General features: G+C 41.5%; 2 protein-coding genes and 1 pseudogene across 4 annotated transcripts; 1 reads left to right on the top strand and 2 right to left on the bottom strand.

The window, feature by feature from the left end:
• Positions 1–1396: 1396 nt before the first annotated feature.
• SOD2 (superoxide dismutase 2) lies at positions 1397–13860 on the bottom strand. Its single transcript, XM_019412701.2, has 5 exons — positions 13717–13860; positions 13168–13370; positions 8728–8844; positions 6833–7012; positions 1397–4315 (listed from the first exon to the last, which is right to left on the bottom strand). The coding sequence occupies exons 1-5, from the start codon at positions 13737–13739 to the stop codon at positions 4170–4172; spliced, it is 669 nt and encodes a 222-aa protein (XP_019268246.1). The 5' UTR covers positions 13740–13860; the 3' UTR covers positions 1397–4169.
• A 21126-nt stretch (positions 13861–34986) lies between these two features.
• Positions 34987–61870, top strand: WTAP (WT1 associated protein). Of its 3 annotated transcripts, none has more exons than XM_053904306.1 (8): positions 34987–35550; positions 42621–42658; positions 44915–44970; positions 47760–47818; positions 49526–49653; positions 53534–53712; positions 58795–58949; positions 60610–61870. In XM_053904306.1, exons 2-8 carry the CDS (start codon positions 42629–42631, stop codon positions 61191–61193), a joined length of 1191 nt encoding a protein of 396 aa, XP_053760281.1. In that variant the 5' UTR covers positions 34987–35550; positions 42621–42628; the 3' UTR covers positions 61194–61870. The 3 variants fall into 3 exon arrangements, with proteins under 3 accessions (XP_053760281.1, XP_019268247.1, XP_019268248.1); XM_019412702.2 differs by lacking the exon at positions 34987–35550 and adding an exon at positions 35692–35879; XM_019412703.1 differs by lacking the exons at positions 34987–35550; positions 58795–58949; positions 60610–61870 and adding exons at positions 35693–35879; positions 53932–54758.
• LOC128777923 (U6atac minor spliceosomal RNA) lies at positions 51437–51549 on the bottom strand (annotated as a pseudogene).
• Positions 61871–65183: the final 3313 nt, after the last annotated feature.

Raw genomic sequence — 65183 nt, 5'->3', positions numbered from 1 at the left:
GTCACAGCAGCTCTGCCTTCAAACGTCCTTCTGGGTTTTGATAGGTGAACTTGCTGAGGTGACCTGAACCTTGCAAATACATGTATTTACGAGGCCTGTATTAAATCACACCATTTGGGTTTTTTTTCCACCAAGATCTTTATTTTTTATTATTTATATATATATATATATAAATTGGTTTCTATACAACACCCAGTGCTCATCCCAACAGGTGCCCTCCTCAATGCCCACCACCTACCCTCCCCTCCACACCACTTAATAAAAATATTTGAAAATAGGCCTAGAATTGTGTGCTCAGTCGCAAAGACACGAACAAGAATCTTCTGTCCCTGGCCTTCCTGGAGCTTGTGCTTTAGCGGGGGCCGAGACAAAGCTAGAATTACCGCTATGTCAAGACGAGCACTGAGAGCGACAGTGGAACTCAGAACCGCACATCCTTTCCTTTCCACAGTCTGAGGTCTTAGTCTTTTTAATATGTTCCAGAAGAATCTTGAGAACTGCACCTGTTCTCAAGCACACACAGAAGAGCAGAGACTTCACCCAACATAGGTGCACCTCACTTCCCTTTCCAAGATTATCCTTCAAACAGTCCAGGGAAAGATTCATGAGGTAAGCTCATACCCAATACGAGAGTGGATAAAATATCACCAGCCCAGAATTTTATGGAAAAAAAAGAAGTAAACAGCCAATTATCACAAGATGTGCTGTATGTAGTTAGGGCAATATTCTACATCTGGTTAGTGTTCAAAGATGTTGCGACTTTACAATTTATAGAAAATACTATGCTGTTGGGGTGCCTGGGTGGCTCAGTTGGTTGAGCATCTGACTCTTGATTTGGGCTCAGGTCGTGACACCAGGGTCATGGGATCAAGCCCCGTGTTGGGCTCCACACTGAGCAAGGAGCCTGCTTAAGATACTCTCTCCGGGGCACCTGGGTGCCTCGGTTGGTTAAGCTGCTCTGACTTCTGCTCAGGTCATAATCTCATGGTTCATGAGTTTGAGCCCCGCATCAGGCTCTGTGCGGACAGCTCAGAGCCTGGAGCCTGCTTCAGATTCTGTGTCTCCCTCTCTCTCTGCCCCTCCCCCACTAGAACTCTGTCTCTAAAATAAATAAACCTTAAAAAATTAAAAAAAAAAAAAAAAAAGATTCTCCCCCCCCCCCCCGCCCCTGTCCTGACTCATGCTCTAAAATAAAAAATGAATGAAACAAAAACACTATGCTATTATCACATGTTACTACAGATATGACTGGAGAGAGTTCATATGCCTTCTGGGTTTTAAGAATGCTTAAAATGCTACCTAACATTTACTATCCCTTTCCCACAGAAAAGCAGTAAAAATGACAAAGCATTACAGGATTACTAATGTTTTAACACACATGCATAACGCAGACCTCTTTTTGATGGTTGGTAGATTCTTTTATTAACAATCAAAAAGCTTCACACTTACAATAGGAAAATAAGTGTTTCTCTATCGATTAATTAAATGAAAACTATCCAGGACTTTATAGGATTTCTGATGTGTGCCAGGTTTGATGCGTACCTAAGAAAACAGGACATTAGCTTGCCAAAATCATTAGGTATGACTGAAAATGAGAAACAGTAATTTATAAAACATTTACCTAATAGCTTTCCCAAACGGTAGCTCCCCTGAAATCAAAACAGGAAATAGAATTTGTATTTAGACTTAGTTCTAGAGAGGACTCACAACACCAATCAATCTTAATTTTATGGTTCCGGTGGTACTTTTTTTAAAGGTATTCACTGGAAACTCAAATCTCATTTTAAGATCATGAATTTGAGGTGTGCAGTAAAACTGTGATTTCTCAACATCAAAGTTTAATTATTACACAATGGTTCAAGCAGTAGATTCTACCTCAGGCAGTATTTGCCTTGTGTCCTGTTTTCCTTCAGTACGAATCACACTATGGCGTTGGAAGCACATTTAAAACTAGAGCAGGCACTGCTGATTCGGCCACAAAAATCCCTCTTGGATGAACAACACTTGGGTTTATTTCAGAAGCAGCCGCTTTTACCTTTTTTATTTATTTCCACAATGAAAAACCGGGCTGAACAAAATCTTAAAGTCTCATTTTCCACCGGGTGATTAAAATCTTTATCTGTAATTTACCTTAGTCTCTTAAAATCTGATGGGGAGGAGAAACCGAAACCTTAGAGAAGAACAGTGTGCTTTCGCTCACTCCCTCAACGTAAAATCGAGGCAAAAATAGAGCCCCATAGAAATTTCAACATTGAATTTTTTTGAAATGCTAAAGCTTAGTAAAAGTCAAAAGGCACTGTATGAATCAGGAGTCTCTACGTATCTTTGTTAGTTCAATACAAACCATGATCTGGCAGACTACTTATATTCAAAAGCCCATCTTTCAAAAAGTTCTACTTTTCTACATGGATCATTTAAACAGAGTCACTGCCTTGTTTATATATACGTGTATGCATATATATGTGTGTATATATCTATATAGGCATGCATGTGTATATATGTATATATGTAAGCAGTAATCACATGACTCCCATCTGTGCTCCACAAAAGTGACTTTATTGTGGGAGAAAGCATGGCAATCTTTGTCTCCAAAGTGTTTTCAATCCACAGGCACACAAAGAGCTACCACTGGTCTCATCAACACTGCTGACAATTCAGAAAGCCTAAGTACTTTCTACTTGAATTCTAAAACAAAAGCGCCTTAAATTAAAATTTTTTTTTACTTCAGTCTTCAATATTGAAACTGCTAAGTTACTCCATTTTAGCAAGCCAAAAAAAAAAAAAAGAATAAATTTTGGGGGAAAAAATAATACACTAACTTAGGAAAACATTCTGTTACTGAATAGGTTTAAGAAAAAACCTATATAGAAAAAATATTCCAATAGAAGGCAAAACCTATGTGGGTTGTTCACCACAACATTATTTGAATAACAATTAGAAACCAATGAACTATTCAGTATCAGAAATGTAAAATAAATTAGGAAGTGTCCAATTGATAAATTATACAGCCAGTAAAAATAAAGAAAATAATGAAACATGGAATGCATGACAATGTTAAGTCAAATTACAGAAAGGATCCCTGCTACATTTAAACAGTCCCATCTGCAAAAGCTAACCAGGAACATAATTTGACATGTTGGGTCACTGGAGTATGGGTATCGTTTGCCTTTACTGAAAGGACTAAACAATATAAAGTGTCTATAGTGACTGTACATTTTTTAAAAGAAAAGATAAAAATGATAGAGTAACTCAAAAACAAGTCTTCGAAAAAAAATGTTCCCGGATGGGGACACGCTGCTGACCACATCCAGAAACCAACTCCTTTGCCTCTGTGGGCAGGCAGCACCTGATTCAGGCTGGTTCCCCCCACCCCAAGCGATGCTCCTGAACAGGACTGGAAGGCGGGGGCAAGTGCCCCGCCAGAATGATCTGTGGCCCCATTCCCAACATTCATTTTATCAACAAGGCCCAAATCTGCCCATTTTGAGCATGTACACAACACATATTTCTGTCTGATGACAAAATTTCACACACAAGTCCTCCTATTTCTCCCAACAGAAAAATTCAAATGCACGACTATTTCCTTGTCATAATAAAGCAATTCTCAATTAGCAATCAAGTTATATTTTTTAAAAGACAACATGGTGTTAACCCTGTGTAACACGTGACCAAAAATAATTAAAGGCCAATGGGTGATATCTACCAGAAGTACTAGTAGACAGAAGATTACTCACAAAAAGAGCAGTTTTCAACAGAAACGAGGAACGTTTCCCTTGGGAAATAAATTTAATCTTCTATAAACAACTGGGGCAAAGGACCAGGTTTTCTACAACTGCAATAGGGTCAAAAGGCTTCTCCAGCGGCCCTAAGGGGACAGGGCTGAGATATTCTTGATGGCTTTATGACGACAATTATAACCTCCTAGCTATTTCAGCTCTTGAAGAAAATGTTCAATCAAGACTAAATCATACAAAGCACTTACTGTTTTCCGTTGCCCAATAATAAAATTTGAAAACAGGAAGTTCACAGCATTAAATCATGTTTATCAAATACTTGAAGAACCTACATTAAGAAATGCTACTATAGAGCAGATTACTGGTATACTACGGTACTCTGCACTGCTATGAAAATAGTCGTAAAAAGCTTGTTCTGCTCGGTGTAATGATGTTTTACTTTTTGCAAGCCATGTATCTCTCAGTTACATTCTCCCAGTTGATTACATTCCAAATAGCTTTTAGGTAATCCGGTCTGACATTTTTATACTGAAGGTAATAAGCATGCTCCCACACATCAATCCCCAGCAGTGGAATAAGACCTATTGGAAAGAAGAGGGGGAAAAAAAGCAAAAACTGTGAATTTCAATCTGAAATATTATTGTCTCTTCTCGATTATCCTATGCACACCAAATTACCCAAATTACCCTTTGCAAAATTCCCATCCATTTTTCAGCTTCTTTTACAAAGAGAAAATTTGCCTAAGAATAAATACCCTATAAAAAATTTGAAACTTTACTCTTCAAAAAAAATTTTTTTAATGTTTATTTATTTTTGAGAGAGAGGTAGGGGGAAGGGCAGAGAGAAAGGGAGACAGGGGATCCGAAGTGGACTCTGTACTGACAGCAGTGAGCCCCACGCAGGTCTTGAACTCACAAACTGTGAGATCATGACCTGAGCTGAAGTCGGATGCTTAATCGACTGAGCCACCCAGGCGCCCTTAAACTTTACTCTTTGGAAGAAAACGTGATAAATAGCAAAAAATTTTTTAAAGACTTGGGAAAATTAAGTACAGTATTTTAACAGCAATGCTTAAAATACCAACAAATCTATCCATGAGGCAATTCTTGGGGGTATCGGTAAGGATGCCATGTTTATGGGGTGGCTGAGCACCTTCCAAAGGTCCCAAGCAGTCAGGGGAGTTTTAGGAAAACTGCTCTGCTCCCAAGGCTAATAATGTCAGTCTTAGAGAATACAAAGCATTTATGAGACATTTAGAGAAATAACAGTTAACAAGGAAAACTGAATAGGACTAAAGAAAAAGACACAATTCTTAGAAATGAAATAGTACATGCAAAGAATTATATTTATGCAACATTCATTTTCAGAAACTCTCCAACTGAATGACAGCCTCCTCTAGGAAAACAATGATCAACCAGTAGGTCTTGATCAGTGGTGAGGTATGTCATTCATCATTCATTATGAGTAATTAAGGTAACAAAGTTTATAAATGATTTCTCCCCTACATAAATTGCCATGACTTCCACTTATTTTCATTCCAATGGGCTTTCTTCAAGTGGAAGGGAAGCAGGTGTAGCCAGGATTTACCTAGAAATTAGCCTTTCGGCCAGGTGCCTTCAAAGATATACCCGACTCTCTAGTCAGTGCTCACAAATCTTCTGTTGGTTTTACAAATTCTGTGGCATCTCTTTCCCAAAAGAGCCGTTCAGATTTTGGCTAAATCTGAATATACCCAGGAAAGTGAGTCATGTAAGCAAGTCTGCAGACGTGTGTAGAGGCAGAAAATGTGGCTGAGAGGCGCCTGGGTGCTTTGGCTGGTTAAGCGTCAAGACTCTTGGTTTTAGCCCAGGTCATGATCTCGTGGTCGTGAGATGCAGCCCCGCATCGGGCTCTGTGCTAGGCTTGGAGCCTGCTTGGGATCCTCCCTCTCTCTCCGCCCCTCCCTCTCCCTCTCTCTCTCTCTCTCTCTCTCTCTCTCTCACAAAATAAATAAACCTAAATAAGTTAAGTATCTTTAAAAAAAAAAGTAAAGAAAAGAAAACGTGGCTGAGAACTACTGCTGATTGCCGTTAAGATGTCACTGTAGGTCTTGGGGTGCCTGGGTGGCTCAGTGAGTTAAACGTCTGACTTCAGCTCAGGTCATGATCTCACGGTTTGTGGGTTCAAGCTTTGCATCGGGCTCTGTGCTGACAGCTCAGAGCCTGGAGCCTGCTTCGTATTCTGTGTCTCCCTCTCTCAAAAATAAATAAACATTAAAAAATAAATTAAAAAACAAAAAAGACATCACTGTAGGTGCATTACATCTGAAGATCAATGTCTCAGGACTATCTCCTAAAGACATTCTAATTCAATCTGGCTCAACATGAAAAAGGAATTGGTGAAGCCAGCCTGGAGCCTCTAAGCCAAATATTTTCCTGGACCAAATCCCCCAAAAGGCAGAAGTCTGGAAACCTGAGCTCTAGTCCCAGTTTGACCACAGGTGCTCAGCAGACGGGCTGCGTCCCAGGGCTGAAGTTGGACTCAGCTTATAGGTCTTTTCCTCTTTTGTGGTGTTTATCCAACTTCAGTGCATGCAATTATGTAAGCTGACATGAATTCTGTCCAATGAAGCAGAGTTTATGTTTAAAACATTTTTTGTTAGGGGCACCTGGGGTCTGGGTGGCTCAGTCAGTTGAACGTCCGACTTCAGCTCAGGTCATGATCTCATGGTCTGTGGGTTCCAGCCCCACATCGGGCTCTGTGCTGACAGCTCGGAGCCTGGAGCCTGCTTCGGATTCTGTGTCTCCCTCTCTCCCTGCCCACCCCCACCACTCACACTCTGTCTCTCTCTCCTTCAAAAATAAACAAACATTAAAAAAATGTTTTGATAAAAAAAACATTTTTTGTTAATGTATCTGTAAAATTACATGTGCTAATGTTACAAAACATCAAGGACTTTTAGAGCATTTCTGCTTACACGAGGCTCTGGGTATCATCTGTTAAGATTTAGTACATGCTCACGATAGGTTTAACCACTGCTCGTGTTCCTTATTTCAAGGTAAATGCTTTACAGTGAACCATTTCCCACTAATGAATGTGAAATAATTTTCAAAGCTAACCTGTTGTTCCTTCCAGGGGATCCTGGTTAAAACAAGCAGCAATCTGCAAGCGTCCCTGTTCCTTATTGAAACCAAGCCAACCCCAACCTGAGCCTTGGACGCCAACAGATACAGTGGTCAACTTCTCTTTAAACTTGTCGAAGGAACCAAAATCACGTTTGATGGCTTCCAGCAATTCCCCTATTTAAAAAACAAATCCAAAAATACCCACAAATGAACAGACTGCAACAATTACAATCAAGAATTCTATTCCATATATTAAAATATTCTTGTCATATGGCACCAGAAACTGGACGACCTCATAGGGAAGACGTAACATAACCCAGTGAGCCTAGTTAGCACTGTTTCTCCTGCCCTCACACTGGCATCACAAGATCTCATGATTTTAATTCACATGTTTATTACTGAACCAAGTTAGAGCAAGTTCTTCCTTCGCTGTGCTATTTCCATCAGAAAAGGAGTAATTTTTTCATTAGCTTTTTCCCCCCCCTTTTACAGAAAACTTTTACTTTGATTTCTACCCTACCTACTCTGTGTCGATTTGGGAATAGTAAAATTTTATGGCTGTTATTTGGTTCTTCCCCACGGCAGCTGAGATCTTTCTTATCACAATTATATAATTTTAAGAAGAGTAATTTTGTCTTTTATCACCGAACTGAGGGTACACTATAAGAGCTACAGCCCTTTTATTCTCTGGCAATGTAGAATATAATTCTAGATGGAGCACATCAACTAAATCAAGTAGGCTAAAAATATCACTTCTCTTATCCCACTGAGTTAAAAGTAATTATCGTCGTGCCTGGGTGGCTCAGTCATTGAAGTGTCTGACTCTTGATCTCAGCCCAGGTCTTGATCTTAGGATCGTGAGTTCAAGCCCTGCAATTGGAGCCTACTTAAAAAAACCGAAAATTCAAAAATAAAATTATCTATTATAAGCACAAATGACACAATAAAGTGGTACAGACAACCCAAAGTCGCAAAGTACCACTGGCTGAATATGGGCATATCTGACATTCTGCTAACTCACCAAACGTCAACAGTATTACATCACCGTCTCCACACCTAACTCAGAAAAAAAAAAAAAAAAAAAAAAGAATGTCCAGCTTCCCATGCTGACTTCCCCATTCACCTTTACTTCCAAATGAGACTGCTTATCACAAGTACATGAGATGCTTACCATACACCAATTAAAAACGAACAAAGCCACAGAAACTTAAGGTGTGCACCAGAAGCCCCAGGGACAAGGAGAGCTCTACTTATGCCCCGCATCTTCCCTGGGGTGAGGAGGCTAATTAAAGTCGTCTGGGCCTCCACGCAGGACATGGTAAGTCACGTAAACCAGCCAGAGTGAGCAAGGCCATTGGCTCTGTACTCCCCTCGCTACCTGCACGTGTCCTGGAAAACCCAATTTCCTGGGACAACTGACTCTTTATCAGCTGGGGAGAGTAGTAAAATAATAGCAAAAAGCACTATTCGAAGCATTTTATATCTGGTAACTTATTTAATTGTCAAAACGGATCTATTATTATCCCTGTACCTTACAGATGAAGGAAGTACAGAATGATCAAGTGTCTTACCCCACCCAGGGCACTCACTTCTTCTAAAAACTGTTTCCTGGTCTTGTTCTAATGTAAAATACAGTACATTTTGACAAAAGTTGACATCATATCTGACACTGTGTGTGTGTGTGTGTGTGTATAAAATCTGAAGACACAATAACTCCCTGAATATATTCTCCGTTCCTACATATGTCCCTTTGAAAGTCACACCTTTGTTGTACTCCTTGCTAGGAAAAATATGCCACTGTGACACCTCAGAGAGAATTAACGTAAGAAAAGCAACAGCCATTCCTATCATGCACAAATGTAGCTAAGACTGCACCAATATCTACCAACCTTTGGGCTCTCCACCACCCTTAGGGCTCAGGTTCGTCCAGAAGATGGAATGATTGATATGGCCTCCACCATTGAACTTCAGCCCAGGCTGAAGAGCTACCTGAGTTGTAACGTCACCTGAAATGTAAAGATGCAAACATATTCTTTAAAATTCTTTCTTTTCAAACGTTCTATGCACCATTTGCTCTCTTTGTAAAACATCAGGTAATTGTACTTGCTTATCTGTAACATCCCTATAAGTCCTAAAATCCCACAATTTCAAGATTCTACAAAAAAAAAAAAAAAAAAAAAGATTTACTTAAAAATTATTTGTTCCAGTGGATTTTCAATTTCAATTAGTAACGTGAACAACTAATGAGAGGTCCGGCATCAGGGGCAAAGCTAGTAGAAAATTCTTTCCTGAGCTTCAAAGAAGTGAAAGTTTTCTTGGATAGAAAAGATTTCAGAGGCGCCTGGATGGCTCAGTCAGTTGAGCATCTGACTCTTGATTTTAGCTCAGGGCATGATCCCAGGGTCATAGGATCGAGCCCCGTGTCCGACGCTCAGTGTGGCGCCTGCTTAAGATCCTTAAGTCTCTCTCTCTCTCTGCCACTCCCCCACTCACTTTCTCTAAAATGAAAAAAAATTATAAAAAAAACATTTCAGCAATAACAAAGAGAACAATAGAAAATAGTGGAAGGTTGAAATGTGTGCTTTCACAGACTAAATAGTAAATTTTCAGGGGCGCCTGGCTGGCTCAGTCGGTAGAGCATGTAACTCTTGGGTCTCAGGGTTGTGAGTTTGAGCCCCTCATTGGAGGTAGAGATTACTTAAAATAAACAATAGACTTTTTTTTTTAAATGGTACATTTTCAGCTCTCATTTTCTAGATAGACAACTATTCATTGGAAAATAGTTCAATGTTACATTAACAAAAAATTCAGCATATTCAAAACTGAACTCGAGAATTTTAATCCCAAAGTTACTCTCCAATGGCCTTCCTCATCACAGCAAGTGCCAGCTATTTTTCACAGGGCATTTCTGATAACTTGCCTTTTCTTACTCCTCACTCCTTTCCTCACATATAGCCCACCAACATACTCACTGGCAAGGCCAGCTCTCCCTTTAAAAAAGATCCATGGGGCCCCTGGGTGGCTCAGTTGGTTGAGCGACAGACTTCGGCTGAGGTCATGATCTCACGGTCCGTGAGTTCGAGCCCCGCGTCGGGCTCTGTGCTCCCAGCTCAGAGCCTGGAGCCTGCTTCTGATTCTGTGTCTCCCTCTCTCTCTGACCCTCCCCCACTCATGCTCTGTCTCTCTCTGCCTCAGAAATAAATAAACATTAAAAAAAAAAAAATTAAAAAAAAAAAAAAAAGATCCAGAATCTGACCCCCTCTTGCTAACCTGTGGTACAGACCAGCAGCATCACCTGCCTGCATCTGAGCCACCACCCCGCCCTGGTCTCCGGCTTCCACATGTGCCCCCCCAACACTCTGTTCCCAATAGTGGCCGGAGGGCTCCTCTACACCCCAAAGTGAGTGCAGCAGCCTTGAGCCAGACCCCTCCAAAGGCTGTTCCTCTCACTCGATGAACCCCAAGTCCCTACAACTGGCTTCAGAGGGGCAAATCACCTGATCCTCTGTGTCTCCTCGCTGGCCCAGCTCTGGCCACACTGGTCTCCCTGCACGTACAACAGGGGCTCGGCACGCGCCCAGCTTACGGCTTCTACTGATGGCGGCTGCCCGTCCCGGAACACCCTTCCTGAAGATAGCCTCGTGGTTTGTTCCCACATCTCTCCTTCAGGCCTCCGCTGAAACGTCACCCTCATCAGGGAAGCCTTCTCAAACCACGAGAAAATGGGCACTTCCCCACCACTTCCCCAACCTGTTTTGCTCGAGAGGACTTAAGACCCCTGGCATACTACATATTTATTTACTCATTCATCTGTCTCCCCACCAGAATGAAAGCTCCAATAACAACAAGGAATTCTTTGCACTGCTGTATCCCAGGGGCTGCTAGATTGCCTCCTACATACCAGGAACTTGATGAACGTTTGTTGATTGATTAGATAATTGAATATATTAAATGTAGCTTTTATGGAAGAAAAATTAGTTCTCTGCTATCTGCACTTTAAAAAAAAAGTCACATTTGAAGACTTTTTCTACCTTGCTGAACAAGTAGGCAAAATAAAATATTCTTTTCCAGGCCTTCAAGAAACTAAGATTAACTATTAGGAAAAATGGGAATTCCCTTCCCAGCACTTCCCTGTGCTGACAGCTCAGAGCCTGGAGCCTGTTTCAGATTCTGTGTCTCCCTCTCTCTGACCCTCCCCTGTTCATGCTCTGTCTCTGTCTCAAAAATAAATAAATGTTAAAAAAAAAAAAAAAATTAAAAAAAAAAAGAAAGAAGTCCTGAGTGCTTATTATTCACCAGACATTAAGAGGCAAAGTGGAAGATACACAGAACCACTGAGGACTCTGTGTGTAGGGAGTTTACATGATAGAAAAGGTTCTCTAATCTGCTCTTTGGGCACATCTCAGAAAGGAGGAGAGGGCCGAGTGATACCAGAATACACAGATAATCTTGGAGAGCTGTTTTAAGATGCCAACTTCTCATTGTTGTTGTTGTTGTTGTTATGTTTGCAAAATAATTTTCTTACAGATCAGTGTCTTAGTAATTATTCTAGGAAAGTCATCCTAAATATAAATGTTTGTATGTTTATATATTTCTATATATATATACATACACATGTGTATACACACATATATACATGTGCACACACACGTTTTATATATATTTATATACACGCATACATATACACATATATATGCATATATACATATATAAACACGCGTGTGTGTGTGTGTGCGCGCATAGTTTTAGTTTTAGAGAAAAGAGCCCAAATGGGGGAGAGGCTCAGGGGGAGAGGGTCAGAGGGAGAGAGAATCCCAAGTAGGCTCCATGCTCAGTCTGGAGCCCGACACAGGGCTTGACTCCACAACCCTGGGATCATGACTCAAGCCAAATCAAGAGTCAGATGCTCAACCGACTGAGCCACCCAGGAGCCCCTATATTGTTTTCTAATAAATCAACAGTAACTAAATTTTTCTAATGGGAAAGAAACATGCTTATTAAAAACTAACTTAATAATTGCAATCTCTTAAAGTTTAGTCATTTTTAAGTTTTAATAGAAATTTGGGGAGCACCTGGCTGGCTTAGTCGGTAGAATATGCGACTCTTGATCTCAGGGTTGTGAGTTTGAGCCCCACATTGGGCATAGAGCTTGCATTAAAAAATAATAATGATGATAACAGAAATTTGGGAGGCTTTAGTATCTGCTTTTAAGAATACTTTTCTTAAGTTCAACAATTTCTTTGGTTTCCATTTTTTTCCTGTAAAATACAATAAAAGTTAAATACTTCTGTTTGAAAAGTATTTATTTACTTCCTTATAATGAGATCGATGATGTTATTTCACTTACATTACTGCCCCAAATTTTCAAACATCAAAATTTAACCCTTCAATAGTCTTTAAAATATTTTTTTTAAATAAATAAAAGAAAAAGCTCTGCAGGTACTTAGTAACTTATAGGCAACATAGCACCACATAATGTAAAGCTTTTTTTTCAGTAGCTTCTGTTACACAAGTAAAGATGTGATTGCGCAAGGAAAGGATTGAAATTCAAGTTGTTTTTAAAATATTGAAAAGAAAGGTTCAAGTTGTCAGATGTTGTCACGCAGGAAACAATTTCACAATCGGGATATTCCCCACCTTGTCATCATTACCACATCTTTCCCGAATTTGTTATTTTCTAAAACCCCGAACCTTTTCCCCGAACAAGTACCAAACGTTTTCCCCATGCTCCAGGTTCCTGTCACAAATCTTCCAGAATGTGGCAATTTCCTCTTGTTTCTGTTTAGACAATTACTTCATCCACAACCGGGCTGAAATACTACACTTTCCCGCTAGATGCCCCCATTCAACAAGCTGCCACCGTCTGAAATTTACCCAACAAATTTCAGAGGGCTGAACGTCATCAAAAATATGCTTAAGAAAAAAAATACCTTTTGAACTGTGTAGCGTATTAAGCAATACGTACAATTACTTTCCTCCTGCAAGCCACTGATCGATAGACTGAAAAGTGCAATACTATTTTGTACAGAGACATTAAAACACATCCCCAGACCCAGACCCACAAAGTCCACACTCGACTGGTTTTGTCGACTGAGCTCTTTAAAAACTAAAGTGTGACGTCCGTATGATAGTGTTACGCTGAAGTCTAAAGTATTAGCAAATAACCACAAGCCTGTTTCAGTTTCCCACAAAATGGGCACCTTCCTTGTGAAGTCTGACCCCTGGTTGAGTTAAAGAGCGCGTGGAGCGGCCCCACGGAACCGAGGGGCACCGCGTCGCCGTCACGTTTCCCCGCGCGGTTTCTCACCGGCGGGCGGCCTGGCACCTACCCTTCTCCAGCGCCTCTCGATACCGCTCCTCGAGGACGTTCAGGTTGTTCACGTAGGTCGCGTGGTGCTTGCTGTGGTGCAGCTGCATGATCTGGGCGTTGATGTGAGGCTCCAGGGCGCCATAATCGTACGGCAAGTCGGGGAGGCTGTGCTTCTGCCTGGAACCCAGAGCCCCCAGCGCCGGCACCAGCGTCCTGCTCGAGCTGGAAAGAGAGCAGACACACACACCGATTCGCTCACGTGTCTACGCAGACAGGGCTGTGGACGTCCCGGCGCATCTGGGCCTTTCTATCGCTTGCTCGCTCGCCCTCCACATTCTCTGAAGCATTAAACGGCGCCGCGGCAGCACCCGGATGTGCTCAGAGGCCACCTGCCCTCCGGCAGGGACGCCCGCGGCGTCCCCGCCACGCCGCGTCCCCGTAGGTACCCGGGAGCCGCCGCGCCAGCACGGGTACGGAGGGAGCGGGGCCGCTGGAGGAGGCCGCCCGCACCCCTCGCCCTCGGGGCCGTGACCCGTCCCCGCTGCTACGCGCCGCTCGGGCGCCTCACCTGAGCGCTGCCCGGGACAACATAGTGAGCGATGCCGCTAGTCGCTTTCCTGAATTCGAGTCACCGCGCCGACCCACCGGCGTACACTGACCCGCGTCCCCGGCGGCGCCGCAAGGACACCGCCGTCCTCCACGGGCTCCGCCCCCTGCGCCCGCCGCTCCCACACCGTGGGGGGGGGGACGCGCAGCGCGCCGTCTCCGCTCCCTGCGCCAGCCCGCCCCCTTTGGGGGCCCAAGGGACCCGAGAAAGAGGCACATGAGGGACCTTATTCAGGGAGTCAGAAGAACCGCAGCGCCCCCCTGCCCGCTTCTGTGCGTGTGGCCAAAAGAAAGGCCATGCTTCCCCCCCCTTCACGGTGTAAGATGGTACGACCTGAAGCCCCGCCCCTCGGAGGTCCGCTGGGAGGGCCTTGGCTGGTGGGGCCGGTGCTTCCCCGCCTCTTAGCTGCTGCCGGCACGCCGGGGTCGGCCTGCGGTCCGGCGACCTTCTCGGAGCGAAAGCTGCGGTTTCCCTGAGCTGGCTTGGCGCGCCCTAGCGGGCCAGGATCCCTCAGTGAGGAGGGTCCTGGGCGCTGGTAAGGTGTAGCAACAATGCTCCTCTAACCACTGCCAGGAGTGACCTTGCTTTTCTAATGAACTTGACCTTCGGGCCGGAGCCAAGCCCAGGGCCGTCTGATAATAGTGTTACTAAACACGAGGTGCCAGGGACTACGCAGCAGGGTTTATATACATTGATCTTTATTTCACTCCCGGGTAGGTATCGTTGACCCCAGGCGACAGTAATGAGCTCACTAAATTTTAGCAGGTTGCCCTGATCACACAGTTAATAAGTAAAATAGCGGATTAGAACCGAAAGTCCATACTTTCTTGATTACTAAGCCTTAGCAGTCAGGTCCTGAGTGTGTGTGTTGGGGATGACTTCCACGAACCAACTGCTCCGGAGAGTATTTTAAAAAGTACAAGAGGAAGGATTCTTTCGTGCTGTCTCTTACAGTGTAATGAGCTGTACTAATGCTTTCTCAACAATTAAAAAAACAATCCTGAATTGTGTGAATCCTCCCTGTATAGAAGTTAGGAAAGCTTTACACTATTATTGATCTATGTTGGGTCCTTATTGAATAGAATAATATAAAAGGAACCACAGAGTAGGTGCTGCATAGATTTTCAGCTACTCTCTTCCACCCCTACCCCCACCCCTCCACAAGGATGACTAGCATTTGGGTTGGGGAATAGTAAACAAGAACCACTGAGCTGACTTCCCAGCAAGAGGCCTGGGGCATGCTGACAGGAAACCAAGAGTATACGACCCGGTAAAGGAGGAAAATCAGGTTGGGGGCAAGTTGTGCATGTCCTTAAAATCCAAACATATGGTTGGGTAGAGGAAAGCAAGAAGCATTTTAGTTGAAGTGAGACACATTGAAAGCAGTTTTTCAGTCAGGTAGTCTGACATCGTTACCACGAGGGGCAAGCTAGTTAGAACAGTATTGCTTGCGGGGCACCTGGGTGGCTCAGACGGTTAAGCATCTGACTCTAGATTTCGGCTCAGGTCATGATCTCCTGGGTTTGTAGGATCGAACCCCATGGGGGACTCTTTGCTGACTCTTTGCTGACCGTGTGGAGCCTGCTTGGGATTCCCTTTCTCCCCACCCCTCCCCTGCTTGTGAGCTTTCTCTCTGTTAAATTGACCACCTTGGGGAAATGCCCTTTTGAACAAGCAACAATTGGAGGGTAAGGTAGTGACAATAACAGTCCCATAGAAGCATCTCTAACATCATATCTGTAACAGCTCCATCCTTCCAGAAAACAACTCGGACTGTGAGAGTATCTACATCGACACCAAGGATTTGGGGGATACTGGAGGTTAAGAGAAGTCTTTTACCTTCTTTGACTGCCACACCCAATAAACAGGCCTCTTTTTTTCTTTTTTAGTCGGCCACTACATGAAGTATTCATTCAGTATTGGCCCAAGGAGTTAGATTACAATTGACTGGATTCTGTCCCCAATTCCTCCAGCCAGCTCAGGATGTCATCTGCCACATAGGCATCATAATTGTGCATTTCCCTTGAATAAACTTCCCAAGGCTACTTCACAGCCATCCTAAGACCTACGGCGGTTTAGACTGACATATTGGCTGGAGGAGACAAAATATGGGTTGAGATAACATCATTTTGAGCCAGTTATTAATTGCATTCATATTCTAGTGACTGAGTGTCTCAAGCACAGGAAAGCATATTCATTCCCTCATGTAAAAGCGATCCGGGGTGGGTAAACCAGGGTTGGGATGACAGTGCCATGAAATTATCAAGGACCCAAGCTCTTCTGTCCTCAGAGTCGCTTCATGATCCATAACAGCCTCTGCAGCACCAACCATCTCACCTCCTTCCCATGAAGAGGGAAGGACAAAAGGCTGGGCCCCCACTCTCTCCCTTTTAAGGATCCTTGTGGTAGATTCACCCAACAAATTCCACTCAATTTAGGTGCAAGGCTATGCTTAGCTACCGAGCAGGCTGGGAAATGTAGTCATTTAGCTGTGCGCATTTCCAGTCTGAAAAATGTGAAATTCGAGAACGAAAGGGAAAATGAGTAGTGGATTGGCAAATAGTCACTCTGCCAGATGTCTTTATATAAGGCGTTATTTCCACGTGCTTGGATACAAACCCTGGCTGTTCATGGAATGACCTGAGCCACATTCTTTTTTTTTTTTTTTCCTCTTTTACTCTGTACCCATCATATTGCAAATCCTACCCAGGCAGGAAACTAAGTGAGAATTGCTGTACAACCTTTCCCTTCGCATAGCTGGGATTGCTAATAGGACCAAAGGTAGTACTTAAATTGCTAAAATGAAATCAGTGATCCAGGCTAAAAGAGAAAGTGATGGTAGAGATGTAGCATCATTAACAAAGGTTTGGAAGTGAGCTTCCCCTCATCCCCATATCTTCAAGCTAATTATAATTAGGTTGCACGCTCAAAGAACACATTGACTACTGGAAAAGGAGAAGAGGAACTTGTTTCAGAATGAGAGTGTTTTTATTGAACAAGGCATGTATGTAGTGGGTTGATCCTATCCATAAAGGGAGAAGGGAACCAACCTTAGCGAGCAGACCCTCATCGTGTGCTAGGTACTAGGTCAAAGGCTCTACGTCACCTCTTAATTTACACATCTCTGTGCAGTGGCTTATTATGCCTCTTTTCATGAAGATAGTAAGTGATGTGCCCGAGTCACGCACACAGCGAGCTGAGCTTTGAATGTACTATGTTGCTCTCTTTTGTTAACCCTGACATGCTCTGCGCACCTTAACAGCTGCCCCACCCCCTCCCACATTCCTTACGCCAATAAAATTGAGCTCAATCCTATCTTGCTTGTGTGTGGCCCAAGTTTTGAAACTTCCCCCTCCCGTGCTTCTTCAGGACATATTCCTGTCTTCTCAACCCCTGACTTATCTTCAGACTCATCTTTTGCCTACAACTCAGGTCATAATTCTTGGACCTGAAGCCTGACACATAATATTAACCATCACACCAGGCAAAACACAACATAGCCAACGCATTCTATGTAAGGAGTGAGTTGGTCTGTCAATCATTATACCACAAAGATCCAATTAATATCCCCAGATTATCATGGAGTAAAATTGAATTCATGGGCACAGTTCTAAGAATAATTCTCAAGAGCTACCCAAGATGAATTGACTCACATCACTGAGGGCAATGACCAAGAAGCATAAGGATCTGAGACTGGCTACACATCCTGGCCAGCGTATGCCAGGCACTACACCCCGCGGCGGGGAACCAGAGTAGGTGTGCAGGAGGCTTGGCCTCATACACCACAGAGGTTCATGCCAGAACCTCTGGAAGATTCATGTCTATTGGGAATAGTATGAACTTTGGGTCCCATCTCAGGCATGTCCCATAAGACTAGCCATCCTGGCCTCCATCCCCCCCTCCCCCCACTCTGGTATTGGCTTACATCTTCACTGGCCCTTTTGTGGGGAAATAGCATAAAATTGTGGAAAACAAGCCCACAAGTATCTCCATCCTAAGAATATTAATTTAGTTTAAGCAACTACTCAGCTATACATTGATACAAGATATTCTGGTTGGTTATAAAAGAAGGCTGATCAATAACTCCTGTCCAGGGTTTGAAGAGTATCCTCTCAGTGATATACAAACCAAAAGCTCTCTTAATCTCAACACTAACCCTGAACACTCAACTCTCCCTTGAGCAGACATCTTAGTTTTGTCCTAGACCTGTTTAGTACTTAATCCAGTTGTTAGGGATTACCCCCAGTGCCTTGTAATGTGACTGTATTTGGAGATAAGGACTTTATTTTTTTTTTTTAATGCTTATTTATCTTTGAGAGAGAGAGAGAGAGAGCATGAGCATGAAAGGGGTAGAGAGAGAGAGAGAGACACAGAATCCGAAGCACACTTCAGGCTCTGAGCTGTCAGCACAGAGCCAGTCATGGGGCTCAAACTCACAAACGGTGAGATCATGACCTGAGCCAAAATCAGAAATTCAATTGACTGAGTCACCCAGGTACCCTGGAGACAGAGCCTTCAAAAAGGTGTTCAAGTTAAAATGAGTATTAGGGGCACCTGGGTGGTTCAGATGGTTGGGCATCAGACTTCAGCTCAGGTCATGATCTCATGGTTCATGAGTTCAAGCACCACATCAGGTAAGCTTGAGCCCCACGGCAGATGAGCACAAGCCCTCTTTTCTCTCTCCTTTTCTCTGCCCCTTGTGGGATTCTCTCTCTCTGCCCTCACTCACTTGTGCCCTCTCTCTCAAAATAAAATAAAATAAAATAAAATAAAATAAAATAAAATAAAATAAAATGAGAGTATTAGGGGTACCTGGGTGGCTCAGTCGGTTAAGCATCCGACTTCAGCGCAGGTCATGATCTCAAGATTCTTGAGTTAAACCCCGCATCAGGCTCTCTGCTGTCAGCTCAGAGCCTGCTTCAGATCCTCTCTCTCTGCCCATCCCTCGCTTGCACTCTCTCTCTCTCTCTCTGTCTCTCTCTCAAAAACAAATAAACATTTATAAATAAATAAATAAATAAATAAATAAATAAATAAATAAATAAATGTAAAAAGTGAGAGCATTAGGGTGGGCCCTAAATCAGTGTGACAGGTGTCCTTATAAGGAGATAAAGACTGTCACACACAGGCTGAGAAGAAACCATCTGTGAGCCGAGGAAACAGACCTAAGGAGAAATCAATCTGCTGACGGCTTAACCTCAGACTCCCAGCCTCCAGTACCGTGAGAAAATAGATTTCTGTTGTTGAAGTCAGCCAGTCTACGGTATTTTGCTTTACCAACCCAAGCAAACCAATAGGGCAGTCCACCGCCTTCCATAATCCAATCTGGTTATCAAACTGTCAGCCACTGTTGAGTTTATAATCACAATCAGAGGGTCTCCTTCCCACCTGGGACTCCTCCTACCACACTCCCCTCCCCTTCCCCCCTCTTCTTCAGAAGGCTCGCTGGCACTCGCCTGCAGGGATGGAAAGGGGAGTCTATGTCCAGGAGGGATGGCTCCTGCCTTGGGTGTCACGTGGCCCCAGCTACCAGTTCCAGCCACAGTCTGGGGTTGAGACTGGTCTGGTTCAACTTCATTTTAATAGCCCCACATATGTACAAGCGCTTTTGTGCAAGTGACGTATCTGGCTCAGCTTCACCCCAGCTGGCTCTCTGTCATGTAGACCTCCTGCCCCTGCCCGGGTGTGGCCATGCCTCTGTTTGGCCCCCCTGTCCCTTTTCTGGATGAATGTTCATTGATCAACATGCACCCATGAGGGCATCCTGGTTCATGCTTCCTCGCCATGCTCCCTTTAAGGCTAGTTGGTTGGTGGGGCGCCTGGGTGGCTCAGTCGGCCGAGCCTCCAACTTCGGCTCAGGTCATGATTTCACAGTCTGTAAGTTCGAGCCCCACATCAGGCTCTGTGCTGACAGCTCGGAGCCTGGAGCCTACTTCGGATTCTGTGTCTCCCTCTCTCTCTGCCCCTCCCCCATTCATGCTCTGTCTCTCTCTGTCTCAGAAAACATTAAAAAAAAATTTTTTTTTAAAAGACTAGTTGGTTGGTGACTCCACCTTCCGAAATATCCTGACAAAAAGTGGGTTCCAGTGCCGAAGTTCACTCCCAATGTTCCACGACCCCCCCTTCTCTGAGGGAAGAGCAAAATGGGAAAGGGGCAAGCCCAACACTGTTAAATTCCAGAACAGCTCTTCCTTTCAATCCCCCTCCTGTATTTCCCCGTGGAAAAAGCTGCCAAACCCGCACAGCCTGCTCACAACACGAGCCTCTCCACCTCTACCTTCAATCCAGGCGTTGGAGAATTCATAAACTTTAGTGGCAGCTGATTCCATCAGTTGGAGTTGGAGTGTGAATGAGAAAGGATTTCAGGGACGCCTGGGTGGCTCAGTCGGTTAAGCATCCGACTTCTGCTCAGGTCATGATCTCACAGTTTGTGGGTTGGAGCCCCTCATCGGGCTCTGCGCTGACAGCTCAGAGCCTGGAACCTGCTTCGGATTCTGTGACTCCCTTTCTCTCTGCCCCTCCCCCCCTCAAAAATAAATGAACATTAATAAAATTTTTAATTTAAAAAAAAAGAAAGGATTCCAACTGGTGCTTTAACCTTCATGTTCTGTTGTTATTCTTTAAACAATGATGCACCTATGTGCTCAGCTCGTTAAGAGTTGGTTAAAACCAGCCACCATCCTTATCCTCAGGAGCTTCGTCACAGACCTGGAGAGCCTGTCACTCAGGAAAGATTGTGGCTTCTGAGTGCTGATGAGAAGGCCCGAGGCTGCCACAACACTGGAGTCTGGGGGTCAAAGGCCAGAACTCACAGAGCAGGGGCTCTTACCCCAGCACCGCTGACATTTTGGACCAGATGACTCTTTCAGGGTTTGCCTTGCATATTGTAGGATATTTATCCAACCCCTGCCACTACTCACTGGATGCCAGTAGCACGCACCCCACTCCAGCTGTGACAACCAAAAAATGTCTCAAACATTGTCAAACGTCCCCTGGGGGCCAAATCATCTCCAGTTGAGAACCACTGCCCTAAAGGTAAAGCTATCACAAAAGTGTCAAACCAGGTGAGTTAGTCAGCAAAGGACGGCAGACCGAGGAAGGCATAGCCGAGGGCCAATGCTCTTGCACCATATCATGCTGTTTCCAGCAGAATACAGAAGTTTTTATACACAGTCCACGTCAACTGCTTTCCAGATTAACAGACATCTTTGCATTCCTCTGCAGAGCATAGTGACAGATGCCCATAGACTATGCACGATCAGGGTCAGACCACTCACTGCTGCCCCAGGTTGGATGCTTGGGTTGGATGCCTACCGAGAGTCAGGTGTATTTCTTCCCCCAAACAGGTTTATGCCTACTTTTACTTATTCACTAGTTACTGAAATTATATTACTAAAAAAAAAATTTCTTTTATGTAGGCTCTATGCCCAACGTGGGGCTCAAACTCATAACCCTGGGATCAAGAGTCACACACTCTACTGACTGAGCCAGCCAGGCACCCCAAAAGTACGTGATTTGATTAAGTAGTTGTATAAACTGATAAAATGTGAGAAAGGAAGTTATTTTAATGAAAACTAAAGGGACTACTTTGTTACGTTTCAATAAAGGTGATGCACTAAAAATAATCACTGTTCAATTAGATGTGAGCAAGACAAATATAGAAAATTGGGAAAGTCACTGAACATTGAAAGGATCAGATTGCTTTGCAGACATGTTCAAGCTCCCACTCCACTCCAGAGAATTGTACACAGATATCGTAGACAGTGCATTATTAGTGTGGTCGTGGGTAGCTCCAATCGTTTTCTGGCTTTTCATCTGAAAAGTTTTGAATGGATATACATTGGCACATTTTAAGTTAAAATGCGTTGTTTAAGGTAAGTATGCGACATTTCATTCTGGCCCCAACTGTTGTCTCTTAGTGCTAAATGAAAAGCAAACATCTCTGTGTAAACACTTTGGAAGTTGTGTTTAAATGACTGGTCTTTGGACACAATGTCTATTTTTATTAAAATTTGACTTTCCGGGAGCCTGGGTGGCTCAGTTGGTTGAGTGTCAGATTCCTGGTTTTGCTTTGGGTCACAATCCCAGGGTCAATCCCAGGACTGAGCCCTGCATTGGGCTCCACACTGGGCAGGGGGCCTGCTTGAGATTGTCTCTCTCTCTCTCTCTCTCTCTCTCTCTCTCTCTCTCTCTCTCTCTCTCTCTCCCCCCCACCTCTCTTCCCCACCCCTGTACCCATTGTCTCCATCTCTCTCTCTAAAAATTTGAATTAAATAAAAAAATAAAATTTGACTTTCCGTTGGCCTAGTTTTCGTTGGGGTTCAGCATAAAACAGAGATTTGGTTTTCTTTTCTTAAGCTTCCCTGGAACACGATGCTGTCTTTCTGCTTCTTGACTGAGGTCTGGGTGAGAAACTATCAGTGACAGACGATCTCCCAAAACCACAAGAGACAGTGTCCAACAACTTCCAGGCAAGACAGTAATAGTCAAAGAAGACCCCCCACAGGCCCTCCCCCCCCCCCACACACCACCAGCATGAACAGTAACCCCCACACCTCCTCTCTTCTGCAGCTCAGTCCCTGGGAAGTCAGAAACCAGGGTTAACAAGCTAAGAGAAGAGGAGCCAGAGAATAAGGCCTGAGACTGGAAGAGCCAATCAGCTTCCCCCTCCTCCTCCCACTGCGGACTGCTGGCTTGCTTTAGGCCTGCACTAAGGGAGCTCTTAGCTTTTGGTCCCTGTCAGAGGTTTATACATAGGACTGGGCATTTAAGACTGAGCCTGTGTTCCAACTTAAAGTGATTATATGACTTATATTACTTACAATTAAAAAAAAGGATGGTGTCTGGGTGGCTCAGTCAGTTAAGCGTCCAACTCCTGATTTCAGCTCAAGTCATGATCTCATGATTCCCGAGTTTGAGCCCCACATCAGGCTCTGCGGAGACAGTGAGGAGCCTGCTTGGGATTCTCTGCCCCGCCCCCCCCCCAAATAAATAAATGAAAGAAAAAAAAAAAGGTCATGGGACCAGCATTTTGGTCCGGGGCAAAGAAAAAACTGAGCTCAGCAGGCCAATGTAATGACACAGTGGATGACAAAGGGGACTCACTGTCTAATCACATGCCACAAGTCATTGCTACCCAATGTGACAGCGACACATCAAGTCTGTGTCTACAAGAAATTCTCCCGGATTTCTGGTTTTGGGGTAGCACTTCTTCATATTTCTAGCAGCAGTGTGGATTTTTTGTCCCCATGACTGTTCCATGGGTCATTTCAGTGGGGATTCTAGAGGCAGTCTGTGCCCACACCACCACCTTGTCCAGGGGTGCCCACGTCTAATCAGCCCACATGTGACTTTAAATTTAGAAAGTAGTATGGAGGGGCACCTGGGTGGCTCAGTCAGTTAAGCGCCTGACTTCGGCTCAGGTCATGATCTCACACTCTGTGAGTTTGAGCTCTGCGTCAGGCTCTGTGCTGACAGCTCAAAGCCTGGAACCTGCTTTGAGTTCTGTGTCTCCCTCTCTCTGCTCCTTTTCTGCTCGTGCTCTGTCTCGCTCTCTCAAAAATAAATAAACATTAAAAAAAAAAGTAGAATGGAAAGTTACCACTTAGGTTCTTTGACACACTTTAGGGCATCCGGAGCTGTTTTCAAATGTTTCTTGAAATTCCTTTAGAAGAGTAATAGTTGCCAGTAACACTAGCTGCTCTGACAGGTGAACTCCCACTTCTCCAGGGTTTCTGTCACAGCCCAGTGTGCGTGTTCCCCACCTTCCCTCCACCAGCTGACCGCCGGCCTGGGCCCGGCCTGGACATGCCAGACAGCCCCCCGCCCACACATCGTTATGTGGAACTCAGCCATGTGGCCACATCTGACCACAAGACAAGTGAGGCCACGTAGGTCGCTTCTGTGACCAGGCAGAAGAGGAAATAGGCCTGGTGAATGGGGTCACACACACGCGCGCACACACATACACACACACTGAAGAGTCCTATACCTGGTCATTGTAATGAGTGTTAAGATGTAAATTAATATTCACAGGAGACCAAGAAATGTGATGACATAATTCTATCAGTCACTTTCTAAACAATTTAGGCATGCAATAAATGCACACTTTTGCTGAATGCCTAATAGGTTTCGACCAATTGTTGATCAAAGACAAATATAGCATCCTCTCAGAGTGGACTTTTGAAACTCAAGAACTGATCTGAAGTTTTATCTGAAACAAATGAAATGCTTCTCTAAAACATTTAGTAGTAGTTTTTTTTTCATTTTTTAAATTAGAAATGAAACAACTTTTTATCATTTTTTCATTTCATTTTTTTGAAAGAGAGAAAGAGTGCAAGCACAAGGAAGGGAGGGGCAGAAGGAGAGAGAGACAGAGAGAGAGAGAGAGAGAGAGAGAGAGAGAGAGAGAATCCCAAGCAGGCACCATGCTCAGCGAGGCGCCAGATGCGGAGCTCGACCCAGCGACCATGAGACCATGACCTGAGCCAAAATCAAGAGTCGGGTGCTCAACCAACTGAGCTACCCAGGCATCCCAATTTTATTTTTTTTTTTTATGCATTACTCAGCGCACATCCCAGTAAGTGTATTTTTAGGCCCTTTCATTTAACTTACTTTTAAATACCTGATATCATAACAATTTCTTAGCATGTCATTACTGCAGAGGTCACTGCTGCACCTCATAAGAACTCTCATGATCAGTTGAAGCATATATGTGGATTTATTATTGCAAGGGTCAAATCCCTTGTTGACAGCTCAGAGCCTGGAGCCTGCTTCAGATTCTGTGTCTCCCTCTCTCTCTCTCTCTGCGCCTCCCCCACTTCACTCTGTCTGTCTGTCTCTCTCTAAAATAAATAAACATGATAAAAAAAATTTTTAAGCTGAATACATTTGAAGATAGGTTGAAGTTAATGAGAATGTTAAATATTATATAGATAACTTTAGGAAGACCCTTATATTATTTTGAGTCAATAAATGTTTATAAGAATTTAATTGATATTAAACAGAAGAGAGATGTATTTAGCTGTTTAAAAAGGTTTTGCATAATGAATATACATTGATAAAACTAACTGAGAGAATTTCAGTGAACACAGAACCTAAGATGTTCGTGCCGTGCTACATCTGATGACTATTGAAACTAATCTGAGGGGGCCTAGGTGGCTCATTCAGTTAAGCGTCTGACTTCGGCTCAGGTCATGATCTCATGGTCCATATGTTCAAGCCCCACATCGGGCTCTGTGCTGACAGTGTGGAGCCTGCTTGGGATTCTCTGTCTCTCCCTCTCTCTCTCTCTGCCCTTCCTCCACTCATGCTCTTCCTCTTTTTCTCTCTCAAAAATAGATAAACAGTAAAAAAAAAAGAAAATAATCTGAACAGTGCACCTTGATCATATGACTGACATTGTCACCCCAGTTGAATATGACATAACTTAAGCTATTGCACAATCACTTGGGTAGCACAAGGCCAGGGATGGCCCAAATGACAACAAAGTGAGCACTTGACTCCAGCTTTCCAAAGGCCAAGGCTGAACTCTCATACATAGTGGATTTTGGAAAAATACCTAGGTCAAAGCTACACCACGGTTTATCCTTTAAAAACTTATTAAATATTTATTATCTTTGTAATGTCTTCTAGTCAGATTCCTATACAAAAAAACAAGTACGATTTTCTGCTGTGATTTATCCTGCGTATCTTACTCCTTCCCTGTTTTCAATGTCTGAGGCCCACGAACAATTCCTGGCCCCTGCCAGTCCCTTCTAGGGGCTGAATCCCCTTCTCTGCATCTGGGCATCTGCCTGGGCTCCTACTTGGATTATAATTAGCACCTCTGCCCCAAGGCTCCTCTTCTGTCCTGCATCATCATCCACCTCTGGGACTCCTTCAAGGTGGAGCCCTGCTCAGAGAATGGACCTCTGAAAACATCTGTTTACCTAAACACATCTAAGTTTCCCATGCCTTCTGGACATGACCTTGGATAGCCGGGTTTTCCTTATTCAGAAAGAGTATGTGGCTACTGCAGCCCCTTTTAGATTGCCTCCTGCCCAAATCTGCCCTCATTATCATTCGGCTGTTCCTCTGTCTGGGCAGAAGCATTACTGGAACTTACTGGATCATTTGGCTAGATTAAGCATGTATTAAGCAAGAACAAAATCCCCCTCCAGGGTGCCTAAGCTTTCCCTTGCTGAGAGTGGGACTCCTTCTGTTCAGCTCAAGGGTCTACAGGCATAAAATAAGGGCGTCCCAAAGAGGGGACATTACTTTTACCATAATATCAGGCTGAGGAGATTAAACATACTTTAAGTTACATTCTCTGCTATAGTTGTATCTTTATTCTGCTAAAGGTTTCTATTTTTGTATACGTTCCTAAAGGAAGCCTGTTGTGTATGTTTTAAGAGAGTAGACTCTGAGATCAGCTTCAACTTTGTACAAGCTGAAGCTTGACCTCTTCTCATCAGTGTTACTTAACCTCTCTGTGTCTCCGATGTCCCACCTGCCAAATGAGACTAATACAAGACCTTTCTTCCCTAGATGTCAGTTTGTGAGAACTAATGAAACAATGTATGTAAAGCATTCAGCGAAGTGTTAACCATCATGTTCCTTCTCTCTTTCTCTCCATAACTTTCTCCATATTCTTTTTCCTCTCCAGAAACCCAGGGCCTCAGTTATCCCTGAGTCCCCCACTGTATGATACATCTCACACAGAATTTTCCCTCCTCAAGAGGGATGAGCGCAGCTTTGATCTGGAACATTCTAGCGCATTCCATTTGGACTTCATCAACCCCTTTTCCTGACTGTACGCCACCCTCTCTTTCCCCAGGCTGGGCCTGGGAGTCATCTTCTGAGAGTCCACATTGATTTGGCTTTGACCAAGGGTTTGGGAGCACAGCATTTAGATTGTTTGCTTTGATTTCATCACTAGGTGGTGCTCTTTCCCAGCGTACTATAAAGCACTTCCTGTTTTGCAATTTGTTGAAAAGGTGTAACAACTGATTCACAGTGCCCAGGTTGTGAGAAACTCCTGCCCCCAGTGTCTCCCCAGTTAACCACATCCTGCCTCAGCGACAAGGACGACGTTTTGATGTGTAGCCTTCACAGGCATGGGTGGAGGACTTGGCTGGAGACAGTGGTTACTGTCTTAAGATTTTCTGTCTTGTTGAGCTGCTCTTTCTTTCTTGGTCCTTTGGTGATAGGGAGCAGGCTTTTCTTGGGCGGAGGGGGGGCAGGGAGCATGTGTTGTCTGTGCCTGTTTCTGTTTCCAGATTGCCTGCTTCTGATGTTTATGACGGCAAAAAGCAAGCCCAGGGAATGTACCTTCCTGTTGTCCTCGGGTCCTGAAGTCAGTGTGCCTTCTCGTGCTTGTTTCTCTCATAGGTAACATCCAGAATTTCTTTTGATGTGCTTAGTGAAGGGAACACAGAATGGTATGTCTGCTCCTTTCCCCGCAAAGTGGAAATCTCCCAGAGTTGCTGTGTGGAAGACGGTTTTGATGGGTGGCAGGGGACCAACTAGGAAGCTGTTTTCCATGAGAAAGTATAAAGAGCTGGATGTGGGCAGTAGCAGTGGGCACAGATGAGTGGGATAGAGAAAAGTACTTAAGAGGTTAATAAAGGCAGGAAAGAGCAATGAAAATAAGTTTAATGTTGCTCCTGACAGACATCTGTAACAGGTGGTCAGGTCAGCATGGTGTCCGGAACAATTGCTCTTTTCTGGCAGAAGTACAGGTTCCAGTTGTCAGGAGTGAGTCGGGCACATGGTTTTTGGATGGACGGTCTCCCAAGCTAGTGGTCTGTGGGGAACAAAAGGCTGTCTTTTTTAAAAACTAGAGGTTTCATTGAGTGTTTCACCCAACAGAACTTAACTGTTGTACCCACCCATTGGTTGGGAAGCGGCAAAGGAAAAATAGAATAGTATTTTTGAAAAGTTCTGAAAAATAGGATTCTCCATACATATTCTACATTTTGAATGTACCTAGGTCTGTGTCTTACAAAGTTTGGGTTTCTGGAAGTAAATAATGGTATGTAAATTTCTGCTTTATCACACCACTAAGCAAAGAGGGCCATAATTGTAACTTTATGTAAAAACAACAATAAAGCAAAATGGTACAGGAAGTACAATTATTCGATGCATGGGTTCAGTTAAGGAAACACAATTCATGTATTGAGACTTTAAGTATTCAACACTCTGCAGGTGAAAGATTTTATTCTATTTCCACCCCCTCCTCCCTCAAAAAAAAACCTGGCTTACTTGGTATCTTTCCATTTTCTTTAACATGCTTATTGTGTAAATATTCTTTTTGCCTAACTGAGTGAGTCAGAATGTGTTTGGTGATGGGTTAACAGGAACCCTGATGGACAGGGCTTAAAATATAACGATATTTCTATTTTACTTCATAAAAAGCCCAACATTTGGCAGTCCCTGGATTCATCTGGAAGCTTGACAATGTCACCCAGGATCCAGGGACTTTTTACTCCCTACTCTGTATTCTCAGCAGGCTGGCTTCTGTTTTCCCATTTGGTACTTCCTGATCATGAGACTGTTTCTATAGGTGCAAACATCACAGTCTCTCCCAGACTGCTAAGAGGAAGGGAGGGCAAAAAGCACTTTCTCCTCATGTGCATCTCCCTTATCGGGAAGGAAAATCTTTCTCAGAAGCCCCTGCGGGGCGGGGCGGGGGGGGGGGGGGATTTCCTCTGCTCCTGGCCAGAACTGGTCAACTGGCCAATTCTGCCTGCAAGAAAACAGAGTGTCATGATTTGGTAAAGATCCCAATACCCGCAATTGACCAAGGCTCTCATCAGGAGATTCCTGCACATACGGGGGAGGGGGTTGGAAATATAGGAGGGGAACTTTCAGTCATCACACAAATAGAGAGATACTATTGGCATTTAGTGGGTTGGTCTTGGGATGCTGAATGCCCTAAGATACACAGAACACTTTTTATAATGTTTATTTATTCATTTTAAGAGGGGGGGGGGCACAGAGGGACAAAGAGGGATAGAGAGAATCCCAAGCAGGCTCCCTGCTGTCAGCACAGAGCCCAATGCAGGGCTCGAACTCACATACCGTGAGATCATGACCTGAGCTGAAAGCAAGAGTCGGACACTTAAATGACTGAGCCACCCAGGTGTCCCAAACACTTTTACACTCAAAAAAGAGTCATCCTACCCAAAATATCAATAGCACTCCTGTTAAGAAACATTGGCTCATACCAGCCGTAATTCATACCCTGGGCTGAAGATATTATGACTCAAACAGCATCAGGAAACCATAAAGTGCCAAGAAGAGGAACATGGCTCCCAGCAGTGTGTGCCATGGCACCCTGGTGGAAATTGGAAGGAGTACAGTGATGCTTAGTCATGCGGGCACACTGACTCCTTTTCAGAAAGCTCTGTTATTTTCACTAAAAGGGTGACAAGGAAAAAAATTACAGAGATCATGGTAGGGAAATTATCTCTGAGGTCTGCCCGTATTTTATTTTATTTTTAATAAAGGGATTTCCCAGTAACTAGTAAAGCCTGTTTCCAAGAACAAGCAATTCTGAGTTCCCCACTCCTCTATCATCTCTGTTCCCTGCCCCCACCAAGGATTCGGAATAATTGAAACCCCACTGTATAGCCACTATTTGGGGGATAAGATTTCCTTTGTAGACCCTGTACTTAGTACAACGTGGAGAGCATTTAATCAATGTTTCATGGATTCGAAATAATACAAAGAAACAAAGCCCGGAAAATTGTTCAGTATTATGTTCAAAGAGATAGATACCGTGAAATGGCATTTTAAAAGTAGTACTGATAAAAAATTATGATACAAATATAATTATTTATTTTTTAAAACTTTTTTAAAGAGTGCCAAGTGGAGGGGCACCTGGCTGGCTCAGTCAGTACAGACTCTTGATCTTGAGGTCGTGAGTTGGAGCCCCATGTTGGGTGTGGAGCCTACTTTTAAAAAAATAAATATTTTTTAAAAAGAGTGCCAGTAGAGTTCTTTGTGGTCTGCAAAGAAACTGAACACTAAACATCATTAGCTTTATGATTAAAAAATGTAAATGTTAACCGAACCTGAAGATCAGATATATTGGGTTGGTATATTGCATCACTACTCAAAGAAAAATTTTGTAAGAAAGTCACTGTAAAATCCACTAGCTTAAAAAGAGAAAACTGGTGTAGACAGCTTTGTTTCACTCCCATATCTGTGAAACCACAAATCTCTATGATTGACAAAGAATAGACTAAATAAATAATGTTGCTAAAGCTAATCGCTAATGAGTAATAGGAGATAACTGGGTAAGGAAGAGTGTAAAGAGGAAGGCACACAGAAAGAATGGACCAAGCAAAAGTACTGACACATGGAAGGATTTGACATGCTCAGGGTCAGGGTCAGACCATTTCTGAGCTCAGAAGAGCATCCATGAATCACTGCCAACTTCTTTAACCACTGATTCTGCCCACCACCAAGCTCCCTGGATTTCTTCTGTGCCTATGATAAAGGCCAGACTTACTGCAAATGCTTTTTTCTTTTTTCCACTTCCTCTTTTTTTCCCTATTATTATTTTATTAGGTCGTTCCTAAATCAAAGCAGTAGGAATATAGGTTATGGGCTACCCAGTAAGCTGATGGGAAAGAAATGGCCAATTTACTTCACATCAGTCTAACTTAACAGTGTGTGGTATTTAAAAGAGTAAAATGTAAGTAACTTTCATCACACTTTGCTAATTATTTTGAAATTGTAGGCACCCAGGGGTGCCTGGGTGGCTCAGTTGGTTAAGCGTCTGACTTCGGCTCAGGTCATGATCTCACAGTTCATGAGTTCAAGCCCCGCGACAGGCTCTGTGCTGACAGTTCAGAGCCCGGAGCCTGCTTCAGATTGTGTGTCTCCTTCCTTGCCCCTCTCCCACTCGCACTCTCTCTCAAAAATAAACATTAAAAAAACTAAAACAAAAGAAATTGTAGCTTAAAGTTGAGTGGATATAGATACTGAGGACTGTGCTAGACCTCACTCGGGCTCAATAAATATTTACTACTTATAGTTTCATAAAGTTTTGGGGGGAATAATTTTGCTAGTGCCATTAGATTTGCTACCACTAGTCTTTTTCCTGTACTTTCTGTAAATTGGAAGTTGTCCCACTATTACAGATTCTAAATTTGTTCATTTGGTTCAGATGGTGACATGACCACCAGATGACTCCACTATACAAGTGTATTCTCTTTATCATTAGGTGAATAATCTGAGGAACAATATTTTGGTGCCAAATGTACGCTCCCAGTTCCCAGCAATGTGTCATCAAATGGTTTTAAAGCCCATTGACTATTCTTGCCTGAATTAATTATTTCTTTAGGATTTTCATAATAGTCATTTGCTAGTGATATTATTTATTCTACACTTATTTACTAGCACCCTATTATAAAGAAGAGTTTTTCCTCATTAATCAGGAGTGAACCATAATTCTCCTTTTAAAAGAAGAGAGAGAGAGAGAAATACTATTTTCCCTTTAATAAGTAATTTTCAGAGTAACTTGACATAATAATCATTTCCAATGATGAAAAATAGTCCTCCACCCCCTCTCTCATCAAGTATAGCTGCAGTCATAGATTTTTATCTATTGAGTATTTACAATTAATTGTTGCCATTTTCTTTTTGATGGTAAAGTTACCCCAAATGTGGCCTGTGGGAGATCCTTCAAGCTGGCTCCTGTGTCTTTTTAAAATTTATTTTTGAAAACTGGATATACAAACGGACACGGCCAGACCATATATAAAAATAGAATTGTGACCCACAGCTGGCAGCAACCTGCCCAGGAAATCAACCTCCTTATCTGCAACAATGAGCAAGGAAGCCAGCTTCCTGTAAGGCGAACTTGGAGGAAGCCAGATTACTATCGCAAGTAGTAATTCAAGCAGCTGAACAACACCTTCTCTAACAATCAGCTCAAAATGGCCAGGGCTTGATTAAAAACTCACAGCTTCCCTAATTTTTGTCTCCACTTCCAACTTAGAATTAACCAGAGAAGGGGCGTCTGGGTGGCTCAGTTGGTTAAGTGTCCGACTTCGGCTCAGGTCACAATCTCACCATTTGTGAGTTTGAGCCCCACGTCAGGCTCTGTGCTGACAGCTCAGAGCCTGGAGCCCGCCTTGGATTCTGTCTCCGCCTTGGATTCTGTCTCCGTCTCTCTGCCCCTCCCCTACTCGCTCTCTGCTTCTCCCTCAAACATAAAACATAAGAAAAAAAATTTTTTAAGAATCAGAGAAAGCCAACTATGCACCCCAGCCAATCGCATAGGATGCCCTGCTTCTGCTTCAGCTTCTCCATGCCAACAGCCCCCAACAGGGCCACCTGAAGCCATTCCTTTTTTTCCACTGTGAAGCCTTCCCGCTCTTTTGCCTGCCTTTAAGTGTCTGCCAAGTGCAGTGCAAGTGATGGGGCGGGGCAGGGCAGGGCAGGGGGAGGGCGCCTGGGTGGCTCAGTCCGTTGAGCATCTGGCTTTGGCTCAGGTCAGGATCTCACGGTTAGTGAGCCTGCATCGGGCTCTGTGCTGACAGCTCGGAGCCTGGAGCCCGCTTTGGATTCTGTGTGTGTGCGTGTGCGTGTGTGTGTGTGTGTGTGTGCGCGCGCGCCCCCCTCCCCTGCTCATACTCTGTCTCTCCCAAAAATAAATAAACATTAAGAAAAATTACTAGGAAAAATGCAAGTAACAGTGCCTCTCTTATAGCAAGCTCTGAATAAATAGCCTCTGCTTTTCTCACTTGGCTGGTCTTCATTTATTTCCACGCTTTAATGAGGTATAACAGACATACATATGAGGGTTAACTTATATGAAGTGTATGTATGTAACAAATATGTATACTTTATATGAGGTAAAAGTGACATTAAGTGTACCCATTTTAGTGCTGCAGTTGATGAATGTTGACACACATATGCAGGCACACACACATATACACATGCACCTGGGTAAGCACTTTGTGATGTACAATATTTTCATGACCCCCCAAAGTCCCCATTCTCCTTTTCAGTCAATTTATGCTCCTTCCCTCTCCTAGCCAAGCATGGATTTGACCTCTATCACTGTAGATTAGTTTTGCCTATTCTCCTAAGTTCTGGTGACAGATCTTCATTAGCCTAAGCACTTCCTTTGCATTCAGGCACCAAGTGTCTAATTCATCCTGTACTTTCTTTGCTCCAGAACTGGAATCGGCCAGTTCTCCAAAGAGCTTTGTATCTATTTAGAGAGAAATGGAATTTAGAAACTACCATGCAGGGGGCAAGAGTGCTCATTGTTACTGAAGGTGACTAACCATCCCTTTGCCTCTGATGGTGCCAGTTTTGACACTGAAAATCCACATCCTGGGAAATCCCTGGGGACAGTTTGTCCCCCTACTGCTTCTAGGCCATTTTGGTGCACAGAACTAGGAAATTTATTTTTAAAACAATGTGCTCAAAGTGATACTTCCAATTTAAATTATAGGGTTTTTTTTCTGAATTTTCTTGATCTTATGGTTGTACCTCATTTTCTCTTGAAGTTCTATACATTACTACTTGTCTCACCCTACAATATGTAGTTTCAAAACCACAGCAACAGTATTACCATTAATTATAAACCACTGAGAGAAGCTTAAGATTTCTTTGCCGTTCTTTTTCATTCTTAGACCATCTCCCACCACAGATATTGTCGGAGTACTATGTTCAAAAGCCCTGAGGGAATAATTCATTCAATTATTGAATAATAATTCAAATGTTACCAACTTGATTTAAAGTTAAGTTTGTTTCAATTTGTTTTCAACTTTGGGTTTACCCTCTTTCCTTTTTTACTTACTTTTTGGCTATATAAAACTTTTTTTTTTTAAGTGTGTGGTTTTATTTTATTTTTTTAAGTTTATTTATTTTGAGAGAGAGAGAAACCACACGTGCAAGCAGGGGAGGGGCAGAGAGAGGAGACAGAATCCCAAGCAGGCTCCACACTGTCAGTGCAGAGCCCTACATGGGGCTCCATCTCAGGAACCAAGAGACCATGACCTGAGCTGAAATCAAGAGTTGGATTATACCTAACCCAATGAGCCACCCAGGCACCTCATCTATATAAAACTTTAAAAATTCAAAACCAGGGGCGCCTGGGTGGCTCAGTCAGTTGATCATCCGACTTGGGATCGGGCCATAATCTCACACTTCATGGGTTCGAGCCCCGCATCAGGCTCTGTGCTGACAGCTCAGAGCCTGGAGCCTGTTTCGAATTCTTTGTCTCCCTGCCAAACCCTGCTCACTCTCTGTCTCAAAAATAAATAAACATTAAAAAAGTTTTTTTTTTTTTTAATTCAAAACCTCTGTAGGTAACCGTTTTTGTTTCTTGGATACCCTTCCAAATTTCCAAACAAGCTCATTCCAAAGCAACTCATTCTTTTTTTTTTTATGGCTGCATTGTATTCCACTGTATGGTTGTATCTTGTCCAAACAGTTCCCCATTAATGGACATCTGGGTTATTTCCAAACTCTTGTTATGACAAATGATGCTGCAACGAATCACCTTGCCTACATGTTGTTTCTATTTGTGGAGGTGTATTCTCAGAATAAGGTTAGGGTTAGAAGCAGAATTGCAAGATGTAAGAATGGATGCAGTATAATTTTGGTACTCCATAGGGCTTCAATGATTTTCCCATTGCCACCAAAAAATTTATGACCACTGTTTCTCCAGAGCCTTGTGATTTCAACGTGCGTTTCCATTGTGAGGACAAACAGCCTTTTATGTTTAAGGACCACCGATATTCTTTGCTGTGAATTGTCTGTTCAAGTTCTTGCCCATAAATTCTCTTCGGACTGTGGTCTTTTTCAGTCTTTAAGATTTCCTGTGAGTTGCAAATATTTTCTCTATACTGATCTGGGAATATGCCATGATCCCTTTGACCATCTGGAGTACACTTTAATCTTATCCTTATAAATCCCCTCATTTCAGGACACCTCCTTTAGGGATAAACAGTTCTGGTAAAGCCGGATAAGAGGCAGATCAATCAAAAGAATTTCTGACCCCTTGTAGGACGTGTAAGAGATTGTTTCACGTTTAGCAGGTAACACTGTCGTTCTTATGCAATGGTCCGGGTGACAAAGTCTTGCGTAAGGGAGTGTGTTCAAATTACAAAACTTATCTGGTTCGTTAGAAACTCACAGGGTTCGCCTTCCCTTAGTTTCTGAGTTTGCAAGGTGCCCCTAGAGCTGCTGACACAGGCACAACCCCCTTCTCCTAGACAATAGCTCCTCGGTTTCGCCACGAGATGTCAAGGTGGAGACGGACCAAGAGGCCAGGAGGCTGCGCTTCACGACAGAAGACAGAACGCTGGTTTCTGAGGCCTCCAACATCACGGCTTAGTCAAGCCTAAACCGACCCACCCACGGCCTCGTTCCCGAGGTAGCACCTGGCCCGCCAGCGCGCGGAAGCATCACCGATGGACGCTACACCATACAGCAACCAATCACGCGCCGCCTGGCCCAGATTCCTCCGCCAGAGGCGGCGCTGCAGCCGCAGGTGGCCGGCCAGCGCGTTCGCCCCGCGCCGCCAATCGCGACCCCCGCCGCCCTTCCCGTGATGCCCCGCGGCTGACCTCCGACCTCGCCTCCCACCCCTCCCTGCGGCCCTCTTCTCCCCCGGCCCCTGCTGGATTTGCCGCGTTCCGGAGGCTGTGGGGCGTGCCACCGAGGCGCAGCACCGCCCCCCCCCCCGTAGCGCCTGGGCGGGTGCCGTCCCTTCGTCTTTCCTCCCCGTGGCGGGGCCTGGGGACGGGCCGGGGGTTGCGGCCGCGTCCGGGAGGCGACTCGGTGAGTGAGCCGGACGCTGACAGGACCGGGCGGCGATGAGGGCGGGCTACGGCTGCGGCGCTTGAGGGCCGGGCGGTGGGCGGCGCGGGGCGGGGCGGGGCGGGGCGGCGGGAGGAGCGGGAAGGGGGTGGGGCGTCGGGGCCTCGCGTCCTCCCTCAGCGCCATTTTGTGGCAGCGAGACCCGCAAATAAAGGGGAGCGCCGGGGCTGCGGCGGGAGGAGGAGCGCGGGGGCCGGCGGTAGCGCGGTCTGGCCGCCTGGGCGGTGAGCGGGCAGCGCGGCCTTGGCCTATGTGACTGGGCGGCGCCGGCGCGGCCTCCGTCTGGAGAGGTAGGTGCGGGCCGCCGGCGGGAGCGGCCGCGAGGACCTCCGGGTCCCGAGGGCTGAGGCGCGGCCGACCCGGGTAAGGGGTGGGCAGAGCCCGGAGGGCGACTCGGGGCTCCCGGGCCCGCCGGCCTCCCGTTAGCTGCGCTTTCTTCTCGCCTGCGGGGACACTTCCGCCGCCCCGAGGCCATTTTGCCTTCGGCCTCCGTCCCGGGGGCGAGGCAGGCGCTCCCGCGGGCCGGCGATACCGGGAGGCCGCCCCCTCGGTGTGCGTCGTGTCCCCGCCTCGGTGTCGCCCCCTCCCACCTCTCCGCGGGATCCCGAGGGTTGGCGGCACTAACGAGTTCGTGAAGGGAAGGAAAGCCGTGCACCAAATTTCACGTCGCGCAGTAGGTTATTGCTGCAGCTGCGTCCTCCTGTAGACTTCCATTTTTGAATGATTGCATGCATTCTGAGTAAAGAAAAAATCCTTTATTGAATTAGAGGTTTTCGTGAAATTTCGGGGTCTCACCTTGGGTCTTTCCAAGGCTGCTGTTTACTCCTGTCGTTCAGTAGCATCCGATGAGGCTAGTCGGCGAAAGAAATTGCAGTCCACCAGGTGGCATGTGATAAAGGATGAAGTTAAATTTGGAGGGTTCGGGTGCGTGCCTTTCGGGAGTTCTTTCAGAGCTTACCTTGTCTTAAACAGGTAGCTATAGCCAGGTAATCAGGATTGTCATTTCTCACTGGCGGACCTTAAGCAACCTCCCTAAATTTCTAAGTCCCAAAGGACGAAAGTAATAATAAAAATGTGTCCCCGGCACTGTTGATGTGTTACTTAGCTTATGTAATTTATAGAACTTAGTAGTGTCTAGTTTTCCTGATTCAATTTTGAGTCCTACTTGCTCAAAATATTTTTTGTGTTAAAATGAGTTGGTATATGCGATACAGAAAATCCGTGGTCGCTCTACGATGTGGACGAGAGCTGTAATAATTTGTACAGTACGTTACAGCTTTCACAGTCCTTTGTGTTCTTGTATGTACGTATGTGCTTGTATGTATATAGTATAGAATCTCCTAGAAAATAACCTTTGCCTGATATGGTCTTAGCACTTTCATATAACTGTATGTTACCTCGCTCTTGAAAGAAGATTTTGCCACTAATTAGCAAAACAATATCCAGATAATGTTTGGTTTTATGCTTGTTTTTTAAATTATGTTTATTTTTTTTACCTGTTTTCTGAAACTCAGATTATCAGAAAAACTTTTCAGTATTCCCATAATAGTATATTCCATTGGATATTAACCTGGTCCATCAGATTAGAACTCCGAGCTATAAATATTCTCCGGTCTTGACAATGTAGTTGTTGCGTTTTGGTTTAATTGTTTTTCATGCATATTAAACTTTTAATGTTGATATTTTGTTTAAAAAATCATTTGTGTAGCATTTTTATGGCACTTGGATGTTGAGATTTCCAACACTATGTGAGGCAGGCAAAATTGGTATCCTTTTTTTGCTGATTTGGAGACTGCAGCCCAGAGTTAAGTGACTTGCTCAAGATCCATGACTGATAAGAATCAGGAAAAGGTGGTTTTCCAGTTCCTAATTAGTATCCTTTTTACCTACCACAGACCCAGTGTTGTATGCTGTCAGATTATTAGTTTCTTGAGTTTAGTTATGATTAGGTTCAGTGAGGTACATGCTTTCTTAAATTGTGTTGGCTGGTGTTCGCCTAAGAGAGAACAGAGTTGCATAACTTCGGGTCATAATGCTAAGAGCCAGGGAAGTACTGGGATCTGGGATGCTAGGCACCTAGCCAACCAAAACTGAGCTCTCCATCATTAAATGTTTCTCATTGTTAAGGCATTTAGAGTACATGGTGGTTCTGAGATCTGAATTTAAGAGGTTATCCCTGAATTAATCCATAGGAATAACTGAAACCTTTACATAATTAAAAAAAAATTTTTTTTAATGTTTTTATTTATTTTTGAAGGAGAGAGAGACAGAGCATGAGCGGGGGAGGGGCAGAGAGAGAGGGAGACACAGAACTCGAAGCAGGCCCCAGGCTCTAAGGTGTCAGCACAGAGCAGATGCGGGGCTTGAACTCACGAACTGTAAGATCATGACCTGATCTGATGCTCAACGGACTGAGGCGCCCCCTATTTTGCTTTTTTTATATTCTTAGATTAGTTAAGCTTAATAATTATTGACGATGGGAGAGTGGGAGAATAATCCATCTTAATCAGTTACCAACTTTTGAGAGGTGTGGCATTTGGGGCCCTAACCCCCAATTTATTAATAGCTGTTTTGACCAGAGCTAATCACCAGATGACCCAATCATTTTCATCATCTAGAAGATGGGGACTAACTTTGATTTTGGAAAGTTTTGATTATTAAGCATGTGACTCATAGCACTTAATATTATATTCATTTCCGCCCTCCCCACCCCCCCAAGATTCTGAATTTAAATCTAGATATTTCAGTCATTCATTTTTCTGATACAAAAGTAGATGGTTCTAAGAACCTGGAGTAAACATTGTCTTTATGAATCTAGAATTGATTTTAGATGGCTGTTGTGCTTGTCAGTTGAAATTTAAAAGTTGCCTTAGGCAATAATAATTTTCTTAGTACATTCATGTAATATGAAAGACAAATTTGAGAACCAAGTTCTATTTTGACTAAATAGTTAAATATTGATGCTTTTAAATTTAAATATGTTCTAATTTGCCTTCCCCCCCCCCCCTTTTTTTTTTTTTTTTTTTTTGCTTTTGACTCTTGTGGCATATTATGGATTCTCAAGGAAAGAGTGACATTTCAACAGCTATAAATCAGGGAGGGATTTCTTTAAAAATGCTTATGCTTTGAATTCCCAAGCCACATACATATCCTATAACGTGTGGAATGACCTGTGACTCTGAGAATCGACATAAAATGCAAACCTTTATACAAAAACATTTATTTCTGATGTATGTCACAAGTTTACATATTTAGTTTTATAAAGAGCATACAGATATTCGTTAAGCTGTGTGTAATGAAAATTTGCCCACCATCAAACTTTTTAGAAAGAAAGAGAACATAAACTAATGTTAAAAATTTTAACAGCTTGCTGTTTAGAATTCTAAAAATTGGAGATCAAGCATTCTACAGTGGGGCTTAGAAACAAAGACGGGAGCATGTCTTGATAGTTATCCTCAACCTGTGAATTCTCCTTTCAGTTTCTTCAAGAAGTAGCGACTGAAAGTTTTTATTTTTTTGATGGGGAGAAGGAAACTAATAATTGCTTATTTTGTGCCGGTCACCATGCTAAAGATTAGTGTTTATCTTTAGAAGTAGCTGAATAGTTTTGAGCCTTGGGTGGTGGTAATCCTTTTTGGGTTGGGCAAAATGGGCTCAGAAGTTCTGGTTTGTTTTTTTTTTTTATTTTCAAAGTTTGTCACTCTCTTAGATAAAAGCAGGGTTATTAGAATTTCATGTGTTTCCCAGTCCTTTAAATGCCCTTTAAAAACAGTTTAGCTTATTCATTGCTAATTAAGTGTTTAATTAATTTTATTTTAATGGAATAATCTGAATACGTATTAAAAGAATGAACCAATCTGGGGGAAAATGTCATGTTACAGAAGCATTTACTAGTTTATAAACTGGAATTTATGTTTAATAACAGCCATAATCCTTAAGTTTTACAACTAAAATTCTGAGTGGCTGTGGTGCCCATTTAGCAATACTGTGGATTACCTATCCACAGTGATAAATCTAGCAGTTTTGAAACTGTCACTCATAGCAGTGTTATCACAGTATCTGTTACATTAGGTTCCGTATTTATTCTCAAGATTTTACTGTAGGTCATCTTGGTTTTTTTTGGGGGGGGGGGGCGGGAATTAGATTGGCTTATTTAGTTCACTTTTATGATTTCATTGGTAATTGAAGCAAATTCATTTGTTCATACTTCCATTCAGCATGTTTGAGTGTCTCCAGTGTACTGTGCCATCAGCAGTGAATAAAACAATTCTAATGGATCTTATTTTATAATTGGGAGAAACAGATAAGTATGCAAAATATCAGCTTAATGATAAGAACTATGAAGAAACATAAAGCCTGATGTGAGGGGATAGTAAGGGATCAGTGCACTATTTTGAGTGAGTTGGGTGCCTTTAGAAGGAGTAGTGACTTGCAGAGGCACATGTATACTAGTTAAAAATGGCTAGAAGTTCAGAGGGCCAGAATTGTCTCGTAGGTTTTTTTAAATGTTTATTTATTTTGAGAGAGAGAGTGAATCCCAATTGGAATCTGCTCTGTCAGCTTGGAACCCAACAAGGGGCTTGAACTCAAGAACCTTGAGATCATACCTGAGCCGGAAGCAAGAGTCAGACACCTAACCAACTGACCCACCCAGGTGCCCTTCATCGGTTTTTAAAAGTTACTTAGTTTTGTTTTTTTGTTGTTTTTTTTTTTTAATTTTTTTAACGTTTATTTATTTTTGAGACAGAGAGAGACAGAGCATGAACAGGGGAGGAGCAGAGAGAGAGGGAGACACAGAATCTGAAACAGGCTCCAGGCTCTGAGCTGTCAGCACAGAGCCCGACGCGGGGCTCGAACTCACGGACCGTGAGATCATGACCTGAGCCGAAGTCGGACGCTTAACCGACCAAGCCACCCAAGCGCCCCTAAAAGTTATTTAGTTTATTGACATTTACCTGTTATATTTAGCTCAAATGGGAAATTCTAAGGAAATGCCAGGCTTGATTTCTGGGTTCCAGTAGGTTGCAGTCTAGTAGAGTGAGTACACTTTGAACATACAAGTAGACCTCTGAGGACAAACATGGTGAAGGTTTGTTTCCCAGATGATTGGAATCACTGGTATCACGTTAGGATAGTCAAAGAAGAAAAATATACAGATTTTATATCGTAGAAATAATGGTCATGTCTTCATAGGTTTTGGTCAGCGACTTGGTCAGCTTCTTAGTTCAGAAACAGATAACCTCAGATTTTTGCCTTCTGCCCCCAATGATAAAATTATTAAAGAAGGAAGAATTAAGCCAGCAATATATAATATCAACTTACGTTTTTTTTTTTTTCTAAAATGTACTGATTAACACTGATTTCTCTATCTAGTCTGAAAATGAGGTTTTAATGGCAGCATATGATTAGAATGTCTGATTTACACAGTTGGGATTGTATGTAACATAAAAAGTGATATTGGAAGATTATCTCCTTTTGAGGACTCTCAAATAGTAAGAAATCAAGTAGCTTTTAAAAATTCAGTTTTAGGGGCACCTGGGTGGCTCAGTCAGTTAAACATCCTGCTCTTGATTTTGGCTCAGGTCAACATCTCACTGAGTTTGAGTACCGTGTGTGTGTGGGTGCCCATGCTCTCAAATAAATAATTCAGTTTTAAGTTATAAATTCTTTGGTTAATTTTTTTATTGAGGTATAATTGACGTATCTTTAGCTTCAGATGTACAATATAATGGTTTGATATTGGTATATATTGTGAAATGCTCACTATAGTAAGCCTAGTTAACCATCTGTTACCACAGTTAGAAAGGTTTTTTTCCTTGTGAAGACTTTCAAGATTTATTCTATTAGCAACTTTCAAACATGCAGTACAGTATTGCTAATTATAGTACCATGCTGTGCGTTACATCATTGCAACTTATTTCCCTTTGGCTGAATGCTTAATAGTTTGGGATTTGTAATAAGTGTGGGTAAGTAAAATAAATATAAAGGAAGTTTAAAATATAAGGGGAAGATTCATGACAGTGCTGTTGGAAATAAAACTTAGGGATGAATTTAAATTTGCTTGTGTCCTTATTTGAACAATAGGAGGTATCAGAAAGTGTTTTCAATAAACATAATAAAGTTACTGAGAGTAGTTCTTCTATATAACCTGTCTTTTGCAACTGGGTTCAGTAAATTTTGTATACGTTTATAAAAAGCTAACTTGACATAAATTCTGTGGCATAAAATTAAGTAGTTTGGGAATATTTTTATTAAGGTGTAGTATATAATGTATATAAATATTCATTGTACAGTGGTGAATTATCACGATGATGACAGATTCTACTTTACTATAGCAACCTAATGCTGTAAAAGGAAAGATTTAGCAACTGGTACTACCCTTCCTATTCTTGTGGAAGATGTCTGGGATACTGCCTGAGGTCAGTATCTGAGTTTAGTACAAAGCTATCGCTTCCGTAAGGTTTCTCTTTCTCATAGGACAGTTGTAAGAATGCATTGAGAGTTACATTTCTGGTCAATCCTTTATGGGAACATCAAAAGGAATGATCAGTTTTTTTAACAAAGGAATTCTTAAAAAAAAAACCTGAAGACAGTAGTAACAAAAGATGTTAACAAAGGAGAAGATGGGTGTGGAGTATACTGGAGCCCTGTGATATCTTTGTAACTTTTTTGTAAATCTAAAACTTAAAAAATAAAAGGTTTTTAGGGGCGCCGGTTAACTCATGGTTTGTGAGTTCAAGTCCCGTGTCAGGTTCTGTGCTGACAGCTGAGAGCCTGGAGCCTGCTTCAGATTCTGTGTCTCCCTCTCTCTCCACCCCTCCCCTGCTCAGGCACGTGCTGTCTCTCTCTCTTTCTGTCTCTCAAAAATAAATAAGCATTTAAAAAAAAAACTATGAAATAAAAGGTTTTTAAATAAATAACCTAGTGATTAACTAACTTCCCTAATTGGTTTAGAAAAGCCAGTATATTTTGTTCCTACCTTAACTGGGAGAAAATCAATCGAACCTCTGCTCTCTGCCTCTTTTTCCTAGGATTCAAGATGACCAACGAGGAACCTCTTCCCAAAAAGGTGTGTTTTTTCAGCAGTTTTTTAAGCACTTTGTGTTTGGTGGTGGGGGGGGGGGGGTGTTTAATAGAATTAAAGGGACTGTCCTTATTTGCTTATTGTTCATTCTTTTGCCTTATAACACTAATAGCATTGTGGGTGTATAATGTGTTAGACATAAACTTATAGGGAATGTATTTTTAGAATATTTTGAGTTTTTAAAAAACTTTTATCTCCATGGTCTACTCTTAATCTTTATTTTACAAGTAATTCCATCTACATGACTATAAGTGTCAAAAAAGATTCCTTCACAAGTTCTTATAAGTTGCTTATTTTTTTTTCCTACTTTTTAAATCCCTTTGGTTGTGTGGTAAAACCACTTCTGTGTTTTTCAAGAAAAGGTTACAGCTAGTTCTTAGATCCTGCCTTTCCTCTGAAGTTTGTTTTCTAGTCTTATTTTCTCCTTGTCCTATATCCCTAACTTAATTCAATTTAGTCAGTCACAGAATTACAAAATAACATTGTTCGTAAAAGTAATTTATAATTCAAGTGGGAAAGCAGGGTATGTACAAATTAAGCAGTGAGAATTTAAGTGAACACTTAAGGTGGTATTATGGGAATTCGTCTTTAGTTTTGAAGTTAAATTATTCATGAAATAAAGAATTGTAATGTGTTTTAATAATCAGAATTGTGTGCTTTTTGTTAGACTTTTAATGTATTTTGGTACAGTGATTTTCCCTTTTCCTTTTGATGATAGTACTATTACATTGGTTAGTGTTGCAATTTGAAGCAAGTTTCTTAAAAAGGAAACTAATAAAGCATTAATTTCATACTAAAGTAGGAGAGGTGTCTCACCTGTATAGTCTTCATTTGGTATAGAGAAAACACACAATGTTTCTCAATTTACAAAGCAGTTTCAGCTAGTTGGAATATTGTGCTCATTTTTTTTTTTTAACTTTTTATTTTGAAACAATTACTGATTCATAGGAAGTTGCAAAGAAATGTACAGGAAGGTTCTGGGTGCTCTTCACCCAGCCTCCTTCAGGGTTAATTTTGCATAACTATCAGAATCTTGTATAACAATATGAAAACCAGGAACTTGGCATTGGCACAATCCACAGAGCTTATGTGTGTGTTCTGTGTGTGTGTGTGTGTGTGTGTGTGTGTGTGTGTGTGTGTAGCTCTGTGCAGTTTTTTCATGGGTAATTAAGTGTAACCATCACCACAACCAAAATAGTCAACCGAACCATTACTAATAAGCCTCCATTTTGCTACTCCTCCATAGCCCCATCCATCCTTTCCCTCTCCATCCCAAACCCCTGGCAACCACTAATCGGTTCTCTATTTTAGTAATTCTGCTGTTTCACAAAAGTTACACCAAAGAAATTATGCAGTATGTATGTTTTTTTTCCCACTCAGTAAAATTTTCTGGAGGTTTGTCCCAAGTTGATCCATAGACTGTTTCTTTCTTAATGGTAAATACAGTATTCCAAGGGTTTGGATATATTGTAATTTGACCTGTTGAAGGAAGTTTGGGGGCTATTACAAATAAAGTTGTCAACATTCATATACAAATTTCTGTATGAAAATAAATTTATTTCTCACCAGCAATGTATGACACCCAGTATTTGGTGTTACTACTGTTCTTTAAAGCCGTTCTAATCAATGTGTAGTGATAGCTCATTGGAGTTGTAATTTGCATTTCCTTAAGAATGATGCTTATATTAAAGATAAGTAGTTCACTTTTGAAAAACTTCTTTTCAATAAAATAAGATTTAAAAAAACATAATATATATTGAGCCATTTAAGTCTCAGGCTCTGGAAATGTTTCATCTCAGTACAGAGCTCCTTTTAGGAAGGGTGCTGTGTGATTTTAGTAATAAGGGTAATCCTAATAACAGAAATGAGGGATTAAAATGTTACGATCCTGTTTAAATAAAAAAATGTGAAGAATATAAGAACTAGTAGTATTCAGTATTTAAAAGTTTTAGGAATTGGGTTTCTGGGTGGCTAAGTTGGTTAAGCGTCCAGCTCTTGATGTTGACTCAGGTCCTGATCTCATCGTTCCTGAGATGGAGCCCCGTGTTGGGCTCTGCGCTCACAGCATGGAGCCTGCTTGGGATTCCTTCTCTTCCTCTTTCTACCCTTCCCCTTCTCAGGCATGTGTGTGTGCGCTCGCTCTCTCTCTCTCTCTCTCTCTCTCTCGAAAATAAAAATAAACTTTGGAAAAAAAAGTTTTAGGAAGAGCAGTCAGTTCATGTTTTAAATCTCTTTGTATAGGTTCGACTGAGTGAAACAGACTTCAAAGTTATGGCACGAGATGAGTTAATTCTAAGGTAAAAAAAATTTTTTTAACCAAAAATATAAAGCACTTTCTATAGAACATACTGTGATTCTATCCTGTAATTATCTTCAAGTTAGACTTTTCTTTTTAACGTTAATGCATCCTCAAATCACTTAATGTACTGTCGAGCATAATATGGTCTGTTCATTGTGTAAACATTGAAGGAAGTATAACACTTCATAGAACTAAAGTACTAGCTTGGGTAGCTTCTAGACTAATAGGTAACTTGAGGTTTTCTTGAGGGAAGATAACTCAGAATTTTAACTGAAAGCATTTGTACTCCATGTGTATAACTTGGCTATGGGGAATAACCCTGCTTTCAGAAGGCTTTTAGTTTAACAAGTATATAGACTTGTTTTGATGTTATTTTTTCCTTTTCTGTTCAACATGTGAAAAAGTTGTAGTTCTGAAGGATGACAAGTCTAGTTATGGAAGACATATATCATTTGCTGATAGGCAAAGTTACTCTTTCTCAGAACTGACTTTGGTCAGCTCATTTAACTATATCCATTTTCTCATCTGCAGGTTAAAGGAGTTGAATTAAATTATTTTTAAAGGTTACTTTAAGCTCTGAATTTCTATGGTTATTCTGTAAATGTCTTTGGAAACCAGATTGTCAAGAACAGCATTAAGGGTTTTTTTTTTTTAATGTAAAATATGATCAACACTGGTTTTGTGTTGTGTAACTTAAATGTGTTCTTTTTGCATTTTATTACTTTGTGTGGTAAGTTTTTTACATGATAGTTTTTAGAACAAAGATTTTTCAGGGCACCTTTGTCAAGGTCATTGAACTTTTTTCTCTAGAACTTTCCAAGTGATTTTTACTTGAATAAGTAAATTTAATTGGCTGGAAGTAGGGGAGAGAAGAAAGGTGTTTTATAAGATGGGCAGGCACAGATGACATGTTCCATTGTTAACTAGAATCTGATAATTTCCCACCTCCTTCAGCTACTCTATTGTAGACAAGCTCTTTATCTTCTTCGTGCAGAGGACAGTTTTTCCATTGCATACATTTATTTTCCTGCACATGAAATTTAAATCCATAGTATTCTAAAACACTCTTATCCTCCTGCTGAGGTAGTCCCTTGTTTATGATAATACTGCCATTCACATGTTGATACTGTCTCTGTATATTTGGTTGGTGTGTGCAGTCTTTTTCTTGATTCATCTGTAGGGGGAGAAATCAGTGCTATGATCTTAATAAAACTAAACTCATGGTAGCAATTTTTTATATTAAGTTACCTTTAAGGTTTTAAGTCATGTGCAGTTTATATTCTTGAGGTCAGTTTAACTTCTCTTTCTTCAGGGAATTCTCACATATGACTTTTAAGTGAGTTTTTGTCCTCATTAATTCTCCTGGTGATTTTAAATCAAGTTCTGCTTATTTAACTGTTCTGTGTTTTTTCTGTCATCTTGATAAGGATGTTTTTGGCTGAGCTTTTATATTTTTCTGTTCCTCTAAAATAGTTGTTAATGTGGCTTCCACAAAAGATGTTTATTCATCTCCAAACATTGAGTGAAACTCCTGTTTGTGTCCTAGGTTGTAGGGCCCGTAAAAATAAGCATGCCTTTGACTGAACAGTAGTCTGAACAGTAAAAGGTGAATTTGCTTGGTATCCTGGAATTTTTTTTGTTCATTGTGTTGTAATGTTAATATCTCGTAGCAAAGCTTTCAGAAGTTTTTGAGGTTTTGTAGAAAGATTTTCTAAAATCAAGGGTACAGTTGACCCTTGAACAACACAGGTTTGAACTGTGTGGGTCCATTTACGTGCAGATTTTATACAGTACAATACTTGAAATGTATTTTGTTTTCTTAATATTTCCTTTTTCTAGGAAAATTTTCTGGCTTTATTATAAGAATATAGTATATAATACATACACAAAATACATGTTATTCAAGTGTGTATGTTACTAGTGTAAGGTTTCTTGTCAACAGTAGGCTATTAGTAGTTAAGCTTTTTGGAAAGTCCAGAGTTATACGTGGATTTTTGAGCATGCAGGATTTCTCCTCCCTAAACTCCACCCCACATGGGTCAGAGGTCAACTAAATTTTGAATAGCTGTAACTGAAGAGCAGCTTGAAAACATAGCTCTTCAGAAGAGCAGAATAGTAGACATTTGGGGCAGGTTACTTTTTGTTGCGTAAGCATAAGTCTGGGGACCTTGTTTATCAGCAATAATAGCCAAGCTAACATAGCTTGTATTTTGAAGGTAGAGGAATATAGCAAGGAAGAAAGGTTCCCTCATACTCTCATAGCGTATGGCATTTATGCAGATTGTTTCTGCCAATTAGATACGCTTTAAAGAATAGTTCTGAGAGAGAGTGTATTCTCTCCCCCCTTTTTTACGGGCAAAAATAAATGGAGTCACGTGATATTTTCAGAAAAGAGCTGAGATAACCTTGAGTCCCTTATAAGTGGGCACATTTCTTAGGTGCCATTTGTTTGAAGTGGACAGCATATCTGAAAGTAGCGAGTTGTTTACTCCGCTTCCTTAATCCAGGCATGTGCTGAGCATCAGTGACAGCGTCCTGTAAGGCCCATGAACTGACCTGGAGGAGCACACTTAGTATATTCTCAGCAGAGAACACTTTGTCCTGTGTTTCCTTTTGCCTAGTTCCTATAAGTTGAGAAGGAATAATGAAGTGACTAACTTTATTACTGGTTAAAAATCATGTATTGAAATTCTTGGCATTACTTAAATTTATAAGTTTATAATTTTATAAATTTAGTAAAAGCAATATCAATGTAACAACTAATATGTGAATTTATTTTTGTGCTAGATGGAAACAATATGAAGCATACGTCCAAGCTTTGGAGGGCAAATACACAGATCTTAATTGTAAGTTTTTAAGTTTCCTGAAGATTACATGAATATCTCCTTTTAGATTTTTGTTAAGGAAAATTTTTGTTGCAGGATAATTGGTTTTACTAAGCAACTGTAATTTTTGTTTAATGTTTATTTTTGTGAGAGAGACAGCACGAGTCAGGGAGGAGCAGAGAGAGAGGGAGACACAGAATCTGAAGCAGGCTTTGGGCTCTGAGCTGTCAGAGCTCTCAACCTAGAGCCCAGTGTGGGGCTTGAACTCAGGAGCATTGAGATCATGACCTGAGCCAAAGTTGGACACTTAGCTGACTGAGCCACCCAGGCGCCCCAGCAATTGTAATTTTTATTCAAGCATTTCGTTCCAGAATTCTGTCCAAGCATTCACTGTATTGCTGCTGCAAAATAGGTGAATGAGCCGTGGTCTCTTTTCTTTAATTCCCTTCGTGTGTAGTTCTTGGGAAAGACCGACATCTAATAATCGTATGATAGCGAGACTGTTTTAGTAGAATTACATACAAGTGTCTGAGAGCACAGATGGGGAAACTCAACAACTACTTGAACTTTCCTTGATGTGTCCCTCATTGCTTCCACAGAAGAATTGGAAGTGAAACATGAGTTATTAGTCTTAGAAAGGAAGTACATAGAAGCACACACAACAAACTTGTAAGAGCTTCAAGTGTAACAATAGGATATATTTACAGATTTTTCAAAACCTGCTGAAAAATAATGCCAACAAAGTTTATTAGTTTCAAGCCATTTTAGTTTTTGTCACTTGTCACTGAGTTAAGAATAACATACTATTTGTGAACATAAAAAACGATACAGGGGCACCTGGGGGCCTCTATCAGTTAAGCGTCCAACTTTTGATTTCAGCTCAGGTCGTGATCTCATGGTTTGTGAGATCTGTGCTGTGAGCATGGAGCCCACTTGGGATTCTCCCTCTCTCTGCTCCTTCTCTGTTCCTACATGCACTCTCAGTACCCCCCCCCCCCACACACAACACACACACACACACACACACAGTAAATAAACTTTTTTAAAAAGGGTCAATATAATATAGGGACACCTGGGTGGCTTATTCGGTTGAGTGTCCCAACACAGCCTGCTTGGGATTCTCTGTTTCCCTCTCTGTCCCTGCCCGGCTTGTGTGTGTGTGTGTGTGTGTGTGTGTGTGTGTGTGTGTGTGCGCGCTGCGCGCGCGCTTTCGCTCGCTCGCTCTCTCAAAAATTGAAAAGGGCGGAGGGGGACAATATAGTTTTTCAAGTCCAGAAAGCTTAATAACCTGAAATTTCAGTTACTATATGACTATATTATAATCCACACACATTAGCATTATGAGAGCTTAAAGTAATAATCGTGCCGTTTTTGGCATATTTACATTGAATAGGTTAAAAACAATATAGTCAGGACTTTGTCAGTGTGTTACAGTATAGACGGATGCAAATAATGAAGCTTCCCATGTTCTGGGAGATGGATTGGACAAGAATAACGTAATCCCATGTAGGATGAGGTGGCTGTGGGCCACTCTAACACCACTGCCTCCTGAAAGAGCACTCGTGATCAAGAACACATTAGGATAGAAACTAAAGACTAGATGAATTTTTTTGCCTTTGTTTTTTTTATTCTTGACAGAGGCAGTCGGAACTTTATTTGGGTATGTCAGGTTGATCTTGAAATTATATGTCCTAATGTTTGGGGATTTTTTTTTCTTCTAATCATCAGCTAATGACGTAACTGGGTTAAGAGAGTCTGAAGAAAAACTAAAGCAACAACAGCAAGAGTCTGCCCGCAGGGAAAACATCCTAGTAATGCGACTGGCTACCAAGGAGCAAGAGATGCAAGAGTGTACTGTGAGTATTTCAAGTGGTTTAAGTCTTTTGGCGAAATTGGGTTTTAGTCTGCATTATGACGTGTATTCATAGTTAGCAAATTTTATATACTTGCTCGTAAGTATAAACGCACATTTTGTTGAGATAGATCAGCTTCATGCTATAAATATGCAAATTGTAAAATCTTGGGCGATCACCCTATTGTCGGATTTGAAGTTTTTTTCAATGGCCAGGAAGTTCAAGGTTTTCAGTTATTTTCCATGATACAATAATCAGTATATTGATTCAGATGTTTTTTAGTAGGTTGGTATCTGAGAGTATAAGGAGCATTTGCTCCTTTCTAAGCAAGCTGTTTCTCCTCTGCTCTCTTTATCTCTCTGTGCATAAAAAAACTTCTTCCTGGTATTAGCAACCTCTGCCATGTCTGCTTTTAATTGTTAATAGCTTTCATTTGTACACAGATCTGAAATCCATTGACATGTTTGATCATTTAGATCTGGTTGGATTTAGGTTCGATTTTACGCTGTCTTCTGTAGTCCCAGTTATTCCTTTTTATTTAGTGTTTGTATATATGTTATGTAAAATAGAGGTAGCTCTATCCATGTTGTTACTAATTTTAAAAATCTGAAATTTCTTAAAATTTTATGTATTTAAAGTAATCTATCTTTACACCCGATGTGGGGCTCAAACTCATGACCCTGAGATCAAGTTGCATGTTCTTCCAACTGCCAGACAGGCAGCCTGAAAATCTGAAATTTTCTTGAATTCTTTTGTGTAATCTCCATTGGTCTGATACATTGTTTATTAAATCTAATGCAAAAGATAATATTCTGGTCACTGGAGACTCTGATCATAAATGGGACACAGTCCTATTCCTAGTTGTTTTCTCACTAATAAAATGTTTTTCAGGGTTCAGTCACAGTCCTTTTACTTCCTGTAAAGTTTGTTTTCTCAGTAATCACACACCTTCACTTTCTATATTTTTATCTCTTGACTGTATTTTTTACCTGGACACTTGGTTTCAAGAAGTCTCACCAATAGTTTGAATATAATTTTCTTTTCTTTTTTTTTTTTTTTAATGCTTGTTTATTTTTTTTTTAATTTTTTTTTTTAACATTTATTTATTTTTGAGACCGAGAGAGACAGAGCATGAATGGGGGAGGGTCAGAGAGAGGGAGACACAGAATCTGAAACAGGTTCCAGGCTCTGAGCTGTCAGCACAGAGCCCGACGCGGGGCTCGAACTCACGGACTGCGAGATCATGACCTGAGCTGAAGTCGGCCGCTTAACTGACTGAGCCACCCAGTCGCCCCAAAGCTTGTTTATTTTTGAGAGAGAGAGAGCAGAGCCAAGTCAGGGGGGAGGAGCAGAGAGAGTGGGAGAGGGAGGCATAGAATCCAAAGCAGGCTACAGGCTCTGAGCTGTCAGCACAGAGCCCAACGTGGGGCTCGAACCCACGAACCGTGAGATCATGACCTGAGCCAAAGTCAGGCGCTCAACTGACTGAGCCAGCCACCCAGACGCCGCTAATTTTCTTTCTTTATAGGAAACACCCCAATCTCAAAACTCTTAAATTCTTTTCTCCTTTTTTTGATACTAAGGATTCTAGATTCTACCTAGTTTTGGGTCAGTTTGCATGGCACTGTGCCAGATGCTTATACATGCAATGGAAGAATCTTATCTGCAAGATACAAACTGCTGGTAGAGTGTGACTGGAGGGTGCCAGTGCTAATATCTCCTAGCACCAGTGTGTCTTGAATTCTTTCTTGAGTCCTACTCTTGACATCCTAGTTCATGTACCTTTTTTTAACGATGGTTAGATGACACGAAATAGGTGGCAGTGCCTTAACCATATGTGTTGTCATGCCCGAGGGCCTCTTCCATCCTTGTCAAGTGAGTGCTCCTTTCATACAACACCTAGGTCACATACTTGTTACTGCTTGCCTAGACAGTATATACTGTTGACTCACTTCTATTCTCCAGCTATGCTATGGCACAGACAGTTTTGGTAACATCATGCCTGATCAGAGCCTTTGGTGATGCTCATTTACCCTTTTGTCTTTTCATCCTAGGTTTTTAAGGTTATTTCAACTAGAATCTAACCATTTCCAGTCATACGTTTTTTTAATAGTTTTCCCCTTCACATGTCAGCTGAACCAGCTCATTTTCAGTTAGTTACAGAGTAAGATTTTGCAGAAAGGGTGGTAGGAACAAAACCATTAGGAAAGGACAAGATTATCTATGGCAGATGAGGGCAGTTCACTTTGTAAACCTAAATAGTAACTATGTCCATCTCGGAGAGGCATGTTTTCTTGGGGATAACAGTGGGTGATATGTGCTGTATGACATGCTTTGTTCCTGTTCAGTTATCTTAACAACTGGTCTTATGTTAAATAAGCAGCTGCACTTTTTTGTTTAAAATGAGTGACTTTAAGGAGCACCTGGTGGCTCGGTTGGTTGAGCATACAACTTTGGCTCAGGTCATGATCTCGCAGTTCGGGAGATCGAGCCCAGCATAGGGCTCGAGCTGCTGCAGCGCAGAGCCCACTTTGGATCCTCTGTGTTTCCCCCCCACCCCCGTCCCTCTCCCACTCATGCTCTCTCTCTCTCAAAAATAAAACGCTTTTTAAAAAATGAGTAGCTTTTGGGGCGCCTGGGTGGCTCAGTCGGTTGGGCGTCCAACTTCGGCTCAGGTCGTGATCTTATGGCTCGTGAGTTTGAGCCCCGTGTCGGGCTCTGTGCTGACAGCCTGGAGCCTGCTTCAGATTCTGTGTCTCCCTCTCTGCCCCTCCCCTGCTCGTGCTGTGTCTTTCTCTCTCTCCCTCTCTCTCAAAAATAAACATTCAAAAAAAAAATTTTTTTTTAATGAGTAACTTTAAGAAATCTCCTTATGCTAAATAAAAAATTACCTCTGTTTGCTCAGTGAAATAGTAAATATATTTCCAATCCACATAGCATATTTGTACTTTATGCTAAATTTTGGTAGAAATTAGCAGCTTATAAATTGTTTACTTTAATCCTATTTTAAGTGTTAGTGTGCAGCAGGATCTTGAACCAAAACTACTTTGGGTGTGAAGAAAGTGATGCATTTAATGCTAATAAACTGTATTTCATATTTTAGAAATGTAATGTTAGTGTGCTAGTAATAGTACAACTGAAGTCGAAATTGAAGGTTTCATATGTAAGTAGAAGGGTTCTGGTGTGGTGGAAAAAGCCCCAGACTGGGAGTCAGGAGGCTTGAGAACTAGATTCTAGTCTCCATTCTGGCACTGAACTGTGTATCTGTAGACATTTGCCTTATTTAATTTCAAAAATGAGCAGTTTGGATTTGGTCAGTCACCTTCCACCTATATTATTCTGTGATTCATATATACTCAGAAGGAAAAAAATGAATATATACTTCATTTTCACTTGAGCTATTTATAAAGCTGTAATACCACCTCATAAATATAAGCACGGTGTATTTTTAAATTTGGAAATACAAATGTGTATTTTAAGTTATAATCTTGTACTTGGTATATTTTTAGGAGACCTATACATAGAATAATTTCCATAGATACAAATAAACTACTGTACTCTTAGATAATATTTTAAACTTGGCAATTTTCTAGGGGTGTCAATATTTTTAGTAAATATAACTGATTTTTTGTATCCTTTGGTTGCGAAGTAAGATACAGCCTCTTTAAAGGTTCCAAATATGGAAATGCAATTGTAGCCTTAATTCCTACATGGGTAACCTTAAATAGTTGTTTACAATTTACACTTTTTTTAGAGGATGTTAAGATTAAAGGAGGAAGGATTTAATAAATTGGTAAATTCTGTGAACAAAAGGGGTTTTACGCCACCTTCTCGTGTATATTTTCTTTGATTTGGTAGTAATTGTTTCTTTTACTTTGTACAGACTCAAATCCAGTACCTCAAGCAAGTCCAGCAGCCTAGCGTTGCCCAACTGAGATCAACAATGGTAGACCCAGCGATCAACTTGTTTTTCCTAAAAATGAAAGGTGAACTGGAACAGACTAAAGACAAACTGGAACAAGCCCAAAATGAACTGAGTGCCTGGAAGTTTACGCCTGATAGGTAAACAAATCATACTCCCCAGTCAAGACTTCCCTGACAGTCCCACTGCGAGAAAGCTGTGGTGGGACAGCCAAGTACTCGTTTCCACACCAAGACTCAGACTTTTTGAGCCAAAAAAAGCCACATTCTTACACTATCCAGCTTGTAATGGTTAATGTAAAACTTACCAGATGAACCTTGTGTTTCAGCTTTTTTCTCTTCCCCCTCCCCTTGCTTCAGAGGCCTGATGGCGTCGGACTATTCCGAAGAAGTGGCCACCTCCGAAAAATTCCCCTTCTAGAACATGTAGACACTTGAGAAATGTTTCTGTTTGAAGAAAATAGAGGGAGAAACAGAAGTCTTAAGTCTGTGGCACACTGTGTCTTCAGACAGTTTGGAGGAATGAAAACCTAGAGATTTAAAATCATGAATTGAACATGTAAAATTCCAGTAAAATGTAAAAATGGAATATGCATCGCTCTTAACCTTGAGCATAGTGACTTAGAGACACTGTATATCAGTTTTGCCAATAAGACTGTGGACTTCGTGATTGTTGTTGAACTTCTGGGTCAAAACTCAAATGAGGTGAATTTTGCCTTTAAAGAGCTTCATTTGCTAAGGAACCAACTTAATAGTCGTGAGAGAATCAAATAATAGATGTCAGTACAAGTAGTTCATAACCGTTTAGTTTGGGGCTCTATATTACTTGATTGAGCCTTAAATCAATGTGGGTTTAATCAATGGTTTGTTCTTTGAATTCTTGCTAATGCTGTAGATAATCTTATTGAGGACTGTACAAACATAAAGGTGTGGTATCAAACTTCAGGTTGAAACTGTTTGAAGCATTATGAACATTCATTTCACTACTAGATTGTATAAGGATATTGGCTGTGATGAGACTCACCGCGTTATTTTTTTCAGTAGTGAAATTAAATCCCCATTCCATTCAACAGGCACATGTTGAAAGAGTATTGTCGTTGGTGTTAATGGGGGAATGTGTTTCCTTCATTGTATTTGGGGCCTTTTGTATTGCACTCTTGATATTAAATTAAATGTGCCTTGAAGTAGTTGGTTTTTTTTTTCTTTTTTCTTTCTTTTTTTTTTTTTTAAGTTCAAGGAATACACTGATGATTTTGTTGTACTTTTAACATTTTGATTTTGGGGGGCTGTGGAGAGCAGATTGATTTTGGAAAAATTGTTGCCATGCTCTTCAAAGTGAAGGAAAAGGCTCTGTGTCACATTTTTAAAGACCTACTTTTTTCCAGCTGGTATCATAAAAGACAAGGAGACTTGACACTTGCTACTTTTTGACACCTTGTCCCAGGGTATTGCAGTAGAAATTAATGTGGGACAGCTTCACAGGGTGCCTGCCAGAAGATTGGGGGAAATAATGTATTGGAACTGTGGGCTGGCCTAAGTGAGACATTTTGTGAATTGAAAAAAAGGTATAGTGATCATTTCTAGCAAATTCATTTGATCATTTAGATAAATGAGGCATTATTTCTTCATGCTTCCATCCAATCCTGGAGGTGAATTTTTTTCGTCAGATCATTCTCTAAGTCACCAATGAGAATTTTCACTTGGTGATAATGGAGTCTAAGATGAGTGGAAGATAAATGTTCCAGATTGTCCCAACGCTTAAGTGCAGTTTTAACAAGGGTGACTTAAGTTCTCTCTTAACCATTCAAATCAATTGTAAGTATCTTATATGTTTGTGCTTTAGGGAACTGATTGTGGGGCAGAGGGTGGGTTGAAGAAGTGGTTTGTGTGATTTTACGGCAAGAAAATCCGCTTCTAAAATTCTCACTATTTGTGGGGTTGGAGGGTAAGTAAACAAAAATGTGCCGCATTAAGGCATTTGTATATATTTTATGCCATTTAAGATCACAGTAGAAATGGCCTACGTACTTTTAGTAGGTCAAGAAATAATTCATAAAATGTATTACTAACGTGTACTCAAATTTTATTAGCTAGCATCCTTCTTTACTGCTTAGGTAAGAGTCATTGTGAGGTCTGTGGGGGTTTTTCTCTGTGGGGTTAAAAATATTTTTTTAATAAGATAATACATGCTCATGTATAAAATTGGAACAGCATGAAGAAAGGTGGAGACAAAAAATGAGAGTCCCTTCTGGATGTGACCTTGCCATTCCCCATTGTGTTCTCCAGGAACAGTAACCACTGTTAAATTTCTTGGGTATCATCAAGATCGTTTCTGTGCACATACAGTCATTTTATATACATTGATTTTAAACAAATGTGAACGTACATACACGATTGCAGCTTGGTGTCCCCCTCCCCCTAACACACAGACACAGTTTATCCCTTGCATGGTTTTTTCATTCTTTTATTAGATTACTTCATTTTTAATGGGTACATAATATTTCCATTGTATTAATAAATCATAATTTATTTTAATCACCTGTAAGTGAATTTTTGTTCTGTAAAGAATAGGGTATAAATGGTACTATAAATACATCATTAACTTGAAACAGTGCTTATTAATCAGTGCTGTGTCTGGAGTAATTCAAATAGAATGGGTTATGGGTCCCCCCCCCCCCCCATTTTCCTATTCTGTTTTAATTTTGAAAGAGAAAGATTCTCTAAATTATCTTCTTTAGTTGAAATACTTCATACATGTAACAGTGCATATATTTTAGAGTATTTAAGAGAGGTATATTTCAGTTATTTTGACAGTTCTGTTTTGCGTTTAATCATTTAGGCAATTGTGTGTACATGTCTCAGATACCCTGGCCCCCTTCCTTGTGATCATAAAGCAATGTATAGTGTCTGTTCTTTTTTATAAATCTTTCTCTCAAGACTGTTTCCTTTCATATTTTCTTTGGGATTATTTGATTTTTAGGAATGGGTTATGGGGCAGGGTGGGGGGTGTAATTAAAGAAAATTATTCCAAAGACAGTTATTGGTAATTGAACTCTTACCATTTTGGAGGATGTAATGAACACAATATAAATCTCACATGACATGGTAAAATGGTAAAGTGTTTTAAGACTTGTTTCAGTAATCACTAATTTCAGAAGTGATAGGATTATCTTAGAACAGGCATTTATTAAAAGGTATGACCATAAAGGAAGCATTTTTTCTATTAGAATTTGTGGTACTTTATACGAGGTTAAGTCAGGTCACAAGTTAATGTATTGGTTTTACCAGTAGTCTTTTTTTTCTAATCTTTATTAAATTCACATAGGATTTTCAGGTTAGTTGGAAAACACTGAAGCTATAGACTTTGTAAGAAAACAAACTTGGGAGTGCGGGCAGGGCGTGGGAGGAGCGCGCTGCCTGACAGTGGTGCCCCGTCTTTTAACTCCTCACTGGATTTCTAAACTCTTGTTCAGTGGAAGCCAAAGTCGGAGGGTACTGATGGGCGATGAGGGGGAGTCTGGAGCTACAGTAGCAACGAGCAAGAACACCAGCTAATAGAGTTACCATAGAGAGAATAAAACCCTTAGCAAGTGCTTTCACCTGAGGCTGCTCCAAGCAGCAGTAACCCAGGTTTCACTGTACCACAGAGAAAGTTAATTTATGAACTTTTGCTTAAATTACCCCTGAATTAGGGTAGAGTATATACAATGGATAAAAACACTAGAACGCTGAGTCAAGGAATGAGAATCACTTACAAAATGCTCTCATTTAACTTACTTTTTAAATATTTTGGAGAGAGAACGAGGAGGGTGCAGAGAGGGGAGGGGACAGAGGATCTGAAGTGGGCACCTGTGCTAACAGCACAGAGCCCGACGAGGGGCTCAAAGTTCCGAACCGTGAGGGCATGACCTGAGCTGAAACCGCAAGTCGGCCGCCTAACCAATTGAGCCACCCAGGCACTCCACAAAATGCTCTCATTTAAAAAGTCTGAAGGCTTATGTAACAGGATATGATGCATTGTGAAGTAATGTATCAGGCAAGTGAAAGCCCCACTAAAGGAAGGAAAGGACAGGAAATGTCAGCAAAACATTTTTTTTAACCCATTAAGTCTTTCTGAACTTAACGCCATCACAAGAATACCAGACCATCCCTGTGGAGCATGCGACTCTTGATCATGGGGTCGTGAGTTCAAGCCTACTTGGGTGTAGGTGTAGAGCCTACTTAGTTAAAAAAAAAAAAAATATATCAGACTGTCCTTATTCAAGTGTCAGGTAATATCACAATTATGTATTTAAATCAGATGCCTTTAGAAGTCATCATTTCTATTATTGAGGCTAAAGAAAAGCTGTAAAGTTTTATTAAAGACTGTTATTAAGGCATTTGATTGCATTTTTGCAGTTGCTGTGTATGTGTGTGTAGTCTTTATGGAGTGTTGCACTGGGCCTTGGTAACTAATTTGTGGAAAGTTTGGTATCCCTACTTTGGCAGATATTTACATCAGTGTTATGTGTGATAAGTAATCCCAATCTTAGTTTTCTGTTCTAAAGATAACCTATTAAACATGAATAAAATCTTAACCACATATCAATATTAAATTTTTTTAAATTTATGTTTATAGTCGAAGATAGCTCAGAAGTATATAATAAAGAAGTTAAATGAAGATTAGTGAATGGAAATAGTCTTAACGGGTTTTTAAACGGCTCCTTAAAAACAGTTACTGAATATGCCTCACTTACTGCAGTAAACCTTCTTGTGAGAACAGCTTATTAAGAGGCATCCTCATCAAATGCTGTTTTAGCAAGAATAAATATACTCTGCTTATGATACTGCCTTTACCTTTTCAAGAACTTTACTGTTCCAAGCTAAGTACCTTAGTGTTTTTTTAATACTGATATATCTGAGATGTGTGTTAATTAACTGGTTTGTTTCTATTACAAATGATAAATTGGGATGAAAATAGATACCAGAATTAATTATTAGTGTAATAGAAGATGTGGCCATTTGGGTACTTTTTGTTTAGGGTTTATTTTTGCTGCTGTATTGGCAAAATACTGAAATGCAGAAGATGGACGTGTTCCAGAAGAGAAGATGGTAATTATAGGGAGGCATCTGCTGTGACAGTTACATTCTGTACGTGTTACATCTATTGCTGTAATAATTGCAAGTAAACAAGGTTGTAGAAACTTGTCTTCATTTTGTGATGGATGGCTCTTTCCTTTGCAGCCAAACAGGCAAAAAGTTAATGGCGAAGTGTCGAATGCTTATCCAGGAGAATCAAGAACTTGGAAGGCAGCTGTCCCAGGGACGTATTGCACAACTTGAAGCAGAGTTGGCTTTACAGAAGAAATATAGTGAGGAGCTTAAAAGCAGTCAGGATGGTAAGGGGATTTTTGAAAAGTTTGGTTAAATTTGCACTGGCTTTAAAAAACTTGCCAGGCATGAATATTATAGATTAGATTCTGTATGTGCTAATCTCTGCCAGTAGTTCTATAAAATTACAAATGAAACATTTCTAGCTGGGGCACCTGGTTGGCTCTGTGGGTGAAGCATCCGACTCTTGGTTTCAGCTCAGGTCATGATCTCCAGGTTTGTGAGTTCAGGCCCCACATTGGGCTCCTTGCTGACAGGAAGGAGACTGCTTAGAGTTCTCTCTGCTCCTCCCCCGCTCACTTGTTCTCTAAATAAACTTAAAAATTTCTAGTTGAGTAGCAAAGCCATTTTAATTTTAGCGGTCCCCCTCCTCCTAATTGTTCATTGTGCAAATTTCGAGAAGTTTTTGGTTTTGGAGGGGTGGAATTTGGTGAAACATAAGGGTGTATGTAGACAAATTTAAATTCAGTGTTTTTAAGAGGGGGTTATCTCCATTTAACCAATTTCTCTGTAAGTGTAAATCTTGGAGGTATTTGGCTATTTCCAGTGGTCTAAATATAAAGAATTGATTGTACCTGTTAAGGTCCTGTTTAGTGAATAAGATGTGACTTTTTTTGGAAAGAGAAAGAATGAGCATGAGCTCTGGAGGGGCAGAGAGGAGAGAGAGAATGAATAAGAATCTTAAGTAGTCTCCACGCCCAACTTGAGCCTGATGTGGGACTCAGTCTACTGACGATGAGATCATGACCTGAGCCGAAATCAAGAGCCAGACACTTAAGCGAGTCACCCAGGTGCTGCTAAACATGTAATGTAATACTTAAATTTGCTAAAGGTAAACTTAATTCAGTCTCTGTCTCCGCCCGCCTCCCCCACACTTTTTTTTTTTTTTGGCAAGTGTAGCTGCATCTGTTCTGTTTCTCTTCTCTTTGAGGAAGGATGAATAGTACCTAAAATATCTCACCAATGAAAACTAAATTGAGAATTAGTATATTTGACAGTTAATTGTGAAGATCAGTAGTCAGTGTAGTATCTTTTAAAGTATCTTTTCATAGTGATAGTTGTTAGCTCTTACTGTTCGTAAACATAGAAAATAGATTTCAGTATAGTAGTGAAGGACTTTTTCCTCTCCCAAGGCTTTTTAGGATTTAATGGACATGTGTATTTTATCAGTTTTCAAGAGTTATTTTCTCTAATTTTTTTTGGATGTGGGACAGTCCTTTGTTATAGCATAGGCCTCTTTGGAGTGTTAGAGTAGAGGACCCACTGTTTCCTAGGGCTGAACCTGCTGTGGAGCTGAGACAGACACTGATTAGGAGAATAAGGAGTAAGGGGAGTGGCCATGTGGGCCCAGAGGTAAACCCATGTGGAGTGGATTTTGTGGGCTATAATGAGTTGTATATGGCTAGATGGCTTGGGTCAGTTGGAACTTGGTTGCTTTATAGATATTTTAAGTAAGTCTCCCCCACCCCTACTTCCACCCCAAACAAACTCATTCTTGAATGACTATTTTTAAATTCTAAGCAAAAGCTTGAAATAGTTTGTGACTTTTAGACTTGTATTTGTTCACTTAAACATTTATTGACTGTCTAGCTTTGTGGCAGGCGCTAAGCAATATTTTAAAATCTGTTTTCAGAGATATTAAAGTAGGTTTGACTCTCCTTTGCACAGAACTGAATGACTTCATCATTCAACTTGACGAAGAAGTCGAGGGTATGCAGAGCACCATTCTAGTTCTTCAGCAACAGCTGAAAGAGACGCGTCAGCAGTTGGCTCAGTACCAACAACAGCAGTCTCAGGCTCCAGCCCCAAGTACCAGCAGGACTACACCTTCCGAGCCTGGAGGACAGGCGGAGGCCACAGGTAAAGACTGCAGCCGGCTGGCCAACGGACCAAGTAATGGCAGTTCCTCCCGGCAGAGGACGTCTGGGTCTGGATTTCACAGGGAGGGGGACACAGCCGAAGATGACTTTCCTTCTTCTCCAGGGAATGGGAATAAGGCCTCCAACAGCTCAGAGGAGAGAACTGGCAGAGGAGGTGGTAGTTACGTAAATCAACTCAGTGCGGGGTATGAAAGTGTAGACTCTCCCACGGGCAGTGAAAACTCTCTCACACACCACTCAAATGACACAGACTCCAATCCTGACCCTCAAGAGGAGAAAACAGTGAGTGGGAAAGGTAACCGAACTACGGGTTCCCGCCACGTTCAGAATGGCTTGGACTCAAGTGTAAATGTACAGGGTTCAGTTTTGTAATATTTTTTCCAACAAATTTTTATACAGTGTCATTTAATTTGGGAGAGGATACTGTCCGGAAAATTAACGCATACTTTTGTCACAATTTGCCTTTTTTTTGTGGGTGTGGTTTTTTTTTTCTTTTCCTCCCCGCCCCTCCCCCCCCCCCCTTTGCTTCAATACCTCTGCCACTTTGGAAATTGTAACAGTTAATTACCTTGAATGTTGCTAAAAGGACATTTTGTGTAGGGTCAAGTTATTTTTATATGAGTTAATGTGAAGTTGTAAATGGAAATCTTTCCCTAAAGTATAACACAATGATGTCTGTATAAATCTGTGTCTATCCTAGAACCTGTGCTGTGTACGGGCATTCTTCCTCATGCTGTTATTATACTTATGCACCATTCAGACTTGTTAGAGTAGATGTGGGTTTATGACTGCCAAGTTTGCCCAGTACAGTAGTTTTTCACTAAAAGCTGGACTTGCTGATGGAGTCCTAGAGTAGTTTCAGTGTTAGATACAGTTTTTTCCACCTTACATCTGTGCATTTTCTCTTTAGGTGACTGAATGTTTAAGAAATTTGTGTGCATAGTTACTCAGTTTTTATGAACTGTTGTATCCTGTTAATGCATATTGCTCTGTGACTCCAGTATATCTTACCTGTACTGACCAAACCTAAATAAAGATTTTTATTGTAACCGCTTGCATTAGTTTTTTTTATTTGCGTGTGTGTTTTTAGCATTTATTTTCATTGAATTGCTGAAGTTCTCCTAATTCTTCAACATACCACAAAAGTGAAACTTCAGTTCATGCATTGATTTTGATTGTGCACTTAATTTTTAAAAAATGTATTCTTTGGGGTGCTTGGCTGACAGTTGCTGGAGCATGTGACTCCTAGATCTCAGGGTTGTGTGTTTGAGCCCCACAACTGGGTATAGACTTTACTTAAATAAAATCTTTAAAAAAATAATATGCATTGTTTTGCAAGATAAACGTGGAATTTAGGACTGTAAATGTTTTTTCTGTCTTGTAAAAATAATTATTATAAAATAGTCACATATACAGAAAAATTTTATAAAGAAGAAAATCGGTTCCTTAAGTGTGTGTTAGGTTTTAGTTGAGAAGTAGACTTTGTTTTTGTGAGATGATTTCAGGTCACTAGGGTATCTGTGTAGTAGTCAGTGATGTTTGTTTGAAAACACTGGCCACTGCTACTGATACTAATAATATGTCTACTGATATATCAAAGTCTGTGTTATAGAATGGTTTTAGAATCTATAGTTTTTTACATATATGTGGTTGAGAGGAAATGTGATTTCCGATGAAAGCAAGATACTGTTTTAGATATTTCTTGTAATATAATCAAGGGACCTCAGAAGTGGAATTAGGACACCCGAAACTGAGGTACAGCTTATTTGAATATAAGCCCTGTGTTTTTGCTCGTTCAGCTGGCATACAGGTGTATCTTGTCTTCGTTGGTGTATTTAAGATACTACACTTTGTGACTTTTGGTTAGCCTTTTGTGCGGTCTCAAATCCTACACAATTTTAAATACATTTACTCAGGCTAATTTGACATTTTGGTGTATATTAAAATACTAGGGGCGCCTGGGTGGTTCACTCGGTTAAGCGTCCGACTTCAGGTCATGCTCTCACAGCTTGTGGGCTCGAGCCCCGCATCAGGCTCTCTGCTGACAGCTCAGAGTCTGGAGCTGCTTCGGATTCTGTGCCTGGCTCTTTCTCTCTCTGCCCCTCCCCAGTTCACGCTCTTTCTCTCAAAAATAAATGTAAAAAAAAAAATTTTTTTTAATACTAAATATTCCCTGGATTTATGAAGTACTTTTGACTTTGGTTTTTCTTTGATACTTTTTTAACCTTGCCATTTTAAAGAAAAATGGAATTTCCTTTGAGGTTCTGTAATCCTTGGCGTATAATAGGAAATAAACTTTTCAACTAGTGATAGAATTTTATAACTAAATTTAATATAGAACGGTTATATGTCATTACCAGTTTTCAAGTTTCTGATGCATCTGTGTCAGGCAGAGAGAACTTGGGATCGTGCAAAGTCAGTATTTTTCATTTTGGGGATTGGATGCTCTATTTGCTGGTATGACTATGATAAGAGAGGTGGTAAGTCTTAATCCAGTTCAGAGCATGGCCTGGCCTCTGGAGCTAATGGGTTTGAATCCTGGCTTTACCACTTACTACCTGCTTCAAGACTCAGGAAAATTGCATTCTCTTTCGGTGGCTCAATTTTTGCCTGTAAGTTAAATGAGCTAGGGGCACCTGGGTGGCTCAGTCGGTTAAGCGTCCAACTTCGGCTCAGGTCATGATCTCACGGTTCGTGAGTTCGAGCCCTGCGTCGGGCTCTGGGCTGACAGCTCCGAGCCTGGAGCCCGCTTCAGATTCTGTGTCTCCCTCTGTCTGCCTCTCCACTGCTTGCACTCTGTCTCTCACAATGTCTCAAAAATAAATAAACATTAAAAAAAATTTTTTTTTAAACGAGCTAATACACGTTAAGTGCTTACAGTGGTGCCAAGTACATGGTGCCTTCTCAGTAAATGGTAAGGTCTTGGGTGTAAAGGTGAAAAGCTGCCTGTGTTTACTTCCTGTTAAAAGTGTATTCCTTCTCTTTAAGTGGGATAAGTGGGAGTACTGAAGCGTTTTTTAGACAACCTCCAGTAATGGATAATCCGCCATTTGGCAAAAACTCGAGTACTGCCAAAGAAGGTTAATTGTAAGTGCAGTCAACTTGGATAAAGCTGAAGGTTAGTAAAGTTTTGATGTCTCTACTTTAGCATCACTCTGAAGAGAATTGTACTATGAAGATAGCAAAAAGTGCCTGAACGTTTTTTTGATACCTGTTTTGAGTACTTACATGCCAGAAACTGACAAGTAATTTTTGTAATCTGCATTTTTATCATCACCCCTATGAGAAGAGGCAACTGGTCATTTTACAGAACAAGAAATGGGGTTTGAAAGGGTTAAGTGGTCACCCAAGGATTGGTAGGTATTAGATCTGCCCCGTAGGGCACTGTCATCAAAGCTTCCTGGGCAATACCCACCTCCAAAGCTAGGAGCAAAAGTTTGTCTGATTCCTAAAGCCTGGGCTTGGGGCTGTGTCATCCTGCTAGTCCTCTTGGGTGGGAGAAGGAGCTGTGCTTGAGCAAAGGGTGATGGTCCCCCAGCGGTCAGAGAGGCTGCTGTGTCAGGTATGTAGGAGCAGGCAACAACCACAGGACCCAGCAATGCACTGATGGTGAAAATACAAATTATAAAGATTTGTAGTATGTAGTTGAAGACACTGGCTGAAGTAAGAGGGTTTCATTAAGAATAGTCTTTTAGAAGTGGCTAATATGTCTTTTGAAGGTGATACCAGTTTGTGGACAAGAGGAACGAAAACATTTCGCAAAGGTCTGGCATTGTTGGAAGTGTACCAGTTGCCACCTGCTCACAGAAGTTTCCGTGGACACTGCTGCTGGGAGAACAGAAATGTCACAGCGCTTGGTACAGAGGGCTCACTTCCTTCTCTTGGCCTTGGCTGCAGTTGACAAAACTGACCACTCCAGTTTCTGGGACATTTCTGCAAACATCATGCGAAGGCATTCTTTCTCTCAGATACTCCTTATTTCTCATTCGTAGCAGTTTGTCCTCTAGACCAGTCTTTACCCCCCTGCTCTTCTCTGACGACACTTTCTTAGGAGTTCATTTATCCCTGTGGTCATAATGAACCCTTCTCACAATCCTGGATAACGTCATCACCTTTGGTCTGGAGCCACCATGGAGGAGTTGTGCCGAGAAAGAATTGAGTCACCCCTGTTGCAGAGTGTACGGCAAATGAGCTGTGGCCAATCTGCAGTGGTGGTTCACTGCCCCCTTCAGACCAACTGGGGAGCTTGCTACAGGGGAGGTTTGGGGGTTCTGCCCTCTAGCTTAAATCTGGCCTGCACTCCTGCAACCCTCTTTGTGAAACTTCACCAAGAATGGCTCCAAGGCCCCTTCAGGAGAAACT

Source organism: Panthera pardus, unplaced genomic scaffold (genome assembly GCF_024362965.1).
Source record: "Panthera pardus isolate Hobbes unplaced genomic scaffold, ASM2436296v1 HiC_scaffold_17, whole genome shotgun sequence".
Classification (NCBI taxonomy): domain Eukaryota; kingdom Metazoa; phylum Chordata; class Mammalia; order Carnivora; family Felidae; genus Panthera; species Panthera pardus.
Note: the sequence above shows the minus strand (reverse complement) of the source record. Positions and strands in the feature narration are given on the sequence as shown.

Bases quoted from the DNA above. Each gene is read 5' to 3' on its own strand.
- SOD2 (XM_019412701.2), bottom strand. From the start codon at position 13,739: ATGTTGTCCCGGGCAGCGCTCAG. The intron at 13,371-13,716 runs GTGAGGCGCCCG...CTCTCTTTCCAG, and splicing joins TTGTCCCGGGCAGCGCTCAG to CTCGAGCAGGACGCTGGTGC. The intron at 4,316-6,832 runs GTTAGCTTTGAA...TCTTTCCAATAG, and splicing joins TCCCCTGGAAGGAACAACAG to GTCTTATTCCACTGCTGGGG.
- WTAP (XM_053904306.1), top strand. From the start codon at position 42,629: ATGACCAACGAGGAACCTCTTCCCAAAAAG. The intron at 47,819-49,525 runs GTAAGTTTTTAA...TCTAATCATCAG, and splicing joins CAAATACACAGATCTTAATT to CTAATGACGTAACTGGGTTA. The intron at 53,713-58,794 runs GTAAACAAATCA...TTTCCTTTGCAG, and splicing joins TGGAAGTTTACGCCTGATAG to CCAAACAGGCAAAAAGTTAA.